Source organism: Carassius auratus, chromosome 6 (genome assembly GCF_003368295.1).
Source record: "Carassius auratus strain Wakin chromosome 6, ASM336829v1, whole genome shotgun sequence".
Taxonomy (NCBI): domain Eukaryota; kingdom Metazoa; phylum Chordata; class Actinopteri; order Cypriniformes; family Cyprinidae; genus Carassius; species Carassius auratus.
Window position 1 is genome coordinate 16,528,949 of NC_039248.1, and position 65,655 is coordinate 16,594,603.

Genomic DNA, 65,655 nt, shown 5'->3' on the forward strand with positions numbered 1-65,655 from the left:
TATAGAAAAGCATTAAAAACTGCTAGATCTGATTACTTTTCTTCTCTTTTAGAAGAAAACAAACATAACCCCAGGTATTTATTCAATACAGTGGCTAAATTAACGAAAAATAAAGCCTCAACAAGTGTTGACATTTCCCAACACCACAACAGTAATGACTTTATGAACTACTTTACTTCTAAAATCGATACAATTAGAGATAAAATTGCAACCATTCAGCCGTCAGCTACCGTATCATATCAGACAGTGCACTATAGACCCCCTGAGGAACAGTTCCACTCATTCTCTACTATAGGAGAGGAAGAATTGTATAAACTTGTTAAATCATCTAAACCAACAACATGTATGTTAGACCCTATACCATCTAAGCTCTTAAAAGAGGTGCTTCCAGAAGTCATAGGTCCTCTTCTGACTATTATTAATTCCTCATTGTCATTAGGATATGTCCCCAAAACCTTCAAACTGGCTGTTATTAAGCCTCTCATAAAAAAGCCACAACTTGACCCCAGAGAACTTGTTAATTATAGACCAATCTCGAATCTCCCTTTTCTGTCCAAGATACTAGAAAAGGTGGTATCCTCACAATTATATTCCTTATTAGAGAATAATGGTATATGTGAGGATTTCCAGTCAGGATTTAGACCGTATCATAGTACTGAGACTGCTCTCCTTAGAGTTACAAATGATCTGCTCTTATCATCTGATCGTGGGTGTATCTCTCTATTAGTTTTATTGGACCTTAGTGCTGCGTTTGACACAATTGACCACAACATTCTTTTGCATAGACTTGAACACTTTGTTGGCATCAGTGGAAGTGCATTAGCATGGTTTAAATCGTACTTATATGACCGCCATCAGTTCGTAGCAGTGAATGAAGATGTATCATATCGATCACAAGTGCAGTATGGAGTACCTCAAGGCTCAGTACTAGGGCCGCTACTCTTCACGCTTTATATGTTACCCTTGGGAGATATCATCAGGAAACATGGTGTTAGCTTTCACTGTTATGCTGATGATACGCAGCTCTATATTTCCTCGCAGCCTGGTGAAACACACCAATTTGAAAAACTAATGGAATGCATAGTCGATATAAAAAATTGGATGACGAGTAATTTCTTACTGCTAAATTCAGAAAAAACAGAGGCGTTAATCATAGGGCCTAAAAACTCTGCTTGTAATAACCTTTAACACTGTCTAAGACTTGATGGTTGCTCTGTCAATTCTTCGTCATCAGTTAGGAACCTAGGTGTGCTACTTGATCGCAATCTTTCCATAGAAAGCCACGTTTCTAGCATTTGTAAAACTGCATTTTTCCATCTCAAAAATATATCTAAATTACGGCCTATGCTCTCAATGTCAAATGCAGAAATGTTAATCCATGCATTTATGACTTCAAGGTTAGACTATTGTAATGCTTTATTGGGTGGTTGTTCTGCACGCTTGGTAAACAAACTACAGCTAGTCCAAAATGCAGCAGCAAGAGTTCTTACTAGAACCAGGAAGTATGACCATATTAGCCCGGTCCTGTCCACACTGCACTGGCTCCCTATCAAACATAGTATAGATTTTAAAATATTGCTTATTACTTATAAAGCCCTGAATGGTTTAGCACCTCAGTATTTGAATGAGCTCCTTTTACATTATACTCCTCTACGTCCGCTACGTTCTCAAAACTCAGGCAATTTGATAATACCTAGAATATCAAAATCAACTGCGGGCGGCAGATCCTTTTCCTATTTGGCGCCTAAACTCTGGAATAACCTACCTAACATTGTTCGGGAGGCAGACACACTCTTGCAGTTTAAATCTAGATTAAAGACCCATCTCTTTAACTTGGCATACACATAACATACTAATATGCTTTTAATATCCAAATCCGTTAAAGGATTTTTAGGCTGCATTAATTAGGTAAACCGGAACCGGAAACACTTCACATAACACCGTACTTTCTACATCATTAGAAGAATGGCATCTACGCTAATATTTGTCTGTTTCTCTCTTGTTCCGAGGTCACCGTGGCCACGAGATCCAGTCTGTGTCCAGATCAGAGGGTCACTGCAGTCACCCGGATCCAGTACGCATCCAGACCAGATGGTGGATCAGCACCTAGAAAGGACCTCTACTGCCCTGAAAGACAGCGGAGACCAGGACAACTAGAGCCCCAGATCCCCTGTAAAGACCTTGTCTCAGAGGAGCACCAGGACAAGACCACAGGAAACAGATGATTCTTCTGCACAATCTGACTTTGCTGCAGCCTGGAATTGAACTACTGGTTTTCGTCTGGTCAGAGGAGAACTGACCCCCCAACTGAGCCTGGTTTCTCCCAAGGTTTTTTTCTCCATTCTGTCACCGATGGAGTTTCGGTTCCTTGCCGCTGTCGCCTCTGGCTTGCTTAGTTGGGGTCACTTCATCTACAGCGATATCATTGACTTGATTGCAAATAAAAACAGACACTATTTCAAATGAAACGGAGATGACATAACTGAATTCAATGATGAACTGCCTTTAACTATCATTTTGCATTATTGAGACACTGTTTTCCAAATGAATGTTGTTCAGTGCTTTGACGCAATGTATTTTGTTTAAAGCACTATATAAATAAAGGTGATTGATTGATTGATGCTGGGTTTTGTTAGCTAGTGGCCACTTACTTTCAGTTTAGCAGTCCTTATCAGGCAGCTACCAAAGGTGAGTTTGCACCCTGGCTCGGCTCAAGTTTTTATTCTCTGCTACGGGTTCCCTCCTGGAACCTCTTTATCCTGCTACAGCCTGGTTGCCTACCAGGTAGATCTTATGCTCCCCTCACTGAGGGTCAATGTGAGTATGTGGTCTCCTGAGTCTGGTCAGTCAGTCATAGGCCTCTCATGAGGCCTCCCAGTTAGATCAGTCCTTAGGCCCTCACAGTCCTCCTCAGTGTTTTTGAAACACAAACAGTGGGTAGATCCGTGGATCGAGTAGAGAAACTCCCCTCGCTGGCAAGGGTTGTAAAGCACTATGCTGAGTCATACTCTCCAGGATATCCCGTCTCTGAGATCCGGGCCGAGTGGTTCACTGCCTGCTCCGCAGTTCCTCGGGCTGGATGCCTTCCTAAAGGCAAGTGTCCAGAGGCTCTGTCTTCGGACAGACAGGAAGTGGCCAGTCTGTAGTGTCTTATGTAGTGACACCAGGTCAGGCCTGCCTGGTGGCATTTCAGGTGGTACATTCCCCTGAATAGTGACTGGCTGGGGTTCCCTCGGGTTCCCTAGCCACATTCCCTAGAAGGGACCCCTTCTAAGAAGTTGAAGTTGTGGTCCTAGGCCCTTGAGCAGGCCCAGGTAGACCTTTCACTAAACTATGTTTATGGAGGTTTTCTGTGGTATCATATAGCTTGGGCTATGACCATAGGGAGTGCTGTTACTGACAGCCCTGTGTGACCTGAGGGTGAGTGGTTCTAGCGTTCATTGAATTGCTGGTTCTGACAGTTGTCACTGCCATTGGGCATGCACTCCCTTTAGCATGGCGGCGTGGGTATTTCGTTCCCCATTGCGTCGATGACGTATTGTCGAAGTTCCCTTCGAAAGGGAACGTCTCAGGTTACAAATGTAACCTTGGTTCCCTGAGAACAGGGAACGAGACAATACGTCTCCCAGCCATGCCTCAGGGTCTGCCTGCCAAACAGTCCCTGAAGACGAAAGGATATTGTCATGGTTTCAAGGCGCCCTTTTTATATCCAGGTCGCACGCTCATCATTCAAGCTGATGATTCACGGCTGTCACCGGTCAGCATGATTGCTGTGAGTTGATATTTGATTTCAGACACCTGTCACACCTGAGGCATTCCCCATAGCGTCAATGACGTATTGTCTCGTTCCCTGTTCTCAGGGAACCAAGGTTACATTTGTAACCTGAGACGTTTTTTTAAATGTACAGACCAAAAGTTTGGACACACCTTCTCATTCAAAGAGTTTTCTTTATTTTCATGACTATGAAAATTGTAGATTCACATTGAAGGCATCAAAACTATGAATTAACACATGTGGAATTATATATGGAATTATATACATAACAAAAAAGTGTGAAATAACTGAAAATATGTCATATTGTAGGTTCTTCAAAGTAGCCACCTTTTGTTTTGATTACTGCTTTGCACACTCTTGGCATTCTCTTGATGAGCTTCAAGAGGTAGTCACCTGAAATGGTCTTCCAACAGTCTTGAAGGAGTTCCCCGAGAGATGCTTAGCACTTGTTGGCCCTTTTGCCTTCAGTCTGCAGTCCAGCTCACCCCTAAACCATCTCAATTGGGTTCAGGTCCGGTGACTGTGGAGGCCAGGTCATCTGGCGCAGCACCCCATCACTCTCCTTCTTGGTCAAATAGCCCTTGATGCCTTCAGTGTGACTACAATTTTCATAGTCATGAAAATAAAGAAACCCTTTGAATGAGAGGATGTGTCCAAACTTTTGGTCTTTACTGTAGTAATTATTTTATTAGGTTAATAAATCATACTGTTACAAAACTGCAACATAAAAGTTTTATCATGTACACTACTCCATAAAACGTCCATAAAATGAAAGTATACATACATAATCATATCTCTGTCCCTAGTAAAAAAGTAATATATTTAAAATACATTTATTTCATACTAAGCGTACTTCAAATCTATTCACATTTTTACTGAAATATTGCTTGAGACAAATATACTGATATATAAATATATATACTAATATACTGATATAAAAATGTGTATTAAACTTTATTTGAAGTACTTCTTGTGCACAACACAACTAATGTTAGGCCTAAAATGTGTTTTTATGTCACTACTGATGAGGATTGTATGATTTTTGAATAATCTCAATCTTTAAATGCAAGATAAAATATACTAGCAATAGTTTTACTTTTGCACAATCAAACATACTTCAGTTTATCTTTGGTTGAACTACTTCGGCACAAAAAAAGGTAAAAAAAAATTAGTTGTTCCAATCTGGTAGACTTTAAGTATACCAGTTTAGTAAAGCAAAGGTACAAACACTAAAAAGCAGTTGTAAAGCGTGTATGAGGTATGATACCAAAGGTAGAGGGGATTTTAAACAAATCATTTTTGTTTAAATGAAGTTCCTCTCACAGAATTATCATATGGCTTTAGTTTGTATCATATCGAACTTTAGTTTTTCTACAAATGATACTGAAATTGTTTAATTAATGTATTATCATTAGATAATTTAATGTTTATTCAGCTGACAAGAAAATGAACAAATACTTTAAAGCATACTACTAAATACTACAAAAGAGTAATGAATCACTCAAAAGTAGGTAAAACTTCCCATACGTTTTTAAGTATCTGTCAGTTTTTGCCATAATGCCTTGCTATGGGTTGAGTGTGTTTTACTTAGGATTTCCCTGATAGACTGGCATTCTGACTGATTAGCTTTTTTTACAAACATGAAGTGGTGCGGGTATTATTGTTTACAGTCATAATGGACAGACAAATTAGCATTTTTTTAGATTATCTGGACCAGCCGTTTGTCATTTTGCAGAATTGCATTGCTTAAAAAAAAACTATGTTACTTGAATACAAAGCACTACACAAAACCATGCAGCAACAGAAGTTGTTTTAAAGATAAGTCGTGTTTAAAGGGATATTTTACCCAAAAATGAAAATTCTGTCATTAATTGCTCACCCTTTTAATGTTCCAAAGCCGTAAAACCTTTGTTCCTCTGTGGAACACAAATTAAGCTATTTTTGGTGAAATTAGGGCACTTTCTGACCCTGCATAGACAGCAACAGTACTACAAAAGCTCTTGGATTTGAGAGTGTGAAATTATTGACAGAATTGACAGAACCATTAATGTACTATTATTTGCATATTACCTGCCACTATACCATTTACCGTTTGAAAACTATCATAGTATAAATGAAGCACAAGTGCCAAACATTCAAGAACACATGAAATAGTGACAAGAAAGGACATACATTACCACTTTTGCTAATTAAGCAGTTATATAACATTTACATATACTACGGTAATTGTTATATAAGTATTACTCCAGTGATAGAGGCCCATTTTTACTATTTGAGCCCTTTGCCCTAAGGAACTTTCTGCACTTCCCCGACTACAGATTGGATCTTCAATACCTCATATACACCATTTATCAAAACAGCAAATTATTTAATTTAAATTTTCACAAATAGGCTAAATAATATATACGGCTTAATATTAATGTTACATAACTCTCAGTACATTTGACCCTTCCCCCAACCAGGCAACACTCCTCCTAACATTTTTTAATACAAAGTGATGTCATTGTCCAAGTCAGCCTTAATTTTCATTGTGTGTAAAAAGAAAGTTAACATTCTTGTAAAAAAAAAAAAAATTGTGTTCACAGAAGAAAGAAAATCTAAATGGTTTGGAACATGAGGGGGAGAAAATTATGACAGAATGCTCATTTTTTGAAAACTATGCCTTGATTATTGAATTATATATGTATGAGCATCATATGGATTGTTCATATTGTGTTTTAAGTCAAACAAATTGGTAACACTGTATTTTAAAATGTCGTCGTTGTTGTTACACATGCTTCCTATTATAATAACAATAAATTATGCATAATTACATGCAAGTAACCCTAAGCCAAACCCTGATCCTAACCCTTAACCCAACAGTAAGTGCTTGAAGATAATTAATATTACTCAGTACTGTAATGTATACTTTCACACTAACAAGGACACATAAAAATAAAGTGTAACCAACCAATTTTATGAAATTAGCATAAAAGTGTAGCTTGAAATTGTGGCCATCCATCAGCAGAAAACATGCATCTTGGCGTTCCAGATTGATATGCTTTGACACTGAAGAGCTGAAGCCATGATAGTACTAAATGAGGTCCTCACAGGCATAGATCACATGCACAGCAAGATGACAAAGCTCCCTTTAATAGGGCCTTGTGGCAAGGTTTTCTTAAACCTCATTTTTTTACGTGGGCTATGGGGAACTTTTATCCTCTCCATGTCATGCACTATCACATCTGAACCTGTGGGCACAGATGGGATTGTTATTACATGTAAAGCATGAAGAGATTTAGTAATCAGTGTAAAAATGCATACTATATCAGTGTCTGTATGGGAAACAAATTCTATTATAAAATTTGCTCCTGAACTCCGGAAACTGTCCCTGAGGAGAAAGACATCTCTTTCTAACAGATAAACATCCAGTTATAGACGTGAGACAGAAACATATCTCTGGAAACTTTATTTGATCGGCACTTATCGGGATGACAAAATAGAAAGCTAAATAAATATTGTATAAATGAATTTATTGTATAATGTGAGCAATCAAATTAATAACAGGTTTCAGGACTGTTAGAAGTCAGTGTAACCATGAATTTTTTAGTACTACCACTTCTACCAAAGCATTTGCCCATAAATATGTCTAGAGGTCTTGGATGAATTTTTAATGGGTGAGCAGAGAAGATGAAAGAGGGAATGGTAGGATCAGGGGGACATCAGCATTGAGCTGCTGGCACAAAGCAGAGAGGCCCCTCACCTCCAATCTTTTTCAGTGACATCCTCTATTTCTTATTTCTGTAATTACCCTTTAGTTTGTCACAGGCCAAGTCTCACATTATCAGGACAGAGAACAGAAGGGAGAGCAGACCCATGGGCCGGTCAGACAGGAGGTGCTAAGGATGTCACCTTACACAGGATTTCATTCTAATGTTGAAACCTAAACGCATGCTATTCATGATTGGGAGAGGAAACATGGAAACAATGCTGTAATGAGAAAGGAATTTTCACCTTTGTTTTTGTTTTGTTTTTATAGACAGTGATATAGCTAAAGCATTATATACTGCTGAATATATAAATAAACTGAAATATATTAAGCAAAAAGGGTCCATGCTCCGTCCTTCTATCCACCAAAAGACCTCTGCTTCAACTACAAATTAATAGAGATGTCCAAATAAATTTGGGGGATAGATTAATTAATTGCATAATGTATAATTAATTGTATGCATTACAAACACAGTATTTATTCATTTAAAAATTGCCCTTGTATTACATTTAAAAATGATTAGAGTTAAAGTGTTAATATTCAGTACATTATGTGAGCACAGCTTGTGTCCTTGTGCCTAAATCAGATTACATTTCTTCACTCATTTTTCATTCTGGGCTGAGGCCAGAGCAATTCAGGAGAAAAAACATCTGGCACAAGGACAACACCACAACAGTATCCCACCTGGGATCTCATCTACACAATCCATTAGACAGCTTTCAGTCCCCCAACCAGCAGTTTAAATTACCAAACACATGCCAGAGCTTGCAAACAATAACACCAATAGTCAGTGACGCCTTGACAATGCACAATTCGCTCATTAGCCATTGTTAGTGATGACACACTTCCTCCTACAGCATTGATTCAATCTTCATTCCATGTGTTGTAAAAGCCAAACAAGTAATAGTAGTTGTTTTAGCCACAAATCAAAGCACTGTATTACACTGGTCTTTTTTCTGTTCAGATGTCAAACCATTTACCACTTCTGGCACTTATATATGGTTTGAGATCACATTTGAAGAATCAGACTGAAGGTAAGGGGAGTAAACATGCCTTGGCAAACTATGGCCAGGTTTAGACTAGTATGGTCCTGTTTACAGCATCAATGAATGTAAATGGTGAAATGCAGTGCTATAGGTCAGGGGTTTTCAAATTGGACTCCCAGAAGAGTTCTTGGGTTTGTGTATAAAATTTATTTTTAGGACTGTCTAAGTTAACCGTACAACTGCTTTAGAATAATGTATATATATATATATGTGTGTGTGTGTGTGTTTGTAAAAAGCACTATACAGATCATTTTAAATTGAATGATCCTTTTTTCTCTTTTTTTATTTTAAACTACACTCATTTTAAGATAATTTATAGAAGAATTATAAAATATAGAGAATTAAGGAATGTAAAAAGAATTGTAATCATTTGTTTTTTATTTATAATTTTGATTTATTATTGAACAGATAATTATTTAATTTTGCTAAAGTGAAAGTGACGTGACCCATACTCAGAATTCGTGCTCTGCATTTAACCCATCCAAAGTGTGCACACACACAGCATTGAACACACACGAGAACACACACCTGAATTTCAACTCTCCTCGACGCTCTCAATGGCCAAGTCGCGCCACGCCACTCCTTGACGCTCTCGACGCCGGCGGTGTGAACGCACAGTAACAAAGTGCCACTATTGCTGCCCCTTCCATCACCCCTAGTAAGCCACTTGGTCCGCTGAGGCAACTGGGGCAGACAATAGGATAAGGCTTATGTGGATAGAGTATATTTTTGTTGTTCCATTAGCCCATTCAGTAAGACTTATTGGAAAGCGTTGACAACACTGGATATACACTGTCCGCAGGGAGGTATCATGTGGAGACTACACATATGGACTGGGCATTAAGGGAAGTACAACATATGGAATGTCTTTGAGTTGGCTCTGGCCAAGTTAGGAGGGATGCAACACTGGCAGGGATGACAGAGCGGAGTACACGAGAGGACAATGGGTCTACACGAAGGCTATAAAACCTAACAAACGTGTTTGTTGTCACCCAGCCTGCCGCTCTACATATATCTGTCAGCTAGCCACTCTGCGCCAATGCCCAAGAAGAAGCATCACTCATTGTCGAGTGTGCTCTCAACCCGAGGGAGCAAGACACAGATACGTCTCTGTAATGGAGAAAGCACACTTTTCTTGGCGTTTAGTCTTAACCCCAGCTTTCTCAAGTGGGTGAGAACGATATCTCAATGTCGAACAACCGTCTGCTCTGATTGAGCTAAAATCAACCAATAATTGATATAGTTCAGTTTACGGATGCCCCGGAATCACAGTGGAAGCAGAGCTGCATCCACAGACTTTGTGAAAGTGCGGGGTGAGAGTGCACTTGGTACACTTTGCCCCAAAAAAAGCAGACATCAGGAACTTCCTGTGAGTGGGAAGGATGGAGATGTTAAAGTATGCGTCTTTTAGATCAATTGTGACAAATCAGTCCTCAGACCTTATCTGGGACACGACCTGTTTGAGTGTAAGCATCCTGAACTTCAGTCGCATGACTGAGAGGTTCAACTGATGCCGATCTAAAATGGGATGCAACCCTCCATCCTTCTTTGGAACTATGAATTACTGGCTGTAGAACCTGGACTCTCTTTCATTAGGAGGGACCACCTCGATGGCCTCCTTCCTGAAGAGAGTGTTACCTTCTTGTTCCATAACCAGAGCCTGCTCGGGTCCCACCAGAGTGGGAATAACCCTGTTGAAACGAGGTGGAGGAGAACCAAACTGGATTCTGTAGCCAGTGTGCAGGACCCATTGAGACACATTTGGCAGTAGTTTCCACACTGCCAAATAGTCTACTAAGGGAATCAGTTTCTCGAGACTGACCTCTGGTGTAATTAGAGCAGCTAACTTGGTGCCCTGTAATGGCTGAACGACAGGAGGCGGCCAAACTAACTGTTTTAAGGACCTCTGTGGAGGTGGCGAGCTTCTCAGCACAGATACGTTTCTGGGCGGTAATTGAGAGTGCGCAGGAGACCGCTGCACCCTGTAACTCCGGCAGGGTTGGCAGGACGATCTCCTGAGGGCACTGTGGCACAACGGACACTATGCAATGTGGTGTAACCCACTCTACCCCAGAGAGGACTGCCCTCATGAGCACTTGGCCAACCCAGAGCGCTGCTTCAACCCATGGTCCTGTTTTGGGGGAGCATGTGAGCCTATGCTCTATTTTTGTGCCTCCCCCTGCCCGGCAGCATCTGGAACTAGAGGGCAACAAGGAATGAACCTCTGGAACGCCGCCACCTGTTTGCGATCATCCTGGTTCCTGTTGACAATGGTGTTAACGGCGTTGCCTAACAGACCCGAGGACACGAGCGAGGCATCCATAAAGCAGACCCTTTCTTTCTCTCTCATGTCAGAAAGAGTTAATCATAAATGTCTCTTCGCTGTCACTGTCACTACCTTGGACCGCCCAATGGCACGCGCAGTCTCCTTGGTAGTGCAGAGAGACAAATCAGCGGTCCTCCTGAGTTCCCTAATATCCTCAGGTTTCATGTGCTCACGCTCATCTACTTCCTTGAGCAGGTTTGGTACGCCTGTAACACCACCATGGTGTGCTGACATGCACCAGCCTGACCTGCTGCTGAATACCCTTGGCCACCAGCACTGAAGTGGTATGCAGTGGCTTGGAAGGCAGTGCCGGAGCCTTTAAAGACAATGCTGTACCGAGAGACAGATAGCTTGCAAGCGTCTGTTCTACCCAGGGCATAGTCTTATAACTGTTCTCACTCATTCCAGGCACATTGCCATAATAATCGGAAGCAGGAATGAAGAGGATGCCGGGAATGGCTTTGCCTATGATCTACACACTTCGGTGTTTAAATCGGGGGGGGGAAAAGCAGGCTCCGGCGCAGAGGTGGCAGCTAAGTTCGCATCCAACTTCTTTTCTGCATTTTCGCTTTTTTCTTGGTGGGCCAATCAATGTTTATCTTGGCCACAGTGTGAGTTACCACCTCCAAGAGCTCCTCATACTGGGGGGACTGAGGGGGCGAATCCTCATCGAATCCTCCACTCCGAGGCAGTCAGCACAAAAACTGTATCCCCACCCGTATTGTAGCATGGGCAGGGTGGAACACACAGCTTAAAATGCTGTCTGCCCTCGCCCAGTTTATGTTTGCTCTTATCTCGTGCTTTACACATTTTTATGGAAAAAGAACGCTAAATAAGACTCACAAATGAATATCAGACTGACACTGACTAATCACATTGTTTTCATATCTATAACTTTATCACAGAATATTTGTTTTCAGTAAGATAGATAGATAGATAGATAGATAGATAGATCTCTAATATGTCTTTGTTAAGTATTTGCTGAGTTACAGTTCATTTTAATGACACGTTTCTAAATGAAGATCAGCACAGACAAAGGCTGCAGACAGCGAAACATGTTTTCTTAATTTTGTAAATGCACAAAGTTTTGTTGTTATTGTGTCTGTATGCAAAAAAAGAAGATTCTTTACAGATTCAACTGATGTATTGCTCTTATCTGTACGATCAAAACTGAAAGTATAATTTAAGTTATTTTCTGGGTTATTAGGAGAAGATGCCACAAAACTTTTTAGAAAGAAAAAACAGTAATTATGTGAAAATTATCTTGTTTACATCATTGTGATTTACACCTGAGAAGTCAAAGGCCTGCATAATGAGCTGCATGAGCCTTTCAGTCAGCTGTGCCACTGCAAGGGAAGAGTTACAAGAAAGAATGTGAGGACAAAATAAATCTATATAATTTAATGTTTTTAGTTCATTTAGAATATATTTAATTATCCCACAACATAATTTAATATCCACTGGCGAGTGCAATTAAACAGTTTACTAGGAACAATCAAAGCTGACTTTCAAACTGAATTTATTGCATCATTACTCCAGTCACACAATCCTTCAGAAATCCTTTTTACAATCTTATTTTCTACTAAAAAAACATTTATTGTTATTATTATCTTTATTATTATTTTTAATGTTGAAAAGAGCTGAGAATATTTTTTCTGTTTTTTTAGGGGGGATAAATTGAAAGAACAGCATTGTTTGTGACATGTGTTACGGTTACATTTGTTACATTTATATTATTTACATCAAGCTTTTGAATTGTATAGTACTGTATATTGTTATTGAAACTTCATAATATTTCACTTGATTATACATTTAGTCAGGAATTATAGTTTGGAAAAAGTCTTTGGAAAAAGTCTAACTAGTAAATTGTTTACACGTTATGTGAAAACTAGTACAAGTATATAAATAAATAAAAAGAGACTCACTCATGTTTATGATCTCTGCTGAATAAAGTGCTTCAGTCTTTTTTTTTCTGAGGAAATCCAAATCTCAAATCCTCAACCACATCACAATCTCTTCGGGGTTAATTATGTTTTATTCCTCTAATCGCGAAGCAAACGGTAAAATAAAAAAAAACTTGAAGAACAGTCTTGCTGCGTTATCTTCTGTTGTGTGGGCATAATCAAGTCCATACATAAAGTGAGACAACAAATTAATGGGCCTCACAATGCACCCTTTGCACAGCAAATGGATCTAGGCTGGGTAATTGTAGGTGATTGTAGGTCTGCATTGGCAAAGCTAATAAGCCGATGGTGAGTGTCTTTAAAAATAACACCCTGGAGAATGGTCGTCTATCTCATCTCACTCCATGTCAGAGCCACCTCAAAGTGAAAGAGAAATTGTGTCATGGTGGGGAGCATAAGTCTGTTGTTTTTTCCCATTCTTTTAATGACTCTACTCATTGCATGCAAGACGAAGATGGGCTCGGGCTCGGGGTATTTGAGAGAACCAAAAATGGTAACAAACCTGCCATGTCTTTTGAGGATGAAATCTTCTTTAAAATCCGCTCCTTTACCATTTCACTCACCCAGGCCATTCCTCCCAAATAATCGGGAACAAGCTTTGTCACGTCTTAATTCTTTGCATCGCACACTAAGCAGAAAACCTGAGATGGAAGAACCTCACAACCTGAGATGGAAGAGCCCTTTCAGAACCACCATGCAGAAAGATCACTACCTATCCAAGAATGTTGGTATTTACCCATCTTCGGAGTATATCATCCACAAAAACCGGGACAGATACGGGTGGTATTTGATTCCAGTGCACAACACCAAGGTATTTCTCTGTATGATGTGCTCCTCTCAGGCCCTGACCTAAACAATTCCTTGTTAGGTGTGCATTTAAGGTTCAGGAAAGATCTCATTGCAATTATGGCAGACATCCAACAAATTTTTTATGGTTTCCTGTTGAAAAAAGATCACAGAAACTATTTGAGATTCCTCTGGTACAGAGACAGTGACTTGAGCAAAGAAGTGGTAGAATACTTTATGAGGGTACATGTTTTCAGGAACAGCCCTTCTCCAGCATTTGCCATATACGGTCTATGGTTAGCTGCACAGCAAAGTGAGCAAGAGTACGGAACTGACACTTCACACTTTGTCGACCGGCATTTCTACGTGGATGACAGTCTCATGTCCTTTCCCACAGAAGCTGAAGCGTTCGACCTGCTCAAGCGTACTCAAGAATCGCTTTCCAAGTCTAAACTTAAGCTACACAAGATAGCTTCAAACAGTGTCAAAGTGATGCAAGCTTTCCTACCAGAAGACCTGGCTTCTGGCCTCCAAGATCTGAATTTTGGAAATTAGATTTGGCCCACTCAAAGAAGCCTGGGTTTATACTGGGACATAAAAACAGATACCTTCACCTTCAAAGTTACAATTAACAACCAGCCCTACACTCACCGTGGAGTGCTCTCCACCGTGAACAGCATCTTCGACCCTTTGGGCTTGGTGGCACCTGTGTAAATCCAAGGCAGAGTGCTAGTATGTGAGCTGGCTAAAGAGGTGCATGATTGGGACACAGCCTTTCCCGAAGAGAAAAGAAACAAGTGGGAAGAATGGAGAATCTCACTTAAAAAGCTAAGCAACATGTACATCACACGCACATACCTATATCATTCACTCTCTAACACTTCATACACTGAGTTGGGTGTTTTTTCAGATGCTTCGAACTGGGCCATAGGGGTGGTGGCTTACATTCGAGCTCTGACTGATGATGCTGGGCAAGGCAAAGCTATCACCTCGTCCTGAGCCTTCCATCCCTCGCCTAGAACTGTGTGGTGTGTTGCTGGCTGTAGAGATGGCTGAACATATCCTTGACAATCTAGACTACAAGCCGAATGCTGTGAAGTTCTATTGTGATATCAAAGTAGTCCTGGAGTATATCTACATTGAGTCCAGATGCTTCTTCGTTTATGTGCACAACCGTGTTCAACGGATAGACCAGTCAACTTCTCCAGATCAGTGGAATAATGTGCCTACGGATCAGAATCCAGCTGATCTAGTGTCAAGATCTGTGGTTACATCACAGCTTAATGACACTATATGGTTCACAGGACCCAGCTTTCTCTTTAAACTGCCCCAAGCGCAAGAATGTCAGTTCTTCGAACTGGTGAATCCTAAGATGGATGCAGAAATCAAACCTTGTGTGACCAACAGTTACTCAAATTGACAGAAGCCACTTCTCAGAACGGTTTCAGCGCTTTTCAACCTGGGAATCTTTGCTAAGAGCCTTTCCTTTCTGATTCATCAAGCACGTTCTCACTCATCAAGTTCCATCAGCACATCACATGCGTGCAAAGGATGACATCTGTGCAGTGATATACGCACTCCTGAAGACCAGGCAACCACAAATAAACAAATTCTTTTACATGTCCAGAAAGACCTATATCCAGAGCAGTAAGTTGCTTTGAAGAGGAACAAACAAGTTTTTCATTCAAGTGGGCTGCGGAACCTCGACCCCTACATCTACGATGATCTTTTGAGGGTTGGTGGACGTCTGAGACATGCCTCTCTAGAATCAGAGGTGATTAATCCAATCATCCTCCCAAAGCAAAGTCATGTTGCCAAATTGTTGGTGAATTACTGCCATTCCAAAGTGCACCATCAAAGCCGAAATATTAAGGAAGAAGTAATTAGATCAGCTGGCTTGTGGATTGTAGGAGGGAAAAGAATGATAAACTCCTTTCTTCATTGCTGCGTGACATGCCTCAGGCTCAGAGGAAAGCAGGAAGTCCAGAAGATGGCAGATCTGCCACCTGAGTGCCTCAGTAAATCCCCTCCATTTACCTTCTTGGGGTAAGAGGTTTTTAGTCCATGGACTGTGGTCACTCGACGCACCAGAGGTGAGGTAGCTGAAAACAATTGATGGGTTATTCTCTTCATGTGTATGAGTATACAAGCAGTACACATAGAAGTTATAGAATCCATGAACGTATGATCAGCGTGAGTCACAGGATACTAGATGGTATGCTGTTGCAGAAGAAACATGCTCACTTGACTCAGGAGGTACTTTGCACTCTGATGGCAGAGGTGTCCGCAATCATAAATGCTAGACCTCTGATTTCTGTCTCTTCAGATCCCTATTCTCCATGCGTACTCACTCCAGTAATGCTCCTTATCCAAAAGCCAGGAGTACCCATCCCATTTGAGAACTCCACTGAAAAGGATCTTCTAAGATGTCAGTGGAGACAAGTTAACACATTGGCCAATGAGTTTTGGAGCCAAAGGCGAAAAGAATACATCAGTACACTCCAACCTCGACGGAAGTGGTATGACACTCACCAAATTTGCACATTGGAGATGTTGTGTTGTTGAAACAAGTTCAGTCTTCAAGGAATGACTGGCCTTTGGTCTTAATCACATCGTCTTCCCGAGCAGTGATGGAAAGGTCCGCAAGATAGAAGTTAAAAAAACCTCAGGTGGTAACGTGAAAACATTCTTATGACCTATTTCTGATGTGATCTTACTCCTAGCTAAAGTGGACTAAGACTAAACACGGACTGTTATAGTGGCATTAATAATGCCAAATGGGGAGTGTTCTGCCTCGTTATAGGCTGTGTATAATTTACGATGGACATTCAAAATGATAAATATTATAATTTCGTCGTTGTTTAATATTCTGTGTAAGTTTCACTTTTACCAGCCGCTATTATGCAAGTCCTATGTGAGGACTTTTATTTTGACCTGGTTCCGTGAGCAATGTGCACCTTTTAACAGGAAATAACGAGCTCATGGTGCAGTGAATGCTTGAGAGATGTTTGTGTTGCATTTGCGTCAGTCTTTCTTCTAATCCCTGCCGTAAGCATTGGCTGTAAGTTAATTTGAATCATTTATCTGTCTAGTGTATATTGCAGGAGTGTAAATGTGATATAATTAAATGTTTATGTTATAGCAGATTGGTGCTAGTGTGATGTATTGATAATCTTTCTAATATTTTTTCTCTGAGTTAGCAATGTATCTATATACGTTTTAATTGTTACATTGTTAAAAAGTATGTCATTTTGGTTTCTAATAAGTTTTTCCATGTTTCTTACATTTATTTACAGTTTTACTTGGTTCATTGGTTCAATCTACAGTACCATTAAAGGAGCAAGACGCTCATATCCTGGCTCTTGAGCAGAGTTTAGCTTGCTGTTTATAAATATTCACGCTTCGAAAGCAAACATATATAGAGAACAGTACAACTGGCTTAAGATGGGTGTCATCACGCGCTTCAACTAATGAGAGCATTTGGAGTGGGCTTAAGACTGCAGGAGCCCTCACATGGTAAAATTATTTAGGCTAAGCATCAACATTCTTACAAACCACTTTTCACTTTTATTTATCTTTTTCTTTGAACCAAGATGGCCACGCATCCACATGCAGAGGCTTCACTCTCTCCCATCCAAGCAGTGTTTTCGTGATTTTTGCCTTGTGAGTTGCAGTATTTTAGTTCATCTTCATCGTGTCTACATGTCTTTAAGCACACATACAGTTGTGAGTTTCTGCTCGAAGTCGGCAGAACCACATTTTTAGAGTTAAACTACGTGCACACAGAAGAGCTGCGGGATCTCGGTCTGGCCTACACCATCACTGATCCCCACTACTGCATCTCTCTCACAGTGGACATGCCACAAGTGGCGTGAGAAGAAGCAGAAGAGAGGTAGGCACAGAGGTATCCGGACTAGACTACCACCATTATTCCAGTTCCAAAGAATCCGTCTCCATCCTGCTTCAATGACCACTGTCCAGTTGCACGGCTTTGAACGGCTAGTCATGCAGCATATCAAGTCTGCCCCCCCCCCCACTCCCCGGACCCCTTCCAGTTTGCATATTGGTCCAAACAGCTTGACCAATGATGCCACCGCCACTGTCCTCCACTCAGCACTCACACATCTGGAAAAAACCTCATAAGTCAGAATGCTGTTCATAGACTTCAGTTCATCCTTCAACAGCTCATTTACAAACTGGTCCTGCTGGGCCTCAACACCTCACTGTGCAACTGGCTGTTGGACTTTCTGACTGGAAGACCTCAGATAGTACAGATCAGTAGCAACACATCCAGCACCATCACTCTGAACACTGGGGCCCCCCAAGGATGTGTGCTGAGCCCCTTCCTTACTCTGCTTACCCACGACTGCACACCATCACACAACTCCAACTTCTTCATTAAGTTTGTGAATGACACAACTGTTGTGGGTCTCATTAGCAACAGAGATGAGACAAACTACAGGAGTGAGGTGAGCCACCTGGCCCCAGGTCCCCATCATTGGCACATTTTTACAGAGGCACCATCGAGAGCATCCTTACTAGCTGCATCACTGTGTGGTAGGGTGATCAGACGTCCAGAAAATTCGGGACAGTCCTGAAATCTAAACTGTTGTCCCAAATCTCGAATCTGGCCCTAATTGTCCCGAAAATTATACTAAAGCAAAAGTTTGAGAAGTTATTGTCTGATAAACATTAAAAAAACTGTCTGCGGAGGTTGAGTCGTCCTACAACATTGGCTGTAGCATCTTTTTTCTAAGTTCTAAAAAAATACCGTAGGCGGCTAGACACGAATTTAGATATTCATTTATCTAAATAATCTATATGCACAAAGACAATACCCCTTTTTGTCCCCTTTTTGTTTTAATCGCTTGATGAAGAGAGCGTAAGTTGCTGCAGCTGCGAGGAGGACAGTGATGCACGCGTACAGGAGTGATTGACAGTTCGCGGCACTGTGTACAAAAAAATACTCCGCTACACAATGATTTCGTTATTTTCATTTAAGCTTATTAGCATTAGCATTACAGAAAGGTCTGATTTACGCACAGTTACAACAGTCATTGTTTTTTTTTTCTTTTTACAATGACATTTGAGTTCATGATTTTAATGTTGTTGTTGTTTTTTGTGGCAGACTAAAGAGTAATGACAGACGGTTGTGTAATGTGTTTAGTTAAGGTTTGAAATTCATTATCTTTTATTATAGGCTTCGAAGTCTGATATCATAACCCCCCCATCCCATCACCCAAGACCGCAGACTGATTTTTTATTTTATCTGCACTGTTTGTTTACTTCACTGGTTTGCACTCTATCTGCCATGTGCCTTGTGCTGCTTTATTTAACTTTATTTTAAATAAAAAAAAAAAAAAAAACGTTTTTACATGCCTCTCACACTACATGCGTACCACACCCGAACCCAACAGAACTGCGCTCTGGCCTACCTCTTCCAACTGAGCGATCGACGGCTAAATGAATGCACAGAGTCATCACACTAGTCAAACGAACCGTGCTTTAGTGGTCAAATGCGCTCGGGCACGGTTAAGATTGCCTAGTGCGAGTACACCCTAACTATTCTCCTGCATTCACACACATACAAGTCCCTAACCGCATGCACCCACACTCACCCATCAAGTGTTGTCCTGCACCACACTCTGTTGGGTTGGGTGCCATGATTGTGCAGGCCTCTACTTGGAAGGTGCCTGTTATAATATTATGATTGAGGCTCTGGACTCTGAGCATAACTTGTTTTTCTATAACAAATTATAAAATAGTTTATATAAAAACATGAATGCCCTGGTGGAGCAAATAGCTTGTTTTATATTTTATTTTATTACATTAATGTTATAAGGTGAGATTTACAAGACATATTTTAACTGCTACTATATAAAATGAATACTGCTGTAAACTTATTTGTTTAAAGTGTTTGCAAACCAAATGTTATTGCACTTTTGTTCATATAGCAGTACTTTTAAAAGAAAAAAGTGCACAATACACTACTTTTAAATGCATTGTTGAATTTTGTGCATAACAATGTGATTAATCACAATTAATCGAAGACAGTCGTGTGATTAATCACATTAAATAGTTAAATTGATGGCCAGTAATAATTTTCGGTAACACTTTAGTATAGGGTCCAATTCACACAAATAACTAGTTGCTTATTAGCATGTCTATTATTAACATATTGGCTGTTTATTAGTGCTTATAAAGTACATATAATGCATGACATCCATAATCCTACCCAATACCCTAAACTTAACAACTACCTTATAAACTATTAATAAGCAGCAGATAAGGAGTTAATTGAGGCAAAAGTCAATCAATCAATCAATCACCTTTATTTATATAGTGCTTTAAACAAAATACATTGCGCCAAAGCACTGAACAACATTCATTTGGAAAACAGTGTCTCAATAATGCAAAATGATAGTTAAAGGCAGTTCATCATTGAATTTAGTTATGTCATCTCTGTTCAGTTGAAATAGTGTCTGTTTTAATTTGCAATCAAGTCAATGATATCGCTGTAGATGAAGTGACCCCAACTAAGCAAGCCAGAGGCGACAGCGGCAAGGAACCGAAACTCCATCGGTGATAGAATGGAGAAAAAAACCTTGGGAGAAACCAGGCTCAGTTGGGGGGCCAGTTCTCCTCTGACCAGACGAAACCAGTAGTTCAATTCCAGGCTGCAGCAAAGTCAGATTGTGCAGAAGAATCATCTGTTTCCTGTGGTCTTGTCCTGGTGGTCCTCTGAGACAAGGTCTTTACAGGGCATCTGTATCTGGGGCTCTAGTTGTCCTGGTCTCCGCTGTCTTTCAGGGATGTAGAGGTCCTTTCTAGGTGCTGATCCACCATCTGGTCTGGATACGTACTGGATCCGGGTGACTGCAGTGACCCTCTGATCTGGACACAGACTGGATCTGGTGGCCACGGTGACCTCGGAACAAGAGAGAAACAGACAAATATAAGTCATAAGTCAATAAAAGTCATAGTTAATGGTTAGTTAATAGTGAGAATTGGACCCTAAAATAAAGTGTGACCTAATTTTCACATTTCGAAGATGCTTTTGTGAAAATCACTGAACTATGAAATAACTTTAATGAACAAAATATAATTAATAATTTATGTATGGATGGATACAGCTTCAGCCACAGTGCTTCCTGGTCATGCAAACATCAATATTGCATAATTTGTGTCACGCTGAAAAACAATTACTGTATTTGGATTATTGTAAGGCATAAGTCTAGGGCTGGGGTAGGTGTAGACATTAATAAAACAGAATGTGATAGGTAGCAAAATTTATTTATTGTTATTTTATAGCGAGATTTTGTATCACTTCCGGCCCCCACTTCACTTCCTGTGAACTAACTGTCCTATCATTATAAAGGCAAAATAATGCAAAAAGTAAAATAATAAAAATAACAAAATAACAATAAATCTAAGATGTGATAAACTTTTATAATCTGGTTTATTTTTTATATGTTTGATTTGTTGAGAAGTTCTGAATGGCCAGATTTAGTAACAAAACTAGCTGTTAATTGAAAAAAAAAATTTTTTTCCCTGAATATAATATAATATATTATAATATAATACATGCCTTCATTGGAAAGGGATGGTTCACCAAAATGAGTAAATTCTGCCATCATTAACTCTTTCGATCTTTGGATGAGAATATAATACATTCCAAGAAAAGGCTAGTTTTTGAAATGAAAAAATAAAAAAGTGAAAGTTAATATGGAACTGACTATTCAGGCAGAAAAACTAGTAAAATTTGAAAGTGTTGTGAGAATGTGTGTGTCCAATGGGAATTAATCAGCTACAGCATTCAGAAATGAACATGCATTAGAGCCAGGCTGCTCTCCTACAGCTCACAATGAAGAGAGTCATCGATGAAGCCAGAGCTTTATACTTCACACCCGGTCGTCAGTCAGGCAAAGATAACGGTCTAACCAAAACACACTTTCTTCTTTCCCTCTCTTCCTACCCTTCACCTCTTTGCTCTCTCTCTTGTTCTGTCTGGCTCTCAATCTTTTCACATCAGCAACACTTAGCTTCCAGGCCACGCTAAGGCATGAGACTGCTCGTATACTTTACTGATAATAAATTTATGAACCAAACCTAGGAGGGAGGAGTATTAAACGAGTGAACGAATCGCCGCAGTTCACTTTACCAAGCTGGCATATCCTTTTCATCAACAAAAATAACTCTTCAAAGGCAGTAAAAGCATGCTTAGAAAGTAAAGGGCCATTTGAGGAAGTATAGAGAGAATTGTAGAGGTGGGGGGTGGGACAGATATGATCCCGTATGAACCCCCCCCACCCCCCCCCCCCACACACACACATACACACACTCTCATCTAAAAGCTAAACCCAGCCTTTGAAAAATATACAAGGCCTTTAATAATTCAGTCTTTAGAGAGATTGAGTAGCTTCTTTAGTGTAAAAATCTGCAATCTCCTGACATAAGATCAGTCCCCATGGGGGCTTCTTGCTGAGTCTCATGCAGTCTCCTTGAGTTCTCACATCACAACTGAGCGCTGTGTTGCAAGGCAGAATTCTGCACTTCAAGCATTCCCAAGATTACCTTACAAATCAATAATTATTGTTATAAACATTAACACATTTCACAAATAAATGAGTAACAATAAATTCAGTGAAAAAGTTTCATTTATTATTAGTAATTATTGAAGTTGACTGCCAACTTAACTGCTGTGCCGCACCAATACTAGGCTGTAAATATTTTACAAATTTGCACCCTAAACACATTCATATTTTATCAGGTTTCTCAAGCAGTTTATTCTCAAAGCTAAGTGTTGGACTGCATAATTATTTCAGTTTAGCATGTTTTTTTTGACCTATTACTTACATAAATACAAGAATTTGAGTTATTGCTCCTTAGAGGGCTAATTTGAGCTAAGGCATGCATTAATTAATATAACCTAGATGGAAAAAATATATATCTCTAAATAAGCTCTTGGTGAACATCCAGGATGATTGCCTTCTTCAAAGGAAATTGGGACAATTATTGCACAGAAAGGTGGTTCATATTTTATGCTCTCAGAATCGCTCCCTTCAAATTGGCAGGTACCCTGCCTTTACACAAATCTCAGGAGAACATGTTTCACATCTATCAGTAACCAAAAATAATTACATTTCATGGGCGATGAAGGTCAGAAGATGCATGCAAAACACAGAGGGCCACGTTAAGTCAGATATCAATTCAAGGACACAGGACAAGCAACCCATGCATTATTGAAAATGTCAAAGATATGCTGATAATGAAACTAATGTATTTGGAAATGAGATACATGAAATCTTAAATACTAATATCCAAATATTCATTCATTCATTCATTATTTTTAACCCATTCTTGTTCATCATTACATATTTCAATGCCAACTGCCAGTGGAGGGGTTTTCTGCCAGACCTTGTTTTCTCTTTCTTTCTGTAACAAATGCATTGTGTGCTCATGCTAACCCAATCCATCACTCCTATTCCTGCTATGAAAAAAGCACTTTCTTGGACTGTGTTTTTTATTTTTGCCAGCACTGCTGTTCCTACAGCACTCGAGAGACCACACTGATGGACACTCTGGTCAATGCAGGCAAGGTGCTGAGGGATGGAGGAATACACTACCTACGTGCATCTCCTCCAAACCCCCACACCAACACCCCCCACCAGCCCACATCTTTCTCTGTAGACCACTTCCATATCCCTTGTGTCTCAGTAGACTGACTCATCCTTATGATAACCTGTGCACTATTAAATCCCCCAATGGGCCACAAGTCTGTCAGCATGCTAGTGTGACAAACAAGAGAAATGCTTTCAAGAGAAAAGAGGCGTTGAGGTGTTTATGACTGAGCAATTAAGACAAAAACAAAACACCTACCAGAGTTTAGAATGACAATGTTCAGAAAACAGAGGGCAATAGCATAAGACTGTCCATGATTGAAATAAAATTTAAATAAATAATTCTAGTTAACATGTGCAAGTTTCTGTATTTTTTAAATCTATAAATAGTCTGAAATTACAACATGAAATACACTTAACTTGCCATAAAAATGACTAATTATCTGATATTTTAAGAGTTTCATTGACCTTGACATGTAATGAAGTGTAGGGTTTTGTTTTGCATTTAGACAAAATAATTAGAATTGGTAAACAATGGAACTATTTAAAAAAAATAAACTAAAACAAATTGTTAGGAAATACGTTTAAAGCAAATCTACGATTACTTCACAATTATGCAGACAATTGCTCATAAAAACATAATTCCACTGGCACCGCATTAACAGATGTCATTTCAACATCTCTCTAAATCTTTCTTTTGTGCAAGCTTTCAGTAATCTGGGGAGATGTGTGACTATGTATTTGCAACAATTATGTTCTATTAAATCTATTAAAATTAGAGTCTGTTCCAGGTTCCCCCGACAAAGTGAAATTTGATTTCTAAAACGTTCTCTCGTCTTTGCTGCACAAAGAAGCCGTCGGGGATCGAGGGAGCGATCGCTGGAGAGGGAAGTGGGCTGGAAGGCAAATCTAGGTGATGTGTATGTTCTTAGAGTGCCCCTGGGTCTATCTTGGGTAGGCAGGATCTAACCAAAAAGATCTGTAAGGAGGAAAAAAATCCTCCACTCTGCTCAAGCATGGGAAATTAAGCTCAGATAAAGATTCTTACTTAAAACACACTCTCAACTCTTTCTCTCCTCTCTTTCTCTACATCTTTTCTCCCAACAGTCGCAGGAGAAATTATCAATTGTTTCATTGCATAAACTCCCAGAAGCACCTGCCGTTAAGACCTGTAGGTTCTGGCGTTGTCCCAGGCTGGCCTCCCTCGGGTATTTGTTCAAAGGGAAGCTCTGTTGAGCCTCCCGGGGATGTTTAACTGATTGCAACAACGAGTATTTAGAGTATTAACTTCTGTGGGAATTCAACAAGTTTGCTTCTGTCAGAAGCTGAATTTAACTGTCAGGTACCTTTACTTTCAAATTGTCCTGACAGGATGCAATGACTACTCTTGGCAGGTGTTTTTTTTATTTCTTCTAACAAACATTGCCATCTGTGATGTGAGACGGAGAACTGTAAGTCAGGAATTCTCAGTTTATCTCAGTCAATTTGATGATAAAGCAATGATTGTCTTAGATTCCAGCTGCAATGAAAATATAATGCCATGTTTGACTCTTCATACCAACACCTACTTCGGGAGAAGGATGAGGGATTTTTACGAGAGGGAGGAGGATGAATTATTAAATATTTTCAGTGGTGAAATATTAAGTTGAAGTGTACTATCATTTAGGGTTTCACATACAGATGTAATTAATTTTGTTTATGAAACAGATTCAATTGAATTGATTGGGGGAAAAAAACAATATTGTGCTTGTTCAATGTTAGTGATTATCTGGATAAATGGATATAACTCCCTCCTGCTATGAGAGTGTGACATATGATGGAATAAAACAAGAGCTTTACAAAAAAGAGAACAATTATGTGTCAGTTGACATCAAATGACAAAAGAAATCAATCTTTGACTGCTGAATTCTGCAACGCTATACTATAGCGCCCTCTGTCTTTTGCTGCTAGCACAAAATATTTTCAGCAAAGATAGACCTTGGTATATTACAAGTCACATTTTATTGAGGCCAATAAAAATATTCTCTTTATAGCAACTCCAGCTTTCTGACCTCACACAATCATCAAAGGATATCAAAACAGACCCACCAGTTTGTATCACCGAGAGTGGAGCGCTGCATGCATGAAAACTGTTATTAGTTTGGAAGTTCCATAATTCAATAAGTTTACATTCTGAATAATTGATGTCGAAAAATGTGAAAGTTTAAGAAGCCATACTGCACAAATAAAAGTTGCTGCTGGGGAAAAAAAAATGCATTTCTGCATGGTGCCCTGCTGGTGTGTAATTTGCGGTGAGCTGTTCTGGCCTTTTCCAGCCCTGTTTGGGCCAATGATTTTCTCTTGTCTATGTGCAGCGCTGACCTTCTGAAAGGCAGCTGTGTGGTTAAAGCAGTCAATTTTCAAGGCCCTTGTAGCTTGAATCAAAACTCCATTATAGATTTTACCTCCGGGGGAACCGGGGGCCTTGCAAGGTTTTTCACAATTTTACCTGTGGAAGAAACCTAAAAGGACGGGTTGCTCTCCAGAGGGATGCTTAGGGTTGATGGGGGATTGTGAGGGACTGAGAGTGCCAGGTGTGTACCCCGGGATACCAGCCTCATCTTCATGTGACAAGCAGGGGGGCAGCACAGAGCGAAAATGGAGCTTTAAAAACATTCGGATGGCACTGAACCCTTGACATGACAAGGCCAGCACCTCAGGGAGAGAACGAGAACAGAGCTCAGAATCTGAGAGCAGCTACAAGGGGTTTAAAACACCTCCTAGCAGGAGAAAAAGAAGGGAGAGCGAGAGAGAAGGCGAAGAATGAGCAGGAACAGAGGGTGGGAAAGATGGAGGCCTCTGAAGAATACAAGTAACAGTTATTAAAACAACCAACAGTTCTCTTCCCTTGAACCATGTGTACTAACAAGCCAGGCGGGGGCCAAAGTCTCAGCCAGATCCTATCAGGACATCTGTCACTTTGTGGTGACAACCTCCTTTAATAAGTGACAGGGCCTTAGTGCTCGTGGGTGCATGCTGGGGGAGGGTTCCTCCACTCTGAGCAATGGCGAGGCCACTGCAGCCATCAAAGTCATGCAGCGGATGCCCTTTTTAAAACAACTTGTCCCAATTACAGCCAATAAGCACCAATCGGTACACAGGCAGGGGCATGAGACATCAAAGATGCCAAGCGAAAATGCCCGCATGAGGTTCGTGTGGCAATTAGAGGACTTAAGCAGCATTTCATCACCAAATGTTTTCAAAATAAGTCTTAATTTAGGGGGAGTGAGTAAGAAGAAAGACACTGAGAGAGAGAGCTTGTGAGGGAGCGAGGGAAGGGGGGATGCCCTAAAGAAATCATTAAAGCATAATTACAGCTCATCATCTGTGCAAGTGCTTACAAAGTGCCAGTTCTGGATTTGTGCTCTTTTCCCTTGGGCAACACACAGACACACATACATAAACATACACACAGACACAAATAAATCCAAGGCCATACCCTAGATAAAAGTTTTACAATCAATCTCTCACTGGGTTTAATGCCCAATTAAAATCTGAGCTTCAGCATCTAGAATAGAAAACACTTGCCCTCCACTCAAAGGCAACATTTAACATCTTTATATACCAAAAGTAGCTCTTTTTCGTTTTGTTTAATGGAATATCAACAAGCATTTATTGTACGATCTGTCACAATCTGTCTGCATGAGCAATTTTCACTCAAAATTAAAATTAAAGGTAAGTGACACACAGAATTCAGTTTTGAAAATAGAAAAACTTAAATGTGACACTTGACCACAAAACCAGTAATAATGGTTATTTTAATTTAGATTTATACATTTTCTGCATGCTAAATATAAAACTTTTCATTGATGTATGGATTGTTAGAATAGGACAATATTTGAGATCTATTTGAAACTATTTGAAAATCTGGAATCTGAGGGTGCCAAAATATCTAAATATTGAGAAAATCGCCTTTAAAGTTGTCCAAATGAAGTTCTTAGCAATACATATTACTAATTAAAAAAAAATGTGTTTTGATATATTTACGGTAGAAAGTTTACAAAATATCTTTATGGAACATGATCTTAATATCCTAATGATTTTTGGCATAAAAGGAAAATAAATAATTTTGAGCCATACAATGCTTGAGGCTATTGGTAAAATTTAGCCGTGCTACAATACTTAAGACTGGTTTTGTTGTCCAAGGTCACAAATAGTATATCCTTGTAAAACATATGCCAATAATGTTTCCATTGTTAATTTGTGTCATTTCAAACCTAATAACGAGTCATTATGCTTCAGCGTGAACAGTCAGGAAACCAATTAGGTTTTGTCACTTTTAAATATACCTACAACGTACCCACCTTAGTCCCGGTCTCATTAGAGGGTTAGCAATGTCAAAAACAGATACTTTATGTCTCTATTCTATAAATATAGCATCTATCTTCAGCAGTCACAGTGAATTTTAAACTGACAATTGTAGCATGATGCAAAGAAACAAATGATTCTTCTTATAAAGTAAACTGTGAACTCAGTGTGATAGTATTGCCATAGCAGGCCTTTCTGTCAGATCTGATAAGCGTCAGTCAGAGGCCTCTTAAAACACTGGAGCACACGAAAAGATTACAGACCACTAGTAGCATGAACTTCACAGGCACTGGTAGGGAAGCCTCTGTGGAGCAGTGGCGAGGCTAAATGAGGGCCAGGGTGGCACTGGCCCACTCAGATTGACAGCTTGTACTCCCAATATATTTATGTAAATAATAGGGGTGTGCGATATATATTGTAAATGTTCTTTTAATGTTGTGTGGTTTGACATTAACGAGTATATTGCAAAAAAAAACAGAACAAAACACACCCACAGAGTGCACGCACACATTACGTGATGTAGTGGTTTAGACTAGTGCATCTATGCATTTAGAGTGCATACTTTTACTGCATGATTCAATCTATTAAAATGCATTTCGAATTATCACAAAATTCAATATATGGGGCCAGAAATTGTAGAATTTTGTTTCGTTTTTTTTTTCTTTCTAAAAATCAGCATGATTACGAATGTGATTTTGATTTTTACAACAGTTCAATAAACAAGTTAATTAAGAGACTTGCGTTTTAGACAGCATGTTGCCTATTTTTGCTCTGTTTTGACAAAAAAAAAATAATGGCAAACACAGCTACAGCACTGTTTTGCGTCTCTGAGCAACATGATGGTGTTTCCTTCCTGAATCAACAAACCGTTTAAATGATTCAGTTCGTTTGCAATGACTCACTTATCAACAGTGACTTGCTGCCACCTACTAGCGGTTTTAATTTCGCATTTAAAGTAACTTTTCATTTTTAAAATAATTTCAAACATCTTTTTTTTTAGATTTATGTTTAAAATATCAAAACTTTATTTATGCATTTGTCCCTCTGAGATGCATTAAACAGTGTTTGAATGCATCTAAATGCCACTTCTAATGCAGCTTCTGTGTTTCCTCTGAATTGCAAGGATACATTTGGTCAATACTGATTTCATTTGCTTGCTAACAGCCAAAATGTCTTATTAACTGACTGATTAAATGTAAAAAAAAATTACTCAAAGGATGATGCACACTTACAAAAAAAAAAAGAGGCTGTATTAAGATAAAATAAAATGCCAATAAAGGGTAAAAATCAATTTAAACTTTTACTTTTACAATTTAACATTTCTAACACTTCTATATATAATTGTCTTGTCTAATTATCTAATTGTTATTTGATAAAATCCCAGAAAATATTGAGATATCATAGTCAATATTTCACAACCCTAGTAACGAATTCATAAGATCCTAGTGGATGAGTGTCTATCTCCCAGTTGTGCGCTTCTAGGCTATTCTGCTCCACTAAAAAAATTCAACCCAGCACTGGGTATAATATGGACAAATCCAGTTATTGGGTTGTTTTGACCTAGTGGTTAGGTTAAACATTTAAGCCAACCACTGGGTCAATAAGACACAATAGCTGGGTTTGTCCAGGTTGTTTTATTTCACTCAGCACTGGGTTGTATTTAACCCAGCATTTCTAAGACAAATGGTAAATGCAAAAATATGTCAATTTAATATGGTTCGCTAATTTTTGGTGAAGCTTCAAACAAAAATGCAGCCCAAAAGTCACATATATTCAAGATTCAAGATTTAATTAATCTCATACACAATTATATAGAGCATATAACCAGCAGTAAAATGTGAGTTAGGTCCGCTCCATGGACAGTGCAATTATTAAAGAATACAAAACAGATGAAAATATACATAAATATAGCTTTGAAGAATGAAATAAAAGTAAAAAAATAAAAATATAAGAATAAAATATAAAAAAGATGTATACTGTAGAATTAAATATAGAATGCAAAATAATGTGCATGAGAGTAAACTGTAGTCTTAAATATTAAGATACACAGGAATGTACAAGAGGCAAATGTGCAAACAGGTTGACACTGTCAGTATGTTAATGTGAGGTAGAGAATGATGAATATATTACTGATAAGTGAATATTAAGTAGAGACATGAAGATGTTAAGAGGCTGGTTTTGAGTTTAGGAGCCTGATGGCCTGGGGGAAGAAACTCCTCCTGAGTTTTTCTCAGTTTTTGCCATCAGGCTACGGAAGCACTTACCATTTGGCAGCAAAGTGAAAAGATGGTTACTGGGGTGGATAGAGTCCTTGGTGATTTTTAACAGCTCTGCTTTTGCAGCGTTTGAGGTAGATGTCCTGCTGATAGGGGAAAGCAGACCCGGAGATGCGCTCAGCTAAGTGCACAACTCTCTGCAGGGCTTTGCAGTCTAGACTGTACTGATATACTGATCGATGTGTTCAGTCTTGTTTGATGTCCTGAAACAATTATGCTTGTATTCTGCTAGTTGAGACCTTTTCAACAATGTATGACTAGTCTACCTGTTATATACTACTGTATGCTTAAGATTACATTTTCTAGTCGTATTTTTATTTTCAAATTAGGCATATATTTTCAGGTCATATTTTTGCCTTTTTCTTTATCAGCCAAACGCCAAAGCCACCAAGAGGTCTCAACTAATGGACTGGAAACCTAAAGCCGTGTTTCCATTAATGAAACAAGTTGGTTAGGTGATGATGACTGACTATCAAAAAGTAGGCTACATACTGCACAAAAGTTGCCAATATGATTCGTGTGGGTGATCCAAGTTTTCTCAATGTCACACAAGCTTTGTGTGAAAAGCAGACCTTAATCTTAGTCGTAATTCACACAAAAGCTTTTCCTCTCATTCTTGCTTTTCAAACAGAAAATCAGTTTGTTGTTTACATCCACTAAGCTTAAAGCATGCCTGAAACCATAAAAGGAGAAAAAGTGGAAAATGTTCTCAAACCTCATTGGTTCTTGCAGATATAGTATAGTAATGCTTTTATGTTTAAACCTTACACTGTGAAGGGTGAAAACTACTGGCCTTATTGGTGCTTTACACACTTATAAAAGAACAAAATAAGAACATGAACCTTATCCAAATTGCAATCATGCTATTTTGTTATTGCACGCAACATTTATAATGGAAAGTCATTTCTCATATACAGTGTGTCAATAGTCCTACTCATATAGCCTCATGTTTCAAACCAATTAGATTTCATCCCATACAAATGTTACAAAGTTTCTCAGAGCTGTTTTGATCTCTTTCCTCCAGTAGAGGGACTTCTAGTGTAGCTGGTACCAGTATTCTTCTCACAGAATAGTCATACATACAGTTCTAATGGGTAAAATGAATAATTAAAGCTGTTAAATATATTCTCACAGCAAGCACATCTAGTTTAAAGTGAATATTTAATGGTCAACACACCATCTCATCTCAAAGCAAACAGTGAAAAGGCACATTTCCAATCCCAAATATTAAAGGGAACAAAATATAACATCTGCATTTAAATATAAATCTGTAAAGTTACATTTTTTTGAACAGTGACTAAATATTGTTAGTACAAATCAACACAGATACTTACAAACACCAATACAACATGGCCCCAGTATGATGCATACACTTTATCAGAAGAAAACTAGTGTGGATCAATGTGAAGGCCTTTTGTGTTGCAAGGTCATGTGAATGACCATTTGAAGTTATAGAATGAGCAAGTACAGTAGAAAGAGTCATTTCCTCTTGTTTCTTTTTCTCCATTCAGTACTCCTTAGTCCATTATTATGAGTCACTATTTTCTTCGTCTTCCTCTGCCTCATCAGATTTCTCAGCATCCTGAGAATCAGAACTTGTGTCATTGGTGTCGACTGCAAATGGGTCCTCTCCCTGTAAAACAAAAAGATATCCCATTAAATATTGTTAAAAAAAAAAAAAAAAAACGATTTTCTATCTATATCATTGACTTGATTGCACAGATACCATTTAAACTGAGCTGAGCTGGATGATGATGACAATCACTGAATTTAATGAGGAACTGCCTTTAACTGAAAAATTAGTGTTTACTATTGTCATTTTGCATTATTGACACTGTTTTCCTTATTGATGCTGTGCAGTTGCTTTGAGACATCTGTATTGTTAAAAACACTGTATAAATAAAGGTGACTTGACTTCTAAATGTGTTCCAATATGCCACAAATGTCATTACCTTCATGTACTTCTCATAGCGCACCTTCACATTGTCATTATTTATTATTGCTTTAGCTGTGACCACACTGTCTCTTTTTAACTGCTCCTTATAAGCCTTTAAGTGGGGGTAAAAACACAAGACGTACAAGCAAAATGAGAAAAAGGCCATATGTAAGACAAAAATTATGAAATTTTGAGAAGAGAGGAGAGAGTCATGTTACCACTTTGCTCGTGAGGTGAGTGAGTGAATGAAGATGTTGCTGTACAGAGCTGAAAACCACAGGAATGTGAATGTCACATGCAACACAATAAACCACCTCCATCCTTCTCATGTAGTCCTCTTCGGTCACCCCTGTAGGAACAAGAGGTTTAAATAGAATCTGTCAGTACGTGTGTCTTTGTAGAATGCAAGAGGATAAAGCCTCAAAGCGTCAAGTGTTCAAAAAAGTACTTGTACATCAGTACAACAGTGTACTGATTTATCATATTATGTATATTTATGTAATGTTGGCTTAAGCGGAGTCATACCTTCCATTATCTTTGCCCATTCATCTTTGCTTCGTCCACAGGAAAACTTAAGTTTGTGTAATGTAGAGACAGTTTTATGAAACTTGTGAACCATGCAATCCTGTGCAATATTAGAATGGGGTAAGTGTACTTCAACATATATAATAAAAATCCAGACTAAAACAGCAAGAAAGAAATTTTTTTTTAAAGTCTTACATGCAAAAAACTGATGACCTTGTCATCAAATTTGGCTTGTCGTCGTATATAGTCAAGAGTTTCTGTGTGATACGTGCTTCCAAAATGTTTCTCAATGTCTTTGTCTTCAAACGTGTGGAATTTACAAAAAGCACATGTAAAAGCCCACCTAAAAATTTTGTAAAAATTTAAATTCTTTAGCCTTTTTACATTTCACAAGCCAACATTTCGCTGCTTAGTTATCAAGTTCTGCCTCAAATAATATATATATACAGTAGATTTAAATAATAAATTAATATCCAGCAAGCGAGGAGTCAGTTGAAATTTCATTGTTTACCTGTGCTTATCTCCATATTTTTCATGATTCTTCTCTCGTCGCCTTCTGCGCTTCTCTCTGGCTCGAACTTTCTTACCAAGCTCTGTGCTCACATATTAAACCATGCTTGCAATGAATCATGCTGTGAGATACAACTTTTTTTCAAATGTAATAAACAATAGAATATAAAAGCCATACCATGCTCTTTATTTATTTCCTTGGTTTGGGAAGAAATACAACTGTCCTGTAGAAAAGACAAACTCTAGTATCACACAACTGATTTTGTGGCATCTTTGATTGTAAATTCTTACCTTTGAAATGTGTGGTCCTAAAAAAGCACAAAAAAAGTGATGCAAGTCAACATTTTAGAAAAATCCAGTGAAGAAAGTGCAACAATTTAATAATTTTAAATCATGTTTGGTCCATCAAAGTAGTGCATCACATACCCACAATGCTGATTATGCTGGGAGTTGCTCTTACTATCCTCTTTTTTTTAACCATCTTGCAAGGAGGTACTGGTTCCATCATCTTCCTCTTGGTCCCTCGAAACACCAAAGCAGATGCTTTTGAGTAGAATCTCTCTATGCAAATAGATGGGTTCTGACTAGAGCACTGTGGAAGAGAACAGATAAAGAAAATTCAACAATGAAAGTCATTGCTTTTGCTCAACGAATAAACTAGACACCAGACCTACCCCTACATCTTGTCCTTTGTCCTCCGTTACAACAGCACCTCTTCCGCGGTAGTTTCTGTGCACGTATGGGTGCATGTCTCTGCCCCGTGAGCCAATCGGCGCTGGCCGAGAGTGTGAAGGAGAGTACAGGCTGGAGGAATCGGAGAGGTTGGACGTTGAATATTCACTCTCTCTGCCGCTGTCCAAAAACGGAGACCTGGACCTTTGGGAAGACATGAGGAAAGGCCTGTCCCAGTTTGATAAGACGTCTGCTCCCCAAGTAGATGAACAGGTGTCACTGTACTCTCCATTTGAATTATCAAAAACGCTATCTGTATCTTCAGTATTCAAGGACCCAAGTCCAAAAGAATCATAGGCACCATATCTGACGAAAACATTAATAGTAGCACTTTACAGCAAGACATTAACATTTCATTAACATACATAAAATCATTTATATAATACAACTATACAATAAAAAAAAAAAAAAAAAATTATATATATATATATATATATATATATATATATATATATATATATATATATATATATATATATATATATATATATATATATATGTATGTATGTATTTATTTATTTATTTATTTATTTTTTAACCAAGGAAGATCCCCTGACAATTGTTACCTGTCAGAGTCGTTGGTCTCCAAGGACTCAGAGGATGCAAACGATCCAAATAATGGCTGACTGTAGCATTTCCCTGTGCATTTGACAAGTGAAAGTGATTATTTGAGAATGCTATGTGAATGTACCTCATTCAGAAACAACAAGTACAAGACAGAAGTATATAACATTGTAGCAATATAAGAGTGAAGATTAAATTACCTGAATTGTCAGCGGATGATGGGAACATTTCATCCTTTATAGTAAGTCCTTAAAAAACAGATTGTATAATGTCATAATTAAAGCCTTGATTAAACTAAATCTCCATTAAGGTAGTGTATAACTTTTGATTAAACATAAAATAATGCTAGCAAGTACTGACTCCATATTTATGCTGACAGTTACTGTAAATTAAGCAAAGGGCTGTTATCTTGTAAGGTTTTTAGGGTACTGCATAGAGTACTGATTTTATAAGACAACTAATAGTTTTTTTTTTTTAGAAGACAATTTATAAAAAAAGAAAATAAAAAAAATGTCATGCCATTAAATGGGAGATGAAATAATATGGTTTGTCATAAAACACTTGTGGACAGTACAAACAGTGACACATATAAACTACTCTATGGGCCTTTGCGAGACAATCAACACCCCAGTGTTAGTTTTGTCCTTGTGTTTGGATACTCTTTTCAACATTTACATGAAACAGAAAACCTTTACATCGATTCTGACTTTTATTTAACCAAAATGTGTGTTTTATGGCGTGGGAAATGTTACATTATCTGGCATGCTGGCATGGTCATTTACTTATTTTATTTTTTCGTAAGTATTATGCACATTTATGCAAACCAAAAACATAACATTTAGCAATTAACTAAAAAGTCTAAATGCCTTTGCAAGGAATTGAAACTAGGTCCTCGTTTAAAACGTACAGATTTTTGCGTTTCATCGATTCCTTTTCAACAAAAGTGACGTTATTTCAAAATAAAACGTAAAGGAATCCTCACTTACCACATAAACGAGGGTCAGTCAGTCATACTGCGTAAAATTAACGCAGGTGTCACTGAAATCATTTCCCGCTAGAAACAAACTAAGCAACAGTGTCAAGAAACTTTAGAGCCAACTTGCGACAACAATTCTGCTACTTCATAACCATATGCTAATCACAGTTGTCTTCCTCCAGAGGGCGCTAGTGGTTCACAAACCAAACTTACACTCAGTCCCCTATTCGGGACATTCAAATACTTTTGGACTCACTGAAGGCATTTCTACTATAAAATAGGCCTATTTAATCGGATTGATACAGCCTTACAATGTTATGAATCTAAACTAAATAATTAAATACACGACTTTTCCAGTAATCACAAACAACTGTGTTTGGTCTGTCCTGATCAGCGCTGTGAAAGGTTACTGGAACCACGTGACAATACCGTGTTTTTTTTTTTGTTTTTTTTTTTAGCCTCAGCACATTCAGTTAAACAGTTAACACCTGTCAGATAGTAGCAATATCCTTTATATATTAATTATTCACATTGAATAGTTCAATGAGAATTATTAATGTTCATTTAAGGTATATAACCACTCAAGAGACAAATTTAGACCCACCAAACTTCGCACCTTTGTGATATCAGGTTGTCATTTAGTCATTCATTCCTTCATTCAATCACTCATTTATTCGTTCTTTCGTCCATTTAGAGCAGCAAAATAATATTTGTAATACTTTCAAGACGTTATATTATCCTTCACCACTAGAGGTACCTAAACCTAAACCACTGTGCTAGGACTCCACTGACTGAATAGTCGCAACTAGCAAGACATTTCATGGCGAAATTAGTTGAGATATGATTTATTAAAGGGTCTTATTTTGAAATACTATACTAGTATAACTCTGTACATATTAAAAGTTATATTGCACATTATTATATTTGACTTCCTTAATATTTAGGTTAGTTTTTAGTTAATAATGCTGTATTGCAGTGGTTCATAATCCTGGACCTGGGCCTCGGGACCCACGGTCTGCAAATGAACTGAGTGTGTCAGATAAGGGAGACAAAAAAAAAAATGTGCTAAGCAGGGGTCCCTAGGACCAGAATGAAGAAACACTACTGTAAAAAAAAAACCTTTCAAACAACACGGACACCAATATACATTTTAATGTATTTATTATATGAAAAATTGCAAGTTGCAAATTTAACATCCTTTCAAACAAAACGTGATTAGGAGCAAAGCAGACTAAATTCATTCTCCTTTCCATCAAAACCATGAAGGGATGCAGCTTTAGGCTACATTCAAGGCTGAAGAAGAATACACCTTAAAGTAGCTTGCTGAAAAAGAAAACATTTCCTTTATTCTGAAAATAAGTACTCAGTATAAATGAACAACAGGTGTTTTATGTACCTAAACTGACACAATGTATTTTTTGTATGGTAGAATCATTTCAAATCAGGTACATCCTAGTAAAACTATTAGTACAGGAATGGAACATAAATTAATAAATCTCTACATAAATGAACAAACAAACAAACAAACGTTCATTCCAAACATCAAACAGAATCAACAAATAGTTACATTGTACGAAACCTATATAGTGATCTAATTTATAGTCACATAAAACATTGAAACTCAACTTTAGATTCATATGTAGTTATAATTATTGAATTGTCACACATGTATCAAAAATGATTTTCAAGCCTCATCTGGCACGACATCAAGATTCTTCAGGGGTCACAAAGATACCAGTTACAGGTCAGACCCTGCAGCATTTCAGTAGGACAAATATAACAGTGTGGGAAGTGTAATTTCACAAAATGACAAGAAAACACTTCAGTGGAATGCAAACTGGTCAACAACAAAAAAAAAAAAAAAATAAAAATAAAATAATTGTTCCAAATTGGTTTTAATAAACAAAACAAAAATACAATAGACATTATCCAAATGATTAAATTACTATTAACCCTCCAATCCATGTACACTACAGGTAAATGAAATACCATCCAGTCTATTGAAAACTTTCATAAACAATTGAATGCTTTGAAGCAAACACCACTCAATCTATGTCAACAATTAATTAAAGCAGCTAAATATTATTGATACCCTTTACTTTTTAAGAGAACAGTTCCACATCCTCTTCATGCAAATTACTGGCTTAAAATAAAATAAGGAAATGGTTTTAAGTTTCAGGGTGCAACAGTGAAACCATTTATGTTATTATATAATCTTTAAAAGGGATAGTTTACCAAATTTAAATTGTGTCTTAATTTACTCAACCTAATGTTATTTCAAACCTGTATGACTTCATTCTGTAGAACATAATGCACATACAATAAATTATATTAATTAAAATAAAATATGAAATTTAATGTGATCCAAACAACTAATTATTTTTACCAGGTTGTCTAGATGTCTGGAATGACATTAGGATGAGTAAATGATAACAATCCTGATTTTTTTCATTCAACTACAAAAATTATTAAATCTTGACTTTGTTTTCTTCATTTATGACAGATTTGAAACGACAAATGTTCAGGTTAGGGACATCTTACATCTAATCCAGCATTGGCATGAATATTGATCCTCCGCATATGTCAAGTCAATATTTTCGTGCATTCGCCTAAAACGCAGACTTCGTGGACATGCACAGCGCAGACAGAGCAAGGTAACTTAAAACAGTCACAGTAACATTCACACAATGCAAGCATTTTCATTACTTTAACTAGCCAGTAAGGGCTAACAGTAAAACAGATGGTAATCATACAGTTACAGGCTAACATATGATATTACTAATATTATATATATATATATATATATATATATATATATATATATATATATATATATATATATATATATATAAAATGGCAATTTACCAATACATGTCTACTGGAGGTTTAGAGCATTAAGGACCATGCAGTGTATACACATTACAGGTCTGTCCCAACATTTGGGGTTATATACAAAACATGCACAAGTCAAATGAGGTCAACATGAATTATGCATTACTCCTATAGCCCACATGAAAGGATGATGTTAATAGGAAAAGGCTATTTTATTCCCAAAACCTGCAAAGACTAAAGGTATCTTGTGCATCGCACCGCATCAACAAACATTGTTATTCAGTCCCAAGTATTTTGGTTTATAGACATTGAATAGGTGGACAGTTTGAAAAAGGTCAAACAGATATTAACGGAGGCATAAAATGCACTGTTTGATTGAATCTTGGACAGATATGATAACTTTGTATCAATGCTAACATTCAGTTTCTTAAACACTTCAGAGCACAACTTAAATTACTTTAGTGCACTTTTATCTAAACCCAATACCAGGGAGACTTTTTCACTTTTTTCTTTTGCACTTAGTCGAGTACAGTAGTTGTGATTAACTTTATAATAATATGTCAGTTGTTGTTCTGGGTTCTCCCAAACAAATACAATCAATAATGACACCACAATACACAATGCATGTGATGCAGACTGTGCGGATAACAGCTGGTGAAAATGTTAACATGAATGCGACTGAAAATGAACAGAAAACAAAAGTGATCTTCCACTGTTACATGGACAAATTATAAAAACAAACAAAAACATTTTAAAAGAACAAAAACCCATGCAGACAGGCATAATCATCTCAAACGATTGAATAATTCTCAAGAATTCTATGCACTAAGCATAGTTAAAATTCACAAATGTTTACATTGGCCTGCCGGCAATTTGTTTTGGCCTGTGCAAAAAAAATGACATTGAATGTAAAAACATAAGTTTTGATACTGGACTCATTCCTTACACATAAAACATCCATTCATGCCAATCACAGTCCTGGATAAAACAACAAAGCTTTTTTTTTTTTTTATAAAAGAAAAACAAACAAACATAAGTACTGAACACTGTCTTTTGCACACTCTGATTCCGTTCACTCAGAAAACCATCTAGCTAGGTTTTTTCTGATCCACACTCACACTCCGTTAGCAAAATTAGCACTGGTTTCCTGACTTATGCTCTCTTTGACCTCTAGGGGCAGTGTATCAAAAAGGTGGTCTTCCACAATGAGACCATTTCTGCGCAAGAGTCGGCACAGGCCAAGCTGTGCGGGCAGGCGATCCAGGCAGTTCCCCTTCAGCTCAAGATGAGTCAGCTGCTGCGCCTGCCCGATTTTCTCTGGCAGCGTTGAGATGCAATTGTGCCCAAGGGATAGGCTACGCAACTTTGTGCATTTGAACAGCTGCTTGGGTACCACTTCCACCTTGTTTCCTGTGATGGCGAAATGCTGTAGATTCTGGAGAAACCCCACCTCTGGAGGAATCACTACGATGGAGTTGTGACTAACATCCAGGTATCTTAGTTTAAGAAGATTGAACAGAGTGGTAGGCAAGGTCTCTAGTTTGTTATGTGACAGATAGAGGAACTCTAGGTTTTTTACGAGACTTATGGACAATGGAATGGAAGTGATTTTATTGTGCCACAGTTTGAGGGAGTTAAGCCGTTTGAGGTGTTGGAAGCTGATGACCTCTTCAATGGTACGGATATTGTTCGATTTCAAGTCCAACTCCTGCAGGTTGGTCAAACTAAAAATTGCATGTGGTATCCGCTCCAATTCACAATTGAGCAGCTCCAGTTCAGCCAGATTCATCATCTTTTTCAAGCTGTTCAACACGAAGAGTTTAGTACCATCATTGTGAACCACAAGTTTGATCAGGTGGGGTGATAAGTCCGTGATGTTAGTCGGGATCTTGGTAAGGTTGCTCTTCAGATGTAGGATCTTTAGATGCCTCAAGTCCCTGAGGGAATCTAATCCTATCATTTTGTTATTCTCGGAGTTCAAGTTTCCCACCAAGTAGAGCTCTCTCAAGTTCTTCAGCATGTAAACCCAAGTGGGAATCTCTCCTACGTCCGTAAACTTGACATGAAGGCACCGGAGGTGATCGCGGAGGAAACTGAATGCAGTCTGCTCGACTTTGGCGGGGCAGTGGTAAAAGTGCAACTCGTGGAGGTTGATCATCTGGGAAATTTTCGCTGTGATACGTGCCTCTGGGATGAGTTCTAATTTCAGGACCTCTACATCTGTGAGGTCAAAGACCGCATCAGGAACACCTGAGAGCATAAAAAGATGCAGCTCAAGCTTGTCCTGGGCATTGCGAGTCACGTGTTGGCGTAGTTTCTCAAAGGTCCACTCGTGGTTTAAGCTGATTTCCCGCAGTTTGTTCTCACTTACTTCTGAGAGAAAGACACCGAAACGTTTCGAGTACAATTGGTCATACTGGTCCACCATGTGTAGGAGGAAAGCAAAGTCATTCTTCACATCTGGGATATCACTAAAACTGCTTTCTTCGCGAACTTTCTCAAAAGAGTACTCTTTAAGAGGCCGTCTAAACAGCCAAAAGAGAGTGTAAATGCAAACCAAGCCATAAACAAAAATGAGAACAATGTAGCTAACAAGGAGTTTTTTCAACATGAAAGCCATGTTATGGGTGCATTTAAATTTTGCGTATCCAGTTAAGTGCTTAATTTCGGGCTCACAATCATGGTCGAATTTAATGGACGTGACAAAGGTCATGGTGTAGCATAGAATCAGAATGAATTTGACAGTTTTTATTATCGTTTGAGCTACATAGAGTTTGTAGATCATGTCGCTGTCTTCGACATGTGTGCGGAACTTCCTCACTTTCTCAAAAAGTGCTTTAGCTTGCTCTCCATCTTTCTTATCAAGTATAGTCATACTTGGAACCTCAATGACTGGCTTCTCTGCAGAAAACTTAATGCTAGATTTTGTGAGCATGGGTGTGGACTGATTTGGACTTCCCTCCTCACTGCTGGTCGAAAGGTGCTTTGGTAACATAGAGGCTCCAGTCAATCTCTGTTTATTTTCTTCGGAGTCTTCACAGGCTGTCTCAGACAATGCCTTGGTCGTCCAAGGGGACTCAAAACATTTCCCCAAAATAGACACAAAATGCTCAATTTTGGAACTGGTCTTTGGATACTTGAACCAAAAGTTACTGCTTACCATGAGAACAATAGTGTGAATGAGAGCTAGATATGGAAAGTATTTTGAATACCACGGGAGGGCAACATGGTAGCACATCTGATTAACAAAGACATACTGCTGAAAATCCAGATTTGTTCGTAAACCCCTTGGCTGAGGTTGCTTGCCAGAAGACAACTGTGGGAAGTCTTGGACAATGCTGTTGGTTTGTTCTTTGCTTGTTAAAGGTGCAGCTGCCAATGTCACATGGTCTCCTCCTGTCCCTGAGCCAAAAGCTTTCTCTGGTGGCCTTTCCGTGGGTACAGGGGTTTGGTACGATTCCAGAACAGGAAGGCAAACCACCTGATCTTTGGTTAACTGCATGGTCCCGGCAAATATGGCCAGCATTAGCATGACCACACCCAGGTAATCCATAAAGACGTCCCACCATGGTTTCAGTATCCGATAAGTTGGCTGGATGTCATTTAGAGAGGCAACTTCTGTGAGGGTAAACATTCCTACATGAAGACATAAAAACAAAAACAAATATTTAGTATATAGTATTATCAATGTCAAATAAGAGTGTCTGAGAAAAGAGCAAATCTTAAAAAAAAAGTGTCTCATTAAAAACACATGTACCAACTTCTTGCATGTTTACTCTGTATTAATGATTGATCTCATAATCCAATTAAATTTATATTTTACAATTTAGTATTTTTTCTTTTTTCCAATTTAATAAGTGTTGTGGTGTTATCATGAAGTGTATACGTCAAAAAAAAAAAAGTTCACTGTAAAAAAAAGTCACACCACATGACATTTTACAACCCAAATTAAGTTTGCCTTGTCAAAGAGATCAAATTATCTGACATTTAATACCTAAAATCTTATATGTACAATACCTGAATATTGACCAAGCATTTTGATTTGATGAATATTTCTTGGTCCTACGCCTTCGACAGAATATATAAATAAATTTATACCACGTAACTTAAGTTATGATTGCAATAGGGATGTGAAGAGAACTTTAACCAGCATAAAAAAATAATAATAATTCTCAAGACAATCTCCTATTGCACCTTTAAATACACATCAAATATAAAACATTTAATTTTTGTTCGTTCTTTAAGCTAATAAACATAATCAAGTGCCTCAATATTACACCCCATGCTATGTGAAATACAGGCTTGACATAACATAAGTCTCATACTCATATTCCATTAAATCAATGTACAGTGCAAATGCAAGGAGTGGCCTAATACACCGCTAAAGATAACAAATGGTCCCGTCGTTTGGGGAGACATCCTAGTGCATCTGTCCTGTATCACTTTTCACAGCACAGAGCTGGATCACTGCTCAGGCACTAAAGCACTGCATTAGACTTTCTTATTAGATTATCAGCCTTAGTGGGCCCCTACTGTACTGCATGAAGATAACAGTACTGCAGTGGTTAGCCTCACCAAAGACAATATTGTCTTTAGTATCAAGTTGCAAGTCTCTGCTCTAATATTCAGGGTTTTTGCAGGGGTACTATTGATGTGTAGAGCTCAACTTTCACATTGCTAAGACTTACCCATAAACATCCAATAGACAAAATTAAATGACCTTCTCACTGGCAAGAAACAATTGACTGAATGTCATAATGATTAATTAACTTGTATTTCACTTGGCTGTTATTTATATAAATCATAAATGTTTTGACTAACAAGAATCCATTGTTAGATGATTGAGTTATTCTCCTTAAAGCAATGTGATATCAGATTACATGTACGATTACTTAATACTTTTAATATTTCCATGAGGAATTTTGCACATCATTTACTGCCTGTAGGATCTACTAATAAAACAAAGGCTAGACTTGCTTCACAAGACAATCACATTCCATCCAAGTCACAAGTGCTTTGTTCTTGCGCTTCGCCTGTCTTACAGATCTTTTGTTCAAACCTTACATTGCCTTTGATGCAAGAGGTACTCGAAGAAGTATAAGGAAAATGTCTAAATTCAAAATATATAACATTTTGTATTTTGGTTAATAAATGTAAATAAAAAAAATAATATTATATTTTATATATATATATATATATATATATATATATATATATATATATATATATATATATATATATATATATATATATATATATATATATATATATATATATATAGTGTGTCAGATATTTAAAGACTAGAGTTAGTTACAGTAGTAGCAGTATATGCAGATGTCCTTTCTCTGCATTAATTAGTCTCTAATTTAGTGCAATTACACAATAGCTTATTTAGCCAAGTCAGATAGCTGTAAACAACAATTACTACTTTCTTAGTGTGTTGCCACGGGGTTAGAAAAGCACACGTGATTTCTCCAAAGGCACATAATTATGTACACATGCATATTAAATGACAGCAAAGAGATAGGACAGTGTGTTCAAAAACTTAGATTCTGGCTGGATATTCCAACAGGGTGATCTATTATAGGTAGATCTGTCATTTTACAAGTATGAACATCTGTAGAGCTCATCACTTCTTTGATGGTACTTTACTGTTAAAAAATTAAATCTGTCTTTTAAAGTAAAAATTCAAGCCTACCAAATGAAGTGGAAAATGAGCAAAAAAACAACAGCAAGACTGTGAATAATATTAAGTCACCTAATAAATGTAATGACAAAATTGGTAAAGACATCAGTTCCCGAGATCTACAGCTAGAAGGTTACACACACTAACCCTATAAGAGCGGAGATGTTAAGCAGACTTGTTTGCAGATGTCTTGAAGAGTCCTCAATAGGCATTTTCTATTCCTCTGCAAGCAATACATAAACTAATAAATAAAGTATATGATGTGATATGATAGGATATGACATACCGCAGACTCTCAGACTAATGTACCTTTCATTACACTTGCATTTATACCACTTTATAACACTTATACAAACAACTCCAGGTAATTACCTTATCACTGGTACTGTATAGATCCAAAGAGCATTTGTTCATTTCCTTAACTACTCTCATCATTCAACATGCTCCACACACCAGTGAACTTTACATGCATCTGATGAACTTACATCACTCAGTGAGTGAATACCGACACTTTCTGAATTCAGGAACAGCCCCACTAAATAATACTGAAAGGTCTGTAACAGGCTCGCTTCTTTTTACTTTTTATATGCTATATGTTCTGTAGCATACTATTTGCTATTTGTTATGTATTTTACATGGTAATTTGCCTTTGACCCCCCCCCCCCCCCCCCCAATAGTTGTATAATTTCTAGACATGTGTAGAAAGAGGTGCAAGGTGTTAAATACTATAAAACAAAAACAAACAAAAAAAACATAAGTTGACTTAGAAAAGACAAGAGGCTCTGTGGCAGTTACTGGTTGCACTGTTTTAGTAGTCTGATATACATAAACCACTGTCCATGCTGTTTATCCAAATGACGGCATGTTGCAGTGTTTAAAAAACCTATTTGGAAAGGATTTGTCATTTTATCTAATGCTGTTAGATACACAAAAAAATGATTCACTTCATTTTTAAAGTTAATTTTGAGGTAAACAAATCGGAAACTGAATTACCTGCCATTTCCTAAAAAAGGGCAAGACAATTGCAATTTAATTTGCTTATTTCTTAAATCTTATTTAAATTTCTTAAATAGTTGCCCCTATTATGCCATTTTAGCAGTTCATAACACTTTTTTGGGCTTCTCCTACAATAGGATTACATGCAAGGTCACAAAACGCTTTATTTTTTTATTTTTTTTTATCAGAATATGCATTTCATATCACCTCATTTTCCAGCAATTCTGGAATTCAGAGATTCAGGCTCTCTCAACCCCTCCCTTCCGTGAGCCTGCTCTGCTCTGATTGGTCAGATGGCCTAGTCTGTTGTGATTGGTGAACTGCATACAGCGCATTTGAAACTAAACGGCTATTTCAATAGTTCTGTATTTATATCTATTATTTATCATACTTACAGATTGTGATTCAGTGTAGCAGCTGGTCCAAATAAACAGGATACTGATCCATCTTTCAACAGCAAGTGTTTAGTGAATCCTGCGTTGAACTCCCTGAGATTACAGCATTCGTCAATTCAATAGAATGACGTGTTTGTGGGCGGGGTCAAGTTGTTTGTGGTCGGTTATGCAAATGTATTACCCCGTGACGAAGTGGGACTCGAATTACTAACGACTCGTTTAGGCTGTACAGAGTCAATTCTTTATTTTGGAATACAATTATTTATTGTGCACTTTCAGCTTTAGAACTTTGCTGATTTTTTTATATTCACATACAGCTACATTACAAACTGCATGAAAGGCAATATTGGAAATGGCATAATGGGGACAATTTCTTATTTCATTTTATTTAATACAACATTGATACAATAGCTGGGATTCTGACACAGTTGCATAATTAAATCTGGTGTTTCACTCATTCTTTACCAGTCTACTATGTTGATGAGAAACCTCAGTTTTTAACCATAACTGGGTAACACAACCTCAACCCACAAAAAACACAATTATTATTACAACTAGCCTTATTTAACCTCAGTCTGGGCTTTTACCCAAAAACTAGGTCAAGGCCGCATCTGTTATTCTCATTCGCTGTGTATCAAACTGAATATTTAAATAACAATGCTGTTAACCAATCATGTCTCTTGATGTTGCAGATTTCAGTGTTGGGGCAACCATTTGTGTCCTAGTATATGTACAGTTTACTGTAGGTCAGGGAGTTAAAATAAAGCGTTATTGTAATAATGTATGAATTCATGCGTATGTGTATGTGTAGAAAAAGGAGGAAAAAAAAAACAAGATTAAAGGCTGAAACTGAACATCTGTTCATATATGCCAAGTCAAGTGAAAATCAAAAATGTTATTAAGGTCAACCCAAAATTGTAAATATCCTCTGCATATTAACAGGCCAATCCAATATTACCAAATGTGTCTAAAAAATTACAGCAAAAGAAACTGGTAAAACTAAACCTAAATTCACACTAAAAAAATAAAAAATAAAATAACACTTTAACTTGAAAGCACTGGCTGTCTCAAGCGCAAGTGTCGTCCTGCTGGATACAATTTTAAAGATGGGCAACAGTGTATAATATTATGAAACAAATTATGTAATATGCATTACCCAGAAAATTCATGAATTGGTAACTACTTAACAAGAGACCTGAAATTCACATAGTTATATATTAGCTTGTGCAACTGATTGAACAGTCTATATCGCTTGTACAGTCTCCTTCAAAAAGTGCCCAATATATCTTGCTTCGACTGTTCTTAACTACTCTGACAGTCTTCATAAACACAAACTTAAGACAAGATAGCTATTCGACTATTTGTAATATTTCAGAAATGGGTGCATACCTTAACGTTATATACTTACTGTCTCATATAAACGTCATCAAACGTCATCCATGCAGCACTTCAATTCCTGAATCTGAAACACATTGTATCCACTTGTCCTTGCCGTAATAGGGACACTGTTGTAGTCAGATATGCGGTCCCCTCGCGTGGGAGACGTCCTTTTGAGGGCATTCACGCCATTTGTGTTTCTATACCGGGTCACGACATGTAAACGACAATGGTTTGCTTCCCAGTAACGCGTAAACTGCGAGCAGAACGCGATTTACAGGAACGGACTGGAATATTGCCTATGCACGCAATCCGGTGTCTTGTCATGTCTTCGCGTTTCTGTGCAGATTAACGCCTCTCAGGCAGAAAACCATTGGAGGTATGAAAACACTTTCCGTGTTAAAGCGGAAAAAGTGTCGGTACAAAAGGACGATTTACTAATCATTTACCCGAGAGAGCTTTATGCACATTTAAAGGGTCCCCGCTCATCTCATTATTATGGTACATTCAGTGCCGCGCGCACAGAGGCAGAGTCAACCAGTCTGCACCAGTTCTCTATTGCATATCCGCCACCTTAAACACCAACAAAACACATACACACCGAGGCTCATACATACCTCAAACAAGTTCTGTCATTTTAAAAACGTCAACGCTTCCACTATGTCCATGCGTATGAAATGATGAATGAGAAATGTCTGTTATAAACAGAAATGTACTGTCAAAGAGGAAGTGCATGTGGGCGGGGCTAAAGTTTACGGGAGGATTTACGCGCAAACACCTGACCGGTGTTAAGAAGTTACTAAGCAACCAAACTCCGTTTGTTACACTTGAACTGTTATACATTTGAAGCCACTTTCCACGAATAGGATGATGTTAGGCTAAATCGGAACCGTCAGAAAAAAAATATATAATTTGATTTTTATGTCAAATTAAAAAGTATGCCAACATGAGTAACGAGTAACATAGCTGCAAATGTAGCCAAAATTAACCTGTCACGCAGAAGGGACTTGTTGACGATTGTTGGTTTGTATTTACTTCTGATTATTATTTTTTCTATTTAGTTTATATATGCAGAATTATTTTGTATAGTGACTCGTTTGTGTAACAGGCCTGAACAATGGATGAGACTGATGTATGCAGAATAGGAGAAATCTATCATGATTTCTGTGCCAGATTCCAATAATTTACATTTTATATAGTTCAAATTAGCATAAATGATTATATTATACATTAAATATGCATAGTTCTAAAATAAAGTTGGCTGAACTCTATACCTAATATTTATGCACCCGGTTTCACAGACAAGGCTTAAGCTAGTCCCAGACTAAATGCATGTTTGAGCTTTCTCAGCTGAAAATATCTTGATCTGACACATCTTAAAATATGTCAGTGCAATTGTTCTGTGTCAAGATGCACACCTGTAATATTTTCTTCCAAGGATTTTTTTGTAAAAGTTGCTTAAATATCTTAATTTAACTAAGGCCTAGTCCTGGCTTAAGCTAGAACCCGTTTGTGAAACCGGGCCATGATAAACCAGCTAAATGTTAAACTCTATACTTTTTGAGCTTGCATAGGCAGGTAATACTCAACATAAACAATTATAGTGTAATAAAAATCAAAACAATATTCAAATACAGTGTGTAGTTATTACTAGACACCATAAAATAACAGGGGGGGAGGGGAGGAAACTCACCTTATGTTATGAAGCTTGCTGTCTTGTTTATATGTAAATGAGATCCTTTATGTTTTACAAGCAAACCATATGGTTACAAATAAGGTTAAACAGACTTTGCCTTCCCCACCCCACCCCACCAGACTTCCAGGTTCTGTAGGTTTTCCTTGTATTTATTTGCCACATGAGTGATTTAGTGTCGGTCATTGGTGTGGTTATTTTATGTGACTAGCCACCTGCACACACAGAAGGACAGACATCAGAAAACCGACAGGGAAACAGAAAAGAGTCTCAGAGCTTGATTGAAACAAAGTGTGACAAGGTGAATGCCACATTCCAGTTTGTGCCGCAGGCAAATTCTGGGTACATGAGGACATTTCTTGGCACTCAAACTCTTCAACTATAACCGGCTGGTCCGAAGAAAATACTGTAAAAGACTAACTTAGCTTTAGCTTTGGTGAAGTTGTCTTCAAAATGGCAGTTTAAATGTATTTCTGTAGATTATATGAGAAAGGCTGCGGGACAGCAGTGAATCTATGCTGATTTCTTTTGCATTCAAATATAAGGCTCACAACCTTGATAGTGTCCTTTTGCCTCTATTTACAGCTCCACTTTTGACAGCTGCTGCACCTTGCCTTTTTCATGGTTGAACAGAGAGCAGTCTTCTCCTCAGGACAAGATCACACCGTCCAGGGTCATCACCTTTTCAGGTTTAAAGGCCTGAGGCCAGGTGCAAAACTTTTCCTTGCGTTACTTATTTTGAATGCAACACAAATCACAGACCTGCAAAAACTTACACAGACAACAGATTAATGAACTTACTCATGCCATCCAGTAGCAACGGTATTTGTATTTTATTTTTTGCATTCAGCATTTGTTAATATAAATATAAACAGTTAATAATAACAATTGGTGCACCCCATGGAGTACCGTGTGGTCCCTCTAGGGGTTCTGGACCCCATGTTGAAGATCTTATTTGTAATGAGTCAGCCATCCTACATTTAGAACATGGAATCTTTTATACTAAGTGGTGACAAGGGATCAGAAGAGAGTTAAACATCTCCATCTTGTTGACAAAACAGTGTAGTACTCTATTTTAGGGTGGAAATACTTGCCTGCCTTAGATCTGTACATGGTGTTGTGTTTCAGGATGGTAATTAAACAAGATGTGCTCTATAAAAAGGCATTCACTGTACACTTTAGTCAAAGTTAGAAGACATGCCACTGACTATACACTGCAAAACTGTAACAACATATATTAGTATCCATCTCATTTTAAGTGTTGTACAGGTAGATGAGATTTTCTCCTTCCATGATAAAATTTTAACATTTTACCTTTAAATGTAACAGAATTTGCATTAAATAAGCACATGCAAGATAGAGGTAATGCCTTTGGAAGTGGCTTAAGCTATAGTACTTTCCCTCTGCTTTTTACCGTAGACCAGACCATGATTCAGCTATCAATAGCCATATCCATCACAGCTGATCATGTGACTGGAAAAACACTATCTAATCCCTACTTGGTTCGGTAACATGAGAAGAGATGGGATACAACACCCAAATACCTCCATCAGACAGAGGATTGCTCTGGCAGACATCTAGTTATACTCTTTCACGTTAATGATATTAGACCTGTAACTGATTTACAAAGCATCAGTATTTACTATCATTCTCTAAATTACCGTATAAATATTAAAGTCAATTTGAATGTGATGCTGTGCTTTGAAAAAAAATATTTAACAAAAGGCATAAGGCATGTTACAAAAAGTAATTATGTAAAGTATGTACTTGCTTGTGAATTTTTGTGTCCCATTTAATTTTCAATATTATTTGAACACATATGACCGAGACGTATTTGAACAATCTTCACCATTATAAATCATCCCTCAAAAATAAGTAAATAAAATGTCAGCAATGTGTCAGACTTTCTGGTGTGGGCATGCATTTAGGAAGTCAGCATATCATCCCTAAACATTGCATAGACTCGATCTCTTTTGCATTTACTGCACAATACTGCCATCTGGGTGAGAACTCTCCCTTGAGAATTACAAAACATCAACTGAACTCATCACAAGGGACAAAAATGCATTTTATTTATGCTGTTTTAGAAATCAAAAACACTTTGGTAGAATGAAAATGATACAAAACAGGAAAATAAGGCATAGGTGGCACTATATTATGTCAGCACTTTTATCACATGGCAAAAAAAATTCAATATCCTTCATTTTATGTGTGGCTTAAGCTTTGATATTCACATCACTATAATCTTTATCATGCAGACCAGACCAGAAATTGACCTTCAAAATTACTAGAGGACTGCATGCAAAACACACAAAGGTCTGGTGATCTAAACAGCTCAAGTATTCAGTTTTAACCTTCTTAAAGCGACTAAAGATGAGTTATTACCAGTGTCTTGGAATTCATAAAAGAAACACTGATTCAATGACACTTGTTTATGGTGCCGGAAAAAAAAGGCCACATCCTGATCACAGTACATCAGATAAGTCACTTCCCACAAGGCAAGATCAGATCAGAGACAATGTAATTACCATGTACATGACATTGAGACGAGACGCACACTCGTAATCATAATCGCCAGCTGGAAGAAAATACTATGGAAACTAAAAATCTACCTGATTTATCTTAGTGCACCTTGAGAGAGATATTTTTTTGCATTTTATAGACATTAAAGAATTTGTTTCTTAAAATGCATGTGTATATATGCTTAGAGCTTAGTTTCTGTTTCCATAAAATAGAAATAGTGTACAATGCATGATTAAATGACAAATACTGTTGGTTAAAATGATTAATAAATCTAAATGTATATTTATAGTACATTGTTGGTTTTTAAGAAAAATGTTAATGGCTAAAGTTACGGTAAGAGAAAAATACCTTTAGCATCTGCATTCAGTCTTAGACGGGAGTCTAGTGTTTAAACTAAGCAAACCACAGCAGAAATAAATGCTTAGAAATGCTTCAACCATTTGAACCTGGTATACTGAAATGTGGTTACCTTTATCTGCAGGATCTACTACCAACAGCAGTCAAACTCGTTTAACATTAAAACAGAAATGCAAAAACAAAAAAAACATGTAAAGTCTACCTGAGAACACATGCATACAAATCCTGCTCTCCAAAACCTTTAGAGTTATTACGAGTAAATATGCAGGAAGAAAAACTAAAAAAAATACTACTAGTATAAACGATTACATGAACTATTTTACTATCATTTATACTTCAAAACCTTGCAAAGTCCTTTATACACATAAAAAGTAAAATAAAAGGGAATGTTGAAGATTCCAGTGCAAATTCTAATCTCGCTATTTCCAGTGCAAAACATGTTGTTCAGTACTTGACCTGCAAAAGCTTAATGGATTATGAAAGCAAATGTCAGTGAAAGCATACAATAAAATTGCTGTCACACAAACTGTCTGTAAATGAATCCCTGTCATAAGTTGTCTACTTTTTATGATTTACCGGTTTTTAAAAAAATATCTTAAAAAATTAAGATAGAGAGTCTTAAAATGTATACATTTTACAATAATTTTTCATAATATACAAATATAAGGCATTAAAAGGTATTCATTCCTAGATTTTCCTAACTCCCAGCTTTTTTTTGCATTAAAATGCCATTAAGCACAAGTCCAGCATTAAACATGAAATTGCAAGTACTCACCCATATAGATCACAATACATACTACAGGACGGAACACCTGGAAGCCTTACCGGTTAAGGAGTCAGATTACAATATTCGGCATGAAAGCAAAGCAGTCATCACTCTGCTTGCATCTGTTCCCTGACTTCTGAAGGCAGCGTCTCAAACAGCGCGTCTTCTACGACAAGTCCGTTGCGCTTTAAGGCGCGACAAGAGCCAAGTTCAGCTGGTAAGAACTCAAAGTGATTACCCTTTAACTCCAAGTGAGTCAGTACTCCAAGGAAAGAAATCTTTGGTGAGAGGACAGACAGCATGTTTCTGCCAAGCTTCAGAGTCTTCAGCTTCTTACAGAAGAAGAGCTCATCAGGAATATTTTCGATTTTGTTACAACTGACAGAGAAGTTCTGAAGGCTTTGGAGAACACCTATCTCAGGTGGGATAAAACGGATGTCGTTGTTGGAAAGGTCAAGGTAGCGCAGTTTGTTGCACAGGAACAAGTGTGAGGGCAGGATCTCGATCTTGTTATGGCTGAAGTAGAGGCGCTCCAAGCTGCTGAGCTTTTTGATGTGTTCGGGTATAAAAGCGATGCTGTTGTGCCAAAGCTTCAGACAGGTCAGCTTACGGAGGTGCTGGAAGCTGACAATCTCTTCAATGGTGCGTAGATTGTTCTCTTTCAGATCTAACATCTGCAGATTACTCAGGCTGAAAATGGCGTGGGGTATGCGTTCTAGGTCACAGTGCACCAACTCAAGTTCTGTAAGATTCACCATTTTTTTCAGGTTGTTAAGCATGACCAGTTTGGTGCCATCATTGCAAATACAGAGGCGCTGTAGATGGCTGGCCACATCCACAATGGACTGAGGGATCTTGGTGAAGTTGCTCTTGAGCGTCAATGTCTTCAGCGCTTTAAGCTCTCGTAGAGAGTCCAGGGTTACGTTCTTTGATGCGTCAGAATTCAAAGAGCCAATCAGATGGAGCTCTTCCAAGTTCCGCAACACATACATCCACTGCGGAAGTTCACGGGCATCATCAAACTTCACTCGCAGTACCTTCAAGTTCTCCTTGAGGAAGGCGGTGGCTGCAATGTGGATCTTGAGCGAGCACTGGTAAAGCGAAAGCTCCTGGAGATCTTCTAGTTGGGCAATGGATGCTGGTATGGTAACATTATTAATAATCTCAAGCTTCAAAGACTGCAGCTCTGTCACCTCAAAGATGGTATCTGGGAGACCAGACAGCATGAAGAGTTGAAGTTCTAGCCTGTTGTTGCTGTTGGTCTGCAGCTTCTGCCGAAGCTTGTCGGCTGTCCACTCATGGTTGAGGTTGAGCTGTTTCAGCTTGTTTTCACTCACCTCTGAGAGAAACACTGCAAATCTCTTGGAATAAAGGGGATCATACTGGTCGATCATGTGCAACATGAAAGCAAAGTCATTTTTTACATCTGGGATGTCATCAATTCCGGTCTCTTGCCTGACATATTCAAAAGAGTATTCCTTGAGAGAGATATAGAACAGCCAGTAGGACGTATAAAGGCATGTAAGTCCATAAACTCCAACAAAACACAAATAACAGTAGGAGAGCTTAGAGAACAAGTGGGCCATAGTATGATTGCAACAGAAGTACCGGTAGCCTGTCATGTCCTGCATGTTCTCAGTACAGGTAACACTGAACCTAACCTTTGACACCAGAGCACTGTTGTACGCAATTATAAGGATAAACTTGAGCACTTTTACAACAGTCTGGCGGACATACATCATATATAATATATCACCCTCCTCAACATGCAGGCGGAATTTTTTGACCTTCTCAAACAAGGCCTTGGCTTGCTCTCCTTCCTTCTTGTCAAGGACACTTGGTGCTGGCTTGTCAACAACAATCTTTTCAGGAATGGATCTTAAAGACTGAGTCTTCTCCAGGTTGCCCTCGTCAATTGGAGTATCAAGGTTTAACCTACTGGCACTGTTCTTCTTGTTGTCTTTTTCCTCAGGATTCTCCCCAGATACTTCTGACAGTGCCCTCGTAGTCCATGGAGAGTCAAAGCACTTGCCCAGGATGGATATGAAGTGCTCAATTTTAGAGCTAGAGCCAGGAAACTTGAACCAGAAATTGCTGCACACCATGAAAATGACAGTATGAATGAGAACCAGGTAAGGGAAGTACTTCGCATACCAATGGAGCGCCTTTTCATAGCACATTTGGTTTATGTAATTATACTGCTGAATATCCAAGTTCGTCTTCAGTCCTTTCAACTCATGGACAGGCACTGTCGGCTCCTGATTTCTGGAAGGAGGTTGGCACATTAGCTCTGTCTGGTTTGGAGAGAATGTCCTTTGAGGAAGGCATATGATTTTGTCTTGCATCACCTAAAAGGACAGAAGAGTGCACAATTAAAACAAGACGTACTTCAATAAATTTGCATAAAAGTAGTTGGGGGGGAGGGCAGAAAACCAGAGTCTGTCAGTGTACAGGTATACTTATTATATTAATATCCCCAAGTATGCATCTCTGGATATAAAATAATTAAAGATGAAAGCTAAAGAACTTCAAATGCACACATCAGAGAGCCAAAAAAAAAAAAGAAAGACAGCAGATGAAGCCATTTTATGTACTGAATTACAATTCCACACCACCCATAGATTGCTGGGAAGTGGGAACAGTGTAACAGTATCCAACAAGGAGCATCTCTTTTAAGATAACTATATCAGTGCTCCAACGTCAGTGTTGTGACAGGAAATGGGAAACCATTACACAGGCCGTTGGAATTCAAAAGAGAGAATAATTACCTTAGGGTTAGCAAGAAAAGGTGTTCAATGGCTACTCAATTTTGACTTAAACATTTTTTTTAATTACACAGCAGGCAGAAAACGATGTCCACTAGAACTGAAAAGCAGTAAACAAAAGCATTCTGTATTCGATTCAAGATGTGTGCCCTCCCTCCCTTTCCTGCAAAACAGTTTTAGTTTGTCTGGTAATTACCATGTGGTTTCTGTCTACGAAGGTAATGAGAAAAAAAAAACAGCAAAAAAAAGAGAGGGAAAAGATTGTGAGAGCTCTACACAGCACTATAGTGTGGCACAAACACAACAGGCTGACTGCTGAGTAAAGCCTGCTAATAAAGCATCAGCAGCTCTGAACATGGCATCTCTGCAGTGAAATGGACGTGAGGCGCAGCAGCCCCAAGTGACTAATAAAAGATGCATTATGCACTCCATGGCCACTAGAAGTGCCCCCAGTCAAACATGGTCATTTAGCAAAGAGGAGTTTATTTATTTCCCCCTCAAACCACAGGATTTTGCCATGACGTTAGTAAAAGCATTAATTAGGTCAATTAATACTGCCTTCACTGGGATCATCAAAAACATCCAATCGCAATTCACAAATTGCAATGCTTCATGCAACTGTGCCATTTTTTAATGCACACCTCGAGGGACAGTGGGGGATATTCCCACCCTAACAATGAGTTCCGGTTAATGTTTGTTGAAACTAAAAATAATTAGGACCATCTAGGAATTGAAACTGAAGGCCGAGCATGCTGCTTTAAGCTCAACCCACTAGTTTATGAGACTGAGAAGCTAGACTACAGGAGTCATTTTGTGTTTATAGAGGGGCCACCATGAGGAGAAGGAGTAATCTTTTCATGTGTGGTGACTGGAATGTAGTTTTTTTTTTTTTTTTTTAGCAAAATACCACTTCTAAATGCAGTATGCACTGCCCAACAGTGGGCTGTTCATGCACAGAGGAAATCCATCTGGTGTCACGTCAATCATTATTCCATTGCTGTTGGTCAAGGAACACTGTATGTCTTAGCACTGCTTAAGATGTGAGCTTCTCAGCTATAAAAAATAAATAAATAATGAAATATTCTTTTGGTATGTGCTTAAGGAGAAGAATTTAAATATTTACCTGCAGAGTGCATCCAAAAACACCTATCATGAGCATGACCACAGAGAGGTAGTCTGTGAACACATCCCACCATGGCTTCAGAACCCGGAACGCTGGCTGCTGTTCCGTGAACTGACGGAATTCAGTCACTGGAATCATACTCCTGTAAAGGGACAATGAAGAATTAGAAATTGGAAGAAACACAATGCTGACAAAAACAGCTCATATGCTAGCCTAGAGTTATTTCATAGTTCTTTATAAAACATTTCTGTAGTATAACAAAAACTATTGGAACTACTGGATTTACGCATTTAACTATTTGAAAAAAAAAAAAAAAAAAAAAAAAAATACACACACACACACATTCAATCCCATTATTCAAAAAATAAATATAAATAATGATCTGTAGATTAAAACATTTTCTATTTATTTTTTAATTAATAAAACATTTCAAAAGGTCAAGTGAAAGAGCAAGTATTAAAATGAAGACAAAAGAAACATTTCACTTTCAATTTCATTCTTGCATTCAAATACAGTTAATCCTCCAAGAACTGCGCAATGTGTAGTGATGAAAAATGATGGAGCATGAAAAATACGTTATTACAAATTGTGAATCGCTTCAGTTCACCACTTATATAAAAGGACAAAAAAAAACATACATAAATCAAAGAAGCTTCCACAACAATGAATCTCTGTTCTACACAGTGTTTACACTTTGTTGGTCATACTGAAAGGGTTCACAACGGTGCAAAACTACTAGCACTGAACTTTACTGAATTCTGATACTGAGCAGATGCTTAAATACCTCTGATTGGCCACTGGTTTCATGAGCTCAACAGTCATGATTGGCTACAATGCATGACATTTAAAAACAAACAAACTGCAAACAAAACCTTTTGATGCTCTTCACACAACTAGCCTGCTGTACGCATGGGAGCATTTGAAAGCCATTGTATTATGACATTTTTAATATTTCAGTACCAACTTGGTATACCGGTTCTTTTGACAATACTATGCTAGATTAAATATAAACTGATGGATGTTTAAAGAAATAAGCTATATGGAATGACATCATAATATGTTCAAAATAAGTTTTTGTAGCTCAACTGGAAAAGCTTGATGGAAAGGACATGGGTTTATTTCTCAGGGAATGCATGGCCTGGTAAAATGAAGGCCTATATCCCACATTCTCTGGACTAAATACCACTGGCTAATCCATGAACATGTATTTCTTGTTCTAATAATTTTTAATGGCCAAAGAATTAGAACCTCAATAATGAGCATTTGTTTACACAGGAACAAGACATTTGTATTTTGTAAATTTGCATTTCACTGTGGTAAAAAAAAAAATTATAATAATCAAACCTCCAACAACCCAACCATATGTATCATCTGGTTGTTATTATTATTATTATTATTATTATTACTACTACTATATGGCTGGCTGGAATAGTCATTGATTCTTGATTAAACTGCTACATTCATCAATAAAATATTTCTAAATAATGACCATTGTCCAGGGCAACAATGTATACCTGGCTGCTCATTAGATAAAAATTCTTTCTCTTCACATTCTCTAAACTAAACTACTGAAATAAATAATAAAACATGCATCTATTTATTTGGCAAACATCAAGTTAATATACCAAATACAATTGTGAAAAACAAATATCCTTCTGTAATTTAGTGTCTTGAGCTGCAATTAGAAATGACCTATGAATCCTGAAAGTCACTGGATCACCTTAAGTATTCAAGACAACACTGCCATGAAGACCAGAATATTGTGCCCTTACATTCTAATGATTCCTGATGTAGGCAGTCTGCCAGGCTTCCTCTAATCTCTATTGAGCTGCACATCTTCCATCATATCATACACAAGGCATATTCCACCGAGCTTATTAAATATTGAGATTACAGCTGCATACTTCACTTCGCAGCAGTCAGCCACTACAAAAAGATATACGTGTGTGTGTGTGCGTGTACATATAAAAGGCCTGCACAGATGGAGAGCATTGACACAACAAAGTAGTAAAACACTGAATGCTATGAGGAACGGGAGCAGTACTAAACCACTACTAATCACTAGACTTACTAAGGTACCTTTCACAAAATGCAGACAAGTGCCCAGTTGTAGTCCTGGACCTGATGCAACACACCTGAAATCCATTTAAAGTCAAACAGCCTTAATTGCTCTCTCCCATCAAAACATCAGATAAACGAAAACATCTCGTATGTACTTTACATGCAAGGTCAACCCAAAGAAATAACACTTCACAGCTTGTAAATACATTAGTCTGAATTTAGTGATGTCAAATGATTAATCGCATTCAGATAAATGTTTGTTTACATAAATGTGTATGTTTTGTGTATATTTCTTATGTTTATAAATACACACACATACAGCATATACTTTGGAAATATTGACATGTATATATTTATATTCATATAATTTGTATAATATATAAATATATAAAATATATAAAAAATTTCTTCAATATATAGATGTGTGTATTTATATATACATATACAAAGTACACATATTATGTAAACAAAAACTTTTATTTTGGATGTGATTAATTGTGATTTATCGTTTGCCAGCCCTAATCTAAATTTGAATACACTAAAACAAAATATAAATTTCCAATCTTGTATACACACATAATTACAGGAAAATGTACAAGACTAGTAACTTAATCATCACAATCTAGTCAGCAAGTGAATTAGGTAAACCCAACCTCAGCTGATCATAAATCCTCAAGTGGTGTACTTTCTGGAAATGTTAACCATTCAATGGAGCTTACAGCAGAGTAGACCTAATCGGTCTTATTCAAGTTCAACTATCCTCCAGTATCCACATAGTTTGTACTTTTATAAATATTTCTGCAGAAAGGAGACAGCATCAAAGCATGCATATTTAGATGCAATCTGTCTGTGTTGTAAGCATTGAATGAGAAGCCACAACCATTATAAAAAAAGGGGTCCAGGGTTAAAAGAACTTCGCTGTGACTGCAACATGATTCAACAGGCAGCCTTCTTCAGACAGTGCATAATATTTGGACATTTGTGAACAGCTGCAGCAGTTCAAGTATCTGAACTCCTGATTCCTGGCTGAGATTGTTACAAGATATATTCCTGACGTGAGTTTAAAACTTGTAAAATGCACTTAAACTACACTTCCAAGAGTATAACAAGACTATCAAAAATGGATGAATGTTAATATAGAATTTCATGACATTTATTACAGAAAAATGCTGCACTATATTCAATGTTCAGAATCTACAAAACGGAAACTAATAAAATGTTGGCAGACTGAATGGAAAAATCCAACTAGTTCTGATAGACAAGAAATAAGCAGTGTGCAGAAATGGATGGGGGTCTTTTGCATTGCTGCAGAACTAGGCTAATAGCTTTAAGTATCCAACTAAACTCAGCTCAGTGGAGATCTGTACCATCTCCTGGAGCAGCTCTTCCTGCCAGGAAATGGGGTGATTCTCAATAATAGTCGTGGAAAAAAAACGTTGCCCGTCTGAAACACATCCAGTGAGCAGGGTGAAGAGGAGCTCACTTTCAGACATTCGCACGGACGATTATGTTTTGTAATGTTACGTGTAGGCGATTTCCTCTACCGCTAATTACGGAAATCGAAAAAACATCAACATTAATTTCCACTCACTGTACAAAACAAAAACAATGCACGTTCACCTTACTAGTTAGATTTTGTATTCATTTTAGATCCTCAAGTTTGACTAGAATCACGCTTAGGCTACTAACAATTGTTAAGTATTTTAAATGGAGGCCTGTCTGGATGCAATAAGTTTAATGTAAAATAAATGTAAGCTAAAAATCATTCAATAAAACAAACAAAAATGTAATCATTAAAGAACTTAACTGAGGCAAAATCTTTATTGATTTTCAATTAACTCTATCAACACTTTCCCCACGGTCCTCGGTTTTCTTTCGTCTGAAGCATTTGTTTTGTTCAATTCGCTCTACTAAAACACATTATGAACGAAAACTGTAACGTTACCACGTTTTTCTCACCGAGGGGGGTTGAAAAGTTAAACGCTGCCCCGAGCGCGTTTCAGCGTCTATCCCACAATTACGTCATGAAGATGAAATTATCCAAAATAAACAACTGCGATGTTAACGTGTGGCTTCAAACACCGAAAACGCGAATGAAACGGTCCCGGTTTTGGCTCACCTTTAGATGGATTGAAGGCGCGTTCTCCGTCTACTGCTGAAGATTCTAGCGGGGACTGTAGCATGTCCTTGTGGCTGCGGTTCTCACATACACGCTTGCAGTTCTGTCCTCCAGCTGCTATAGGCTGAAATACCTTGGGCGGGTCTTCAGTATGACAAAACCGTTCCCAGTCCCGCCTTTCTCATTTTCCGTTTAGATTTTGCGCGTTATTATGTCGTGCTACATCTGTCCATGACCCATAAGCACCTCATTGTTACAGCAGTTCTCAAGGGCATATCCTCCATATCCCCACCATTTTAACTAAGCAAATAAAGCCATTTCCCGTGCGTCAAGCTAAAGTTAATTATGGCTTTAACAGTTTTTAGAAACCTTGTTTAACCTAAAAAAGACGAGAGAATGTGCTGGAGATAAGTGTATCAGCAAGGCAGTGGTTTATTGTAAACCACTGTAATTCACACATGGGTTGACTGGCTACTAAATAACCACAATTACATGAGCGTGAACTACTAAACAACAATTTAAGAAATGTAGTTAAAAATAAATAAAACATGAGCTAAGTAACTTGTGTGTATTTTTAGTACTTTGTAATGTAACCTGTGTGTATTTTTAGTACTTTTGTGTTTTTAGTATTTAAAAAGATATCAGGAATGGAAAGTAACGCCAAAGAGCCACAAAAGCTATTTATTACTTCCATCCTCCTCCACAAAAGCCATAGCAGACATTAACTTGAGTATCCAACTGTGTCCACAGCCTCTGTACCAGATCATATGTTTACAGTGTGTCTGATCTGACACGCCTCAGGCTTGCTTGCATGCTTTGTTCTACGGAAACCCTCTTTGACATTGGGCGGCAGGGACTTTAAAAGGTCTTCCTCAACTAAAAGCCTATTCAGTGAAAGTCTGTGGCATTTTACGAGCTCTGCTGAGAATCTACACCATTAGCTCCCTTTGGAAATGAGTTAGAACACTTAGATCTGTTGTGAAACTATCATGAAATATCATCAATACAAAGCATATTGTAGAGTTCTAAATAGAAGAATATCCAATAGATGACTAACATTCGTTTTTAAAGGTGTATGATAATATTGTCATTTGCTGCAGCTAATCACTCTTGTAAATGCACAGACCAGACAACATTTCACCGAAGGGTGTCATGACAAGGACAGAATTCATGACCCACTAAATAGTTGTTTCAAAGTGATTTACTTCTTGCAGGTGGGAATGTCCAAATATAGACAAGAATTGTAGCATGGTTCTACTCTTAAAAACTCTGGGCCATTGCAGTGATGGGGTTTCTTCAAGTAAAGTTTTGCAACACACATGGTCAAGTAAAAATAAATGAATTATATATCTATGTTTTATTTTCATGCGGTGATGGGGAGCCGAGTTTTGAGTTCTGAGATGAGATATTTTGAGAAATGTCTCAGTCTTTTTATTTATCCATACAATGGAAGTCAGTGGCTTCAAAAATAATATCAATATTCTTCAAAATATCTTTCCAAAAAGACAAGCCAGTCACACAGGTTTGAGACAAAATGAGGGTGAGAAAATGGTGAAAGAATTGAGTGAAAGATCTGTACACTGCAACTTTCAGTGCATTCAGTGTTTACATTTTATTAGCATATGTGTTTTTAATTGTTAATTATGGCATTGTTACATAGGCTGGCCCTTTCTGTCATTTCTAAGTCACCATTTAATGACTTCTAAAACCGGCCTTATTGATTATTAATAAACACTGCAAATGTGAGAGTGCCTTATAATGGTTACTAGCTCAGACATCAAAGCCTAATGCAAAAATTTAGCAAAAGTGTTTAGCAAAACATGTTTTCTTTTTAAAAAATTGTGTGAACAGGGATGTATTTGGTGTCGTTGCCACAGATAAGATGTTTCCGTAAATGTAGAGGTCTCAAAGGTTTCTGCAGACAAGGATTAATTTTAGGATCTTGTCCAATTCAGTAAAAAAAAAAAACTTAACCAAGTCCATTTGGTCTGCAGGTGTAGGTAGTCTTTGATTTTACCCTGTTATTTCTGTGGTAGGCTAGGATCTGGAATCTATCATTTGAAGTATTTTAGTTCCCTTAAAAAAAGTATTTTTGAACATAAGGAAGATGTCCACCTGACATTTAGGTTGAATGAACTTCTCCAGAGGCTTTCAAGCTTTGTGCCTTTTTTTTTTTTTTTTTTTAGATGGATCCCTAACGGAAACATTTAAAGTCTATTTGCCTCTTCAGGAACAATAGATTGTACTTGTTCAGTAAATGAAATATGAAAGCATTTCAATGTCAAGTCATTCTTGACATTAGCAATACCACTCTAGCTACTCCCATCCCACATTAGGTCAAAGGATACTGCCTGTGAGTTTCTAATCATCTACAATAAATACTGTACATCCTATGTCCTGTCCAGAACACCCTGCAGCTCCATGGTGAGGCAAAGCACTTGTGTAAACTTTAAATAATTTGTCCAGAGGTGTATTAGAGCTTGGGTAACTAAGCCAAAAATTGGCCACCTTTACAACAGCATCAGGGAGATATATTAGATGGTCGGTCAATGCTTGCTTGTAAAGTAAAAAAAAAAAAACTTTATTCAATGATTTCTTCTCTTCTGATAGAGTCTGCTGCCATTAACGAGAGTACCACGATGCATATGTGTGCATTCATTTGCCAGTAACAAGGTGCAGTGCATGCAGGGTCTACGTCAGCAGTACCACACGCATTCGTTGGTCAGTCAGAGAGCTAACAGATTGCATCAGAGATATCTTCATTTGTGTTCTGAAGATGAACAAAGGTCTTACAGGTTGGGAATGACATGAGTGTGAATAATTAAATGACATAATTTAAAGTTTTTGGTGAACTGTCTCTTGAGGTATATCATAAAACATTGTTGACAAGATCACATGACCGATCCAATTGGAGATCACTGGAAATGCAAGTTTAGCATTTTATAAGCAATGTTTGAACTGTAACTTGATAATTCAATCTCAACATGTTCTGCATGTTACTTTGTACTTCACTTCACTTCACTTCAAGATCCTTTTTTATTGAAATTTGACAGCTATACCGTATTGGACCTTGAAATGGTTGCATAGGCTGTCAATGGAGGGACAGAAAGCATAGATATTTAATTAAAAATACTCTTCATTTGTGTTCCAAAAATGAATGAAAATCGTATGGATTTTGAATGGTATGAGTGAGAGTATTTGATGTCAGAATTCACATTTTTGTCCTTTTAAATAATGTTGTGTTCTCCTGTAGGAAATGGTGTAAACACTGAACATTTCACTTGACTACTGACTATAAGTCTGTAGCAATTGTTATAAATGATAGCCCTGTCTTTGTATGTTTTTTCCCCATGTATTTGAAAATGTTTTTAATCTTGACCGTTTCACAGTGAAGTTTCTTTGTGACCGCTATTTATTACAACACCAATATTGTAGAAGTACTTGCTCATGTTTTCTTTTTTCTGCCTGTTGCTGTTTAAAACTAAAAAGTGTTTCACAATACAAGCATTTTCAATGGTGCTTTAGATTGTTAAATTAATTGATGTCATAATATTTTTGTCTTTGCCTGTTTAAGGCAAATAAAAGCTAGTGAACGCACTTTTTAGAATGTTTACATGAGGTAAAAAATAAACTGTTCAATTTGTATATGTTGTGCTGGATTTATTTGCTACTAAAGATAGACCTATGCTATATATATCCTTGTCATCACTCTCTGAGGCAGAAGTCTCCAAACTAATCCTTTCTAATCATCCTACTACTTGTCCGCTTGATCCTATTCCATCTCATCTCCTTCAAGCCATTTCTCCTGAAGTTGTACCTGCACTCACTCACATCATTAACACTTCCCTCCACACTGGTGTTTTTCCCTCATCATTTAAACAGGCTTGTATAACTCCACTACTTAAGAAACCCACCCTCAACCCATCTCTTTTAGAGAACTACAGACCAGTTTCCCTTCTTCCTTTTATTGCAAAAACACTTGAACAAGCTGTGTTCAACCAAGTCTCTGCATATCTCACACAGAACAACCTCCTTGACAGCAACCAATCTGGCTTCAGAAATGGACATTCAACTGAGACTGCCTTGCTCTCAGTTGTTGAAGCACTAAGACTGGCAAGAGCAGAATCCAAATCTTCAGTACTTATCCTGCTTGATCTGTCTACTGCTTTTGACACGGGTAACCGCCAGATCCTCCTATCAACCGTACTGGCAAAGGGTATCTCAGGAACCGCACTCCAATGGTTTGAGTCTTACTTATCAGATAGGTTCTTCAAAGTATCTTGGAGAGGTGAGGTGTCCAAGTCACAACATCTAACTACTGGGGTGCCTCAGGGCTCAGTTCGTGGACCACTTCTCTTTTCTGTCTACATGGCGTCATTAGGTTCTGTCATTCAGAAACATGGCTTTTCATACCACTGCTATGCTGATGACACTCAACTCTATACATCTCATACCATCCTGATGATCCGACGGTAGCTACTTGCATTTCAGCTTGTCTAACAGACATTTCTTGCTGGATCAAGGACCATCACCTTCAACTTAACCTTGCCAAGACAGAACTGCTTGTGGTTCCAGCAAACCCATCGTTTCATCACATTTTCACTATCATGTTAGGCACATCAACCATAACTCCTTCTAAAAAAGCCAGAAACCTTGGAATTATGATTAATGATCAGTTGACGTTCTCAGACCACATTGCTAAAACTGTCCGGTCCAGATTTGCATTATTCAACATCAAGAAGAGCAGGCCCTTTCTTTCGGAACATGCTGCACAACTCCTTGTTCAAGCTCTTGCTCTGTCCAGGCTGGAATATTGCAATGCTCTCTTGGCAGGTCTTCCAAACCTTTACAATGAATCCAGAACACGGCAGCAAGATTAATTTTTAAATAGTGGAAAAGAATACACATCACACCTCTGTTTATTAATTTGCACTGGCTACCAATAGCTGCTCGCATAAAATTCAAGGCATTGATGTTTGCCTACAAAACCACCTCTGGCTCTGTACCCATTTACTTAAATGTATTACTTCAGACTTATGTGCCCTCTGAAGCTTGCATTCTGCAAGTGAAAGTCGCTTGCTTGTGCCATCCCAAAGAAGCACAGAGTCACTTTTACGGACTTTTAAATTAAATGTTCCCTCCTGATGGAATGACCTGCCCAACTCAATCCGAGCAGCTGAGTCCTTAGTCATCTTCAAGAATTGGCTCAAAACACATCTCTTCCATCTTTATTTGACCCTCTAACTTCAGCACTCACTATTCTAATTCTATTCTTAAAATATTTTCTTTTCATTTAATATACAATTATAAAGAAAAATTATATTCTATCAGTTTTCTTTTTATTTATTATATTATTTAAAAGCCCTTGCTACGTGTACTGCGTTTAAGCTAACTGAGACTTGTTATAGCACTTATATATCTTTTTATATTGCTCTTTTGTTGTTTTTGATTGCTTCCCTTGTCTTCATTTGTAAGTCGCTTCGGATAAAAGCATCTGCTGAATGACTAAATGTAATGTAATTCAAATGTAAATCTATATTTATTTATTTATTTATTTTACTTTAAATAAATTTACACTTTTTTGTACTTTACCCCACTATTATTGCATTGAGAGAGAGAAAGAGAGAGAGAGAGAGAGAGAGAGAGAAAACAATTACATTTCCTAACTAAGTGAACACAAATGGAGGAAAAAATATTGCCAGAGTATTAATAGTGTTTCAGGCACAAGCCTTTTTGAAGGTCAAATTGACTGGTTTATGGTGAACTTTTTACAACTGTGTTTGCAACATCCTATGAAACAACACTAACAAAATAAAATTATTAAATGACAA

At 37.8% G+C, this 65,655-nt stretch overlaps 3 protein-coding genes across 6 annotated transcripts; all 3 read right to left on the bottom strand.

Moving 5' to 3' along the window:
• Positions 1-30,759: 30,759 nt before the first annotated feature.
• Positions 30,760-35,419, bottom strand: znf326 (zinc finger protein 326). Its single transcript, XM_026263639.1, has 13 exons — positions 35,142-35,419; positions 34,356-34,403; positions 34,158-34,230; positions 33,534-33,897; positions 33,286-33,451; positions 33,151-33,167; positions 33,038-33,083; positions 32,861-32,942; positions 32,545-32,692; positions 32,350-32,449; positions 32,043-32,173; positions 31,841-31,936; positions 30,760-31,521 (listed from the first exon to the last, which is right to left on the bottom strand). The coding sequence occupies exons 2-13, from the start codon at positions 34,381-34,383 to the stop codon at positions 31,417-31,419; spliced, it is 1,356 nt and encodes a 451-aa protein (XP_026119424.1). The 5' UTR covers positions 34,384-34,403; positions 35,142-35,419; the 3' UTR covers positions 30,760-31,416.
• A 1,616-nt stretch (positions 35,420-37,035) lies between these two features.
• On the bottom strand, positions 37,036-47,153 carry lrrc8db (leucine rich repeat containing 8 VRAC subunit Db). Of its 4 annotated transcripts, none has more exons than XM_026263609.1 (2): positions 47,035-47,153; positions 37,036-41,599 (listed from the first exon to the last, which is right to left on the bottom strand). In XM_026263609.1, the coding sequence occupies exon 2, from the start codon at positions 41,595-41,597 to the stop codon at positions 39,078-39,080; it is 2,520 nt and encodes an 839-aa protein (XP_026119394.1). In that variant the 5' UTR covers positions 41,598-41,599; positions 47,035-47,153; the 3' UTR covers positions 37,036-39,077. The 4 variants fall into 4 exon arrangements, with proteins under 4 accessions (XP_026119394.1, XP_026119386.1, XP_026119406.1 ...); XM_026263601.1 differs by lacking the exon at positions 47,035-47,153 and adding an exon at positions 46,449-47,023; XM_026263621.1 differs by lacking the exon at positions 47,035-47,153 and adding an exon at positions 45,041-45,343.
• Positions 47,154-50,159: 3,006 nt separating this feature from the next.
• lrrc8c (leucine rich repeat containing 8 VRAC subunit C) lies at positions 50,160-59,955 on the bottom strand. Its single transcript, XM_026263646.1, has 3 exons — positions 59,825-59,955; positions 55,645-55,786; positions 50,160-54,104 (listed from the first exon to the last, which is right to left on the bottom strand). The coding sequence occupies exons 2-3, from the start codon at positions 55,780-55,782 to the stop codon at positions 51,864-51,866; spliced, it is 2,379 nt and encodes a 792-aa protein (XP_026119431.1). The 5' UTR covers positions 55,783-55,786; positions 59,825-59,955; the 3' UTR covers positions 50,160-51,863.
• Between the last annotated feature and the right edge of the window lie 5,700 nt (positions 59,956-65,655).

Bases quoted from the DNA above. Each gene is read 5' to 3' on its own strand.
- lrrc8db (XM_026263609.1), bottom strand. From the start codon at position 41,597: ATGTTTACCCTCACAGAAGTTGCCTCTCTAAATGACATCCAGCCAACT.
- znf326 (XM_026263639.1), bottom strand. From the start codon at position 34,383: ATGTTCCCATCATCCGCTGACAATTCAG. The intron at 34,231-34,355 runs GTAATTTAATCT...TCAAATGCACAG, and splicing joins ATCATCCGCTGACAATTCAG to GGAAATGCTACAGTCAGCCA. The intron at 31,522-31,840 runs GTAATGACATTT...TTTGTTTTACAG, and splicing joins GCTATGAGAAGTACATGAAG to GGAGAGGACCCATTTGCAGT.
- lrrc8c (XM_026263646.1), bottom strand. From the start codon at position 55,782: ATGATTCCAGTGACTGAATTCCGTCAGTTCACGGAACAGCAGCCAGCG. The intron at 54,105-55,644 runs GTAAATATTTAA...CTGTCCTTTTAG, and splicing joins TTTTTGGATGCACTCTGCAG to GTGATGCAAGACAAAATCAT.